At 35.7% G+C, this 72,089-nt stretch overlaps 1 protein-coding gene and 1 long non-coding RNA gene across 3 annotated transcripts; both read right to left on the minus strand.

Annotated features, from left to right (window-relative positions):
• Positions 1-10,004: 10,004 nt before the first annotated feature.
• On the minus strand, positions 10,005-29,990 carry LOC129879985 (uncharacterized). Of its 2 annotated transcripts, XM_055953804.1 has the most exons (7): positions 28,418-29,990; positions 20,587-21,004; positions 19,168-19,312; positions 17,826-17,941; positions 17,662-17,740; positions 12,840-13,073; positions 10,005-10,607 (listed from the first exon to the last, which is right to left on the minus strand). In XM_055953804.1, exons 1-7 carry the CDS (start codon positions 29,526-29,528, stop codon positions 10,278-10,280), a joined length of 2,433 nt encoding a protein of 810 aa, XP_055809779.1. In that variant the 5' UTR covers positions 29,529-29,990; the 3' UTR covers positions 10,005-10,277. The 2 variants fall into 2 exon arrangements, with proteins under 2 accessions (XP_055809779.1, XP_055809863.1); XM_055953888.1 differs by lacking the exon at positions 12,840-13,073.
• Positions 29,991-38,785: 8,795 nt separating this feature from the next.
• Positions 38,786-42,497, minus strand: LOC129880101 (uncharacterized). Its single transcript, XR_008765333.1, has 2 exons — positions 42,000-42,497; positions 38,786-39,057 (listed from the first exon to the last, which is right to left on the minus strand). It is a non-coding gene; the product is annotated as an uncharacterized LOC129880101 (long non-coding RNA).
• Positions 42,498-72,089: the final 29,592 nt, after the last annotated feature.

Raw genomic sequence — 72,089 nt, forward strand, 5'->3', positions numbered from 1 at the left:
ACAATTATAATGACTTCTCGTAAAAATGGAAAGAAAGGACAAAAAATATATAATAGCAGAAGAAAGAAGAAGATGGAGGAAATGTGTTAGGAGAAGGGGAGATTATATATAGAAAATGGAGAAGAAGAGAAAATAAAATAACAAAACAAGAATGAAATTACTTAGAAGAAAAAAAATTCAAGGACTAAAATAAGAAGAAGATGAAGAACTAAAACTGAGAATGAACTTGCTAGAGATTCTCGTGTTTTTGCTGGAGTTTGGGAAGAAGAAGATGAAGATAGGGGGTGTGGGCCATGGGATTAGAGATTTGGAGAAAAAAAGAATTAAAAGTGAAGTCTTCCTTTTTTAATCCACATGTCGCATACAGATTGGTCTATTTTTTCATGTAGAGGCGTTTGTCAATACGCGCTTAATTGGATCTGAAAATATAAAAGAAAATATCAAAATGACATAGCATGGCCCTACATAAGGTGCTTAAAATGAACAAAATTTGATTAAACTGTCTAAGTGAAATTTGGTGTCAACTTTAGGGGGTTGTTGATGGGTTAGACCTTTTATATAAGCATGTATAATTTTGTATAACAATGTAAAAAATGTAAGTGTATACACTTCTTATAACTATAATACACTATTATACAAATTTTACAGTAAATGCATAATATTATATATCGTGTGTATAAATACTGTTGCGAAAAAAAATAACTATATAGATATAAACAAAAAATATGGCTATGTAGGTGCTGGGGGTGTACATGGACCGGATTGGTTCGGATTTTTTACAAACCATACCAAACTATTTGTGTCGGGTTATTAAATCTATAAACAAAACCAAACCAATAAAAATCGAGTTTTTCGATATCAATTTTTCTTGGGTTTCTTGAGTTTTTCATAGTATCTAATGAAAAGCACAGAGCAGTGCTTCTTAAAAAGAGTTCTATTACAAAATATCAACATATAAGATGGAGGCAAAACATTGTTTGAAGTTTTAACTTTATAATATAACTAAAATGTCAAATAGCTATAATGGAACCAGATGTTCTGCCAATTGACTTGATCACACATAAACAAAAACTAATATAGTTTCTTTCATAAAATTAAACAACTACAGCTTTAGACAAAATGGGATGTCAGATGTCACAAAAACAAAAATCCACCTTAGAGTTTGAGTATACTCTAAATCATCTAGACTATTACAATTGAAGTTGTTTCAACTCTCAATTAACTCAAGCAACATAATGCTGGAAGCAATCTACATATCTGGTTCTATTTCCTTATCTGCAAAATAAAAAGTTAAGTCAGATGTAGCTCTAGAGGAGGTATAAAGGTTTCCAAAGGAGCTTATAACGATCTTGGTTTATTTACTCATTTCTTATTATTATACTTGAATGATCAACCTCTCTTACAGAAACTAAAGCAACGTAAATATGCAAAAAATTAATTTAGCTTTTACTAACTGAAATAATATAGGAGAATAAATGTCAGCCAATTCATAACAATCAAAGAAAATGAGTTGTACAAAATAATTTTTTTGTAGAAGAAGCCTATAACTTTTGTAAAAGAATAGTGTAATCAATTAACATATCAATTCTCATACAGATAGTGCATCGCGAACGAAACTGGTTAATTAATGCTCAAAGGTGAGTCTCGATACTCTGCAAGAAAAAAAATTAATATATTGAATAAATAATATAAAAATATAACTAGATTCTAAAAAACTGAATATATATTCAAGTGGAAATGATATGAGATTAGAGGACTGGTGTTGTACTTGTAGGCTACAAGTACACTTGATTTATTGAATATAAAGATGTAGTTTTCCAAGAATGAATAGAACATCTAAAGGACCTATGCTTTAATACAAGTCCCCTGTTAGTGGATAATAGATTGAACAGAGAATATGGTTTTAAATAATGGACCAAAATGCTCCAAAGGAAAGATGCCAAACAACTAAAATGCAGAAAAGTATGTTCCTAGCTATATTGAAATATAAAGGGCAGCAGCCAAAAGCAGTGTCTACAGTTTATATAACTAGGAGAAGTTTCAGTAGCACTTTAATAACAAAGACAAGAAAAAAAATCTGTCAAACACACTAAGGCCAGGCAAGTCAAGAAAAAAGATTCAAAGATTATAACAAAAATTAACCATAACTATTCTACTTTGATAAACGAAGAGTCGAAGATGACAGAATTATCTATTCTGCCTGATATTCTTAAACTGACAAATAAAGAAAAAAAAAGGCTTTGAAGAAATGATTAAATATTTACAAAACCTGCTGCTTGACCATCCTAATGCATTTCTGGTCCCTTTTCTAAGTGTAATTATCTTTTATTAACAGGATCGAAAAAAGGAGAAAACAAAAAATAAAATTGCAACTTTCAGGATCATGTAACAGTAGAAAGAAATAAAAAAAAACATTGAGGGAGATCATGAAAAGGAGTAGTATCATACAAGCTCTAAATAAACATCCAAAGTAAAACTACAGATAATAACTAGGCGCTAATAAAATATGATACTAGTTCCTTGTCCCGTCTTCTAAGAAAATTAAATACTCATAAATTATTTTAAAGATTTTTAGATATTGAATGCTATATATTAAATTGTTCTTAGCCTTCACTATCAGTATTGTAACAACCCCTAAAACGTTGTATGTCGGTACTTCAATTCTCGATGAAAATAATAATATCTTTGTATTTTGGGCATAACCTTTCATAGGATTATCCAAATTAGGTGAACCAAATTTCCAAGTAACCACAACATCATTACCTACAACTTTTGTTAAGACCATATATTAAGTTTCGGAGGTTAAGTAGGTCAAATAAATTAATTATTGTAAGACAGTGTGCTGTGATGAAATGGAGTGTTTGTAGAAGAAAATTCATATCTCACTGTAGGATGCTCCAAATTGTTTGACTCTTAAACGACATGAAACTAGACTTCTATATCTACAATTCTTATGAAGACACCAAATTTTAATAAGGAATTTATCTTATTCAAACGCAGCTTCGAAAAAGAGTATTCTGTCAAAGATAACTCATTTCACCTACCATGGAAAGATTTAGATACATTTGACATCACTCATGACATCAATAGTCCTCCATTTGATATCACCAATGACATCAATATATTCCATTAAATTTTCAATTTTTTTTTATAATTATTTAATTTATTATTAGGTCCCTCTTTCCCACCTATAAATACCCACCTTATTTCCTCATTTTATTTATCAAGCTTTCTTAAGCAACTCTTCTCTCTATTTACTCATTCTCAAATATAGTTTTAGTTTTAGTAGTATAAAAATGCTACTCCGGTGATTCTTATAATCCGGGTAGTATACAAAATGCTCCGGCGAGAAGAAAAGGCTAGGGGTCCAACAGTGTTTCAATTCGGAGTAAAGCTTCGGATTTAAAGTATGTAAGGCTTCCATAGTATCGGATTGAGTTCGTTCATGCGCCCAATATTTAAATTCATTATAATTGAGTTATAGTTGAGTTTTATCCAAATCTTGAGTTCTAAATGAATTAATTCTTCTTCTATTAAGTTTGATATATTTATGCATTAATATTATTATTATTGTTATCTCTCATATTATTGGAATTATTGGTCATGGCTACTTTTCCATGAATCCTAATTGATTTGATGTTTATGAATATTTTTACACATGTTTTGAGTAAAGATGTTGGCTTTTTAATATTTTCATTGATAAAAAGAGTAATATAAATTAATACTATATATGTATTTTATTGAGTTTTGAAAGAGCAAAAGAGTTGAGTTTAAATGAATTTGAGTAAATGATATTTTGAGCAAGTTGTTTTGATGAGATGTAAATGATGTTTTTGAAGTATAATAATTGATAAAGAGGTAATGAGATGAGTTTGATGATTTAAATTAAAGTCCAATGAGACTAGATGATAAGATTAATATGAGCACATATTTTGGGAGTAGTATTGAGCACCTAGTTGGGTAAGAGTTTAATTGACTCAAATCTCATAACTACGTAGCCAGCGTATGATGGAGGCTATGCCTCTTAAGTCCCAAAAAGAGGACTTTGATGAGTGGATCCAAGATGGTGATGTCCTTTATCCTGGCAAGGTATTGGATGGATGTGGCAACGACATCGCTTCGTTGTATCATTGCTAGCTCATAAGTGATGGTTGTCGGTTAGAGAAACTCCCAACTGAGTAAGCATTTTTTATTATTATTTTAAATTTGCATTACATATAAATGTTGAGATGATATTGAGTTCTGAGCTGAGTTTTCTTGAGAGGAGTTTCTTGATATCTGTCCTTACCTTTCTGCCATTTTACATACTCGTACATTTCACGTACTGACGTCATTCGACCTGCATCATTTTATGATGCAGATACAGGTGTTAGAGATTCTCAACAGGCGCATCGTTGAAGATCATTATTTTTCAGCTATTTGGTGAGTCCTTCTTATATTCGGAGGAACTCTTTATCCTTTAATTATTGTTGAGTATTATGTTTCTTTTAAGGTAGCCATGGACATGTCATTGGCACCATCTAAGTGTATTAGAGGCTTCATAGACAAAGTTTGATGATGTAATCGGAGTAGTTCTCCTTAGAAACTACTTCTTCTAAGAATTATCTATTTTTCCTTTTAATGTTGATGATGACAAGCCCACATTAGTATTCTTAAGTCTTCCGCTGATGAACAAATGAGTAATGAGACCAAGTGGTTCTTTCGGAAGCTAGAGATGGTTTCTGAGTGCCAGCCACACCTAGGGTACCCTCTCAGGGCGTGACAAGTATTTTATACTAAGCAATACCAAGTTATAGAATAAACAATAAACCAATTAACAATACCTTCATCAATTTGCTCGATGTTATGGACTTTTTTCCAAACTGTCGTGAAAATTGTATTCTTTAGAAGGTGAACGTAGCTATTGTTGAGTATAAATTAGAGCTTCTACTATTTTTGGCAATAAAGAACTGCGGTAAGAATCAAGAATTCGACCATCTGTGCTAAATGCCGACTCAAATGCAATAGTAGAAACATGAATAGAAAGAACAGCTCTCGTAATTTTTTGAAACAACTGGATATTTACTAGACGAAACTTTCCACCAAAACAAGATATCAAAATCTTTATTCTTCACCATATCATCCATCAAGTATATCTGAAGATCAGATTTCTTGGAAATATTTCCCTCGTCCGCCAAATGTTTCTCTCACTCAGATTCCAACAAATCATCGGTTTCACTCATGCTAGTATCACCTCCAATATTGTCATTAAAAGAAGCATCAATGACAGAGTTACTGTAAGAATCATACAAATACGTTAAAACACTTGCCATATCTTTCGACTTTAATCTTTCCAACAAAGGACCATATGCTTTGGAAAGAGTGAAGTTTACATACTTCATCTTATATCTGGGGTCTAACACAATAGCAACAAGCAATAACATATTCATATTCTCAAAATTTCCCCAATACTTTTCAAATTTACTTTTCATCTTGTCTGACATATCAACCAAAATAAGATCTTCACATGTAGAATACTTTTTAATAAAACTTCGAAGAGTAAAAAATTCACGGAAGAAACAGTTGGAAGTAATATACAAAGTCCCTGAAAATTTTAAAGTGGTCTGGTAGAAAAGATCAAGAAACTTGACAAAAGCTCTCACATTCTTTCAGTCATTTGCTGATGGATTTCCTCTTAATGCACTTATTTCTCGACAATACTTTTGGTATTTATGGTCATCCAGATACATTCTTGTAAAGGTTTTTTCAAATTTTATAGTTGTATCTAACATTCTATATGTCGAGTTCCATCTAGTTTCAACATCAAAACTCACAAGACCATGAGTGTCTATCTTAGTTTTTTCAACAAATGACTTAAAAGAAGCAAACCTTGAAGGAGAAGATCTAACATATTTTACCACATTCCTTACACGAGAAATGGGTTCAATTTGTTCATCTAACCCTTTTTTTACAATCAAGTTCAATATGTGAGCACTACACCTAACATGTAAAAACTCATTTTCAAGTATTACCCCATTCCAATCATCCATTAGACCTTCAAATACTTAATGACAGCATCATTGGCAGTCGCATTATCTAAGGTTACTGTAAACAAGTTATTAATGCCCCAACCCAATAAGAAATCCTCAATTCCCTTAGCAATAGTCTCGCCTTTGTGATTTGGTGTTGGAAAAAAGTTCAGAATTTTCTTTTGTAAATTTCACCGGTCATCAATCCAATATGCGGTGACAACCATATAACTCAAATTTTGGAGTGATGTCCATGTGTCACTAGTAAGACAAATATTTGATCCTTGATAAGATATTTAAGCTTATCTTTCTCTTCTTGATAAATCCTCAAACAATGCCTTATAACAGTAACACGAGAAGGTAGTTCAAAATTTGGTAAGGCTTAGTCATCAATTTCCTAAAGCCTTCTCCCTCTACAACTCTAAATGGTTGCTCATCAATAATTATAAATTCAGCAATGGCCCTCCTAATTTCATTCGCATTATACACTACCCTTTCATTAGAACCCGAAAGACCTTCTGTCCACCCTTCTTTAATATGTTTTAACGTTGTTTGTCTCTTATCAACGATTCTAAAGGGAGGTTTGTTACATTTAACAGTTAGATGTGATCATAATGTAGTAGTCCTATTCTTACTTTCGACAACAAACGTTTTTGGACAGTAATTGCATTTTGCCCTAATTTTACCTCCTTTAGCTTTAAATTTGGAGAAGTGATCCCAAATCTTGGAAGTCTCTCTACCACAATTCCCAGATTTAGAAGGTTCTTTAGGATTATTTTTTTTTTGCTTTTTAGGAGGAGTGCGTCGATGAGGAATGTTCTTACATTGTTGTTGTTGAGATTTCGTTGGCACAATCGGAAGGTTGTTGTCAATCACTAGCGATTTAGTTTCAGAAGTTGTAGCTTCCATCAAGAAAGACAATTTCTGTATATAATAAAAAAGATTGTAATTTGTAATAAATCAACAAATTGATAGCAATATAAATAAATTTGTAAAACCTTAAAGCTAATTAGGAAAAAACAAAAGGCTTACAGTGTAAAGTTGAGTCTTGTAGCCGTAGGGTTGCTGATTTGAAAGGAAAGCAAAAAAGGGAATACTGTGTTGAGAGAGGAAAGAGAAAAGGAAAGGAAGTGAGGTTTGTGAAGGAGGAGCATAGACTTGAATCAGTATGCAGATGGAGAGTTTGTGTGGTGTAATGGCTTTTTATGAAATGAGAAAAAGAGAACAATGGCTGTGAAATGAGAAAGGGAACTGATTTTTGGAGAAGATGTAGCCGAATAGGGTTTTCTAATTACATAACATGTTTTGGGCTTCCGGTGTTCATTTCCTTTTGGGCTTTTTTTGTATATTATTTAGATGGGCTTCTCAAGTCCAAATCTAAATGTAAGAAAGAAAACAAAAATTATGAAAAATTTTAAGAAAATATTTATAAATTACATTTTAATAAATATTTTTATGTATAGCATAATTTAAAAGTAGTATATCTATAATCGGGTTGGTTTGGGTTCGGTTTGATTTTTTTTAGTTAAAACCAAACCAACCCTATAATGGTCGGTTTTTTTCTAAACACCAAACCAAATCAAACCAAACTACTAGTCGGTTTTTATTTTCCGATTTGGTTCGATTTGGTGCGGTTTATCGGTTCGCCATATACAGCCCTAGTAGGTGCAATGTGTTGAGTTAGGCAATACATTTTTTTATACAAAAAGAAAAAAAGTCAAAAATGTCTTTTTTTGAAAAAATATATTATTTTATTTATTTTTTAACACATTCTTTTTCTAATAATATTTTTATTATTAGTAAATACTTATCTCGCTTCAATTCAAAAAAGAATAAGAAATATAACTATTTTCTATTGTAGTAAAGAAAATTAGTATTAATGAAATGAAATTAATGATGGGTTATTATGATCTTAAATTTGTGTTTAAAAAGAAATTTGTGACAAGAATCATTAGGAATAAATTTGTGTCTAAAAAGAAAGATAAATAATATATTTATTAGAAAAAGATATTTTTGACTCATTAAATAACAATAAAAATATTTTTCTACCACAATAGGGGCATGGCCAGACTTTGTTGTTTATTGATTAATTAATAAAACAGCTCCACAACTAGGGCTGAACACGAAAAATTGAAAAACCAAACCAAACCGATAACCAAACCAAACCGGGAAAAAAAACCGACATTTATTTGGTTTGATTTGGTTTGGTTTTTAAATTTAAAAACCGACTATATTTGGTTTGGTTTTGATTTCAAGTCTAAAAAAAACCGAAAAAACCGAACCAAACCAAACCGACTTTATATATACATATTTTAAAAATTAAATTTGTATATATATGTGTGTGTATTTTAATTTTTTTATGAAAAAAATATAATTTATATTGAGTTTTTATATTTTTGATCTTGGGCCATTCTTTTGAATTATACTAAATAAAGTAAAAATAAATAAAATGTGGACTTCATACGCAGAAAAGCTACTCACAATTACAAATAGTAAAACTTTAGGTGAGTCATTCTCTATTATTAAACATGTATGCGTCAATCTTGGCTAGTAGTTACTGGCTACAATGAAATTTATAATAAGAAAATACTTTTGAAATTTATTTTCTGTTTATTCAAATAGTGACTATAAGGTATTTTAAAAACCGACAAAAACCGAAAAAACCGATAAAAACCGACAAAAACCGAATAGTAAAAACCGATATAGTTTGGTTTGGTTTAATTTGACAATTTGAAAAACCGACTCAATTGGTTTGGTTATTTTTTAAATAAAATCCGATCCAAACCGAACCGTGAGCACCCCTATCCACAACCATCAAAAATCTACTTTAAAGAAAAGAAGCTTGAAAACTCAAAAATGAATTTTGTGAGTTATTGAAATTTTTGACAAATTGATGATAGAGGATATATTTTAAGTGTGGTTAATTTGAAACTATATAATAAAGATTTAAGCTATTTGGTGATGTTTTTTTACCCATTTCAAATTAATCTTTGTGGGGTTGAAGTTCGCAGGAGACATCCCTATTTTTATATAAGCATGTATAATTTTGTATAACAATGTAAAAAATGTAAATGTATACACCTCTTATAACTATAATACACTATTATGCAAAGTTTGCAGTAAATGCATAATAATATATATCGTGTGTATAAATATTGTTGCGAAAAAAAATAACTATATAGATATAAACTAAAAACATGGCAATGTAGGTGCAATGTGTTGAGTTAGGCAATACAATTTTTATTTTAAAAAAGGGAAAAAAATTATTATTATTATTTCATTTATTTTTTAACACATTCTTTTCCTAATAGTATTTTTATTATTAGTAAATGCTTATCTCGCTTCAATTCAAAAAAGAATAAGAAATATAACTATTTTCTAATTGTAGTAAAGAAAATTAGTATTAACGAAATGAAATTAATGATGGAGTTATTATGATCTTAAATTTGTGTTTAAAAAGAAATTTGTGACAAGAATCATTAGGAATAAATTTGTGTCTAAAAAGAAAAATAATATTTTTATCAGAAAAAGACGTTTTTAACTCATTAAATAACAATAGAAACATTTTTCTACCAAACTATTAGCAATAGGAGCATCTTTAGATCAAACTATTGATAGAGGACATTTTTAGTTTATCAAAAAAAGACGTTTTTAACTCATTAAATAACAATAGAAACATTTTTCTACCAAACTATTAGCAATAGGAGCATCTTTAGATCAAACTATTGATAGAGGACATTTTTAGTTTATTTTGCACAGTTCAAAAATATTTTTGACCCTTTTAAAAAAAACTCCCAAAACTGAAGCAGCATGGAGAAAATATCCCTTTTATGCAAATCTCCGCAAACCTTACGCCATGACCCGTCGATCACACAACACCACTCGAAAAGAGATATTTACAAGACATACTCTTGATAGTATATTCACCAGCTAATCAGCTAATCGAGAACTTTTGGCTATTCTGCTAACAGCTATCTAACAGGAATTTCAAAAAAGTTCAGAGTATTGGCCTCTCTTCTTTTTGTACTCTTGATACCTAATTAGAAACTGGGCAAATGTTGTTACAAAGCAAAAGAGGAAAATGCTGTTTATGGCAATTTACAATTGTTCAGAGACCAAATCTAAAAGGTTTTTGCCTCTAATAAGAAAAAACAGGGATTTCGACAAATTTAAATGTGTTGCTGCGACTTGGAAAAGGTTCAAAATTTCCCAGCAGCTTTGACATGTACGATCAGTAAACAAAATCTCAGTCGAGGTACATTTGTTCTGCTAGCCACTTTTCTGAGCAACCTGCTCGGAGTCCTCCCTGTCCATGGCTTTCCTCGCTAGCTCATAGCCAGCAAAATTCATCGCACCCAGAGGAGCAATCCAGAAAAATCTAGGAATGGCCCCTTTAAACAATCCGAGGGGTCCTTCATGACGGAGAATTGATAATGCAACCATCGATGACGTCACAGCCATTCCTTGTGGAGCAGTCATCATTCTGGTCTTTATAACATCAAATGGAGTTGTTGAAACAGCTGTCAACCCACCAGATAAAGCTCCCACTGCAACTGTTTCCCAAGGCTCCAAGTCTCGCCCCAGAAGCTGTTGCACGGCCTAGAATAAACACAACTGATTTTTATCAACAAGAAATGAATGTAACACAGCTTTGTGTCGAACAAATAATTTAGAGGTTGATTATGACCTTGAGTAATATCAAACGGCCTTTCTTGAAAAGTAAATATCAGAAGCTTTATCGACAGCGACATAATAATAATTTGTTTAGCTGAAATTGGCAATATACACATTTTAAACTCGAGGGACGAGTTTATAACATTCAACAAATTTATTTATCATCGCGAATTAACAACCCCATACAACAGATTTTATAAAGAAGCAGTTGATCCAGCGAACTCCATCTCAGAAAATTGCACGAGTTTATATAGCAGATACAGCATCCTCATGATGGATTTCCTATGTCAAAAAGCTAAATAAATCCAGAGGATTCTGAAATACTTTATATTCCCTCTCTCTCCATCCCATTTTATAGGGTTTTTTAATTGGACATGAAATTAGAATGTTAATTTGAGACATGTATTAGGTAATCAAACAAAATATAAATGAGATGTATTGGACACATGTTTGTGGACATTTCTCAACCGGGGCTCCTTATATAAGAATCTTAATCCACTACAGTAAGGCAAATAATTACTCTCTAACTATAATAAGTTAAGTAATTATAATCCTAAAAGAAGAAAATAGCATATAATATATTTTATAATATTCAGCTTGCAAATGCAACGACTCTAGAAATATTGTGAATCTACATATATTTACCATATAACTACATTTGATTTTCTTGATTATCAACATGTTTTTCTGAAAATATGTAATATTGATAGTAAAAGAACAATAACAACAACATACCCAGTGAAATCCCACGAGTGGGGTCTAGGGTGGGTAGATTTACGCAGAACTTAACATTACCTCATGGAATATTGATAGTGAAAGAAAATATTTTAAAAATAGCCGAAAAGTTAATTTGATAGATAAACATCACATCAAAATTTAAAATTTGAATTTTAATAAGTGAAAGTTTGGAAATCGATAAAGAAAACATCAAATTAAAGTTTAAAATGTGAATGATTGAAAGCTACAGATTTGCACAAAATAATATCATAAGTGGGAATGGTATCAAATATTTTGGAACGTCCCCAAGTGGAAAGTATCATACTGTAGTGCTAAAAAGAAAAATAATACAGAAAGTTGGAATAGCATAAGCAATTAACATTGCTCCAGGTAGTGCACACCTAAACAGATGAAGCTAACCCAACAAAAGCCACTTCTAGCACCCCATAATGGGACAAGATAAGATTCAATGTCAATTTGAAATTACTCCTTGCAAGTTTTTTTTTCTTTTTTTAGTTAGAAGTACTACAACTCTTTTGTTCAGTCTTGCTTTTTCATTTTTTGCTGTTTCTAAACAGATAACAGGTCATAAAACTACAGAATTAGTCAACGATTAGATGCTCCACTGTGTTATCGCTACTAGGCAACCTCTTTTTAGTTGGTATTTGCTAGAGTCCCACATTGGTTGAGAGAATGAATTATTGTCTCCTTATATGATATTGGGCAATCCTCACCTGATGATGAAGTTTAATTAGGCCCGATATCTATTTTCTTAACTTGGTAATAGATCTTTGACTCATTCTTATTCCTGGTTTACACAATGTTGGGCCTCCCTTGATATATTGTCCACACTCTAGACATCTATCCTTGGCGTGCAGGAGGGTGGTGTTAGAGTACCACATCATTTGAGGAAATGGGTTGTTTGTTGTCTACTTATAAGGTCTGGGGCAATCCTAGCTCATGAGCTAACCTTTGGGGTTATGTTAGACTTAATATTCATTTTCTTAATAGTGTTCACGAGTTAATGTCAGCTCTTGTAAAGAACTAATTGCTGCCTGGATTGGTACTAAGATCCAAAAAAATAAATGGTGAGGTCTTGTACTTAATCTGAAATTCTGAATAGAGGAGAGTTGCAGATGATTCACAGATTATAAGGCTGATTTACACAGAGTGTAGATGCTTATGCCTGCTTGAGTCATGCTGCAGAATAGGAAGGCATGCAAGGAGGGAATATTTTGGAATTTATGAATTGTATAGACATGGCGTAGGTCTTGCTCTGTTCCTTGAATATCCTGTTTTCCTGATTTTCAATCATACCTTTGTTATTAATATATCAGCTTTTACAGTTAGCAAAATAAACTGATACTGGGAAAGGATGAAGGAAGGAAAAAACCCATACAGATTAAAGATACTGCAAGCTTAAAATAAGTGCAAAATCACCTTTTTGGACTCGGCATATAGGCCCATGCCAACAACATAAAATGGAATCTCACGACAGAGAGTGGCACCAGTTCCACGGAAAAAACCCTTCAGACCATCTTGCTGCCAAGTACCAATGATTGCTGCCCCAACATTGTCAAAAAGACCAGCTTGCAATCTTTGTTTGAGCACCTCACAGGGTATTCTCACAGCAGTACCTAAGAAAGTGCTGCAGAATGATGCCACAGATTGAACCTAGGCAATATTCCAATAACAATAAATGGATAAGTAACTTCCTTTGGGAATCCAAATAAATGAAGAAGCTCGGTCAGCAAATGATCCTGTGTAACATGATAGTGCTCAACTAATTGATCCCTCTTCCCTTATTACTTTGATATGTTCAAGCCTTCTTATGTAGATACTACTACGGGGTACATGAAACAGCATAGTACGTGGCATCCAAGAACATCAATTTGACTAGAGCATCAAAATGAGGAAGGTGGGGCAGAGAGAACAAGCACTCGGAAAAACATGAAAGAGAAACTATCGTATCATTTTCGTTTTTGTCTTTCCTTCATATCATTGCAGCTCACCTAGCTTCAAGGAAAAGCTCTTTAGTCCCACTGAAAGATGAGCAGATCCCATGGAAACTTGGATAACTCAAAAGCATAACAGCATAAGAAGTGTCCTTCAAAATTCAACCTAATACGAGTAGTCTTTTTAATTGTCCTTCAAAATCAACCTAATACTTCTTTTCTAATACGCTCGGGAATTCTATTTAAACAATCTAATTGACTCCTAGACCAATTAATACTCTTTCTTCCCCATATACCAAAGATATTGGTTTCAGGCATACGCATTGGTTTGATAAAAAACCCTTTGGGAGAAAGATCATCCACCAGAAAGCAAAACTTTCATACTATGGGCATATCTAAGACATCGACGTTGAAGAGTTGATATATCAAATTTGTCTAAGACAGAACTGTGAGAAATATAGGAGAAAAATATTACTGAATTGTGTATCTACATTATTACGCAGATACCCTATTTATAGACACTACAATACAATCCTTTACCAAGTAGAATATTATTTACTGTTTCTATTTTTATTCCTAATCCTAGTCTAAGTAGGATTGTATATACCTATTCCTATTCTAACACCCCCCTTAAAGCTAGTGCATACAAGTCATGTGTACCTACCTAGTTTGTTACAACTTACAAATGTAATTATTATGAGGACCGGTGAGGGCCTTGGTGAAGATATTTGCAACTTTACCTAATTGACAGTTAGTCTCAATGTGTTTAGTCTTCTCATGAAATACAGGATTTAATGCATAATGTCGATAGAACACAGAGTGATAAATTCCTAAATTGCAGTGTAGCATTGAACTTCCCAAACCAAGCTTGGAGAAGACTATTTCAGATCATAGAGTGACTTACACAATTGACATACAAGACTACCAGACTCCCCTGAGCAACAAAATCAAGTGGTTTCTCCACGTAGACTTCTTCACAGTGCAGCGGTCATCAGAAAGTGCTCAAAATCTGGTATAAAATATATGGATCATCTTGGAATCAATAGATGAGCTGACATTAAACAAGAAAGACACGAAAAACGGTCTGAAACATGCTCATGCGTCGGAGTATTAGATTTGATGGCTAAAAGTGGCCACAATCTGAGAAATAAAATTATATGGGTAGGATCGGAATGATGGCACGACCCTATTGAGAAAGAGAATTATATGGGTAGGGTCGGATTGACGGCACGACCCTACTAAAATCAGATTTGAGGAGTCACCGAAAAGACGCATGGAACTACGCAAATCAAATCTGAGGAGTCACCGAAAAGACACACAGTGCTATGCAACTCAGATACGACAAAGTAGTTCGGAAAAATCCACGGTACAACACAAATTAAATATGAGAAGTAGTCCGGAGAGATGCACAGTATTATGCAAATCAGATATGAGAAGTCACCGGAAAGATGGCACCGTGCTACACAAATTAGATATGAGAAAGTAGTCACCTGAAAGATGCATGGTGCTATGCAAATTAGATATGAAAAAGTAGGCATTGGAAAGATGCACGATGCTACACAAATTGGATATGCGAAAGTAGTCGGAAAGATGGAATGGTGCTACACAAACACTGGCGGATATAGGGTTGACGAAAAACAACCTAGAAAGTCACCGGAAATTGACGCACAATGACCTGTCTGACTGAGCTTTCTTATGGGGTTCATGCATATATAATTGACACTACTTTTATTAACATAACCATTCTCCAGACGGACGACATATATGGGTAATAGCCGCCCGCCAGCAGCAGAAGCTGTTTAATTCTTGGTAGATCGTAGAGGCTCTGATAGCATGTGAGAAATACAAAAGAAAAATATTATTGAATTGTGTATCTACATTATTACACAAAGACCCTATTTATAGACACTACAATACAATCATTTACCAAGTAGGATACTATTTACTGTTTCTATTCCTATTCCTAATCCTAATCTAAGTAGGATTGTATATCCCTATTCCTATTTCAACAAGAACTTTTGAAATGTTGTCAGCACAAAACCTGATATGTCATCCATTCTGCAAAATTTAAGGTCCATTCTTTCTTATGACCAAGGCAAAAGATTAACCTAATTAAACCGATTGCCAACTTTCTCAAGACCTACCAAATTTAACTTCACAGCTCTTTTACTATATTACTTTTGTAAAACCAGTAAATGGTTGCAAACTACAACTACCCTCAGCTCTCAATAAGCATTGCAGAGAATAGGCATGGAAGGCATATGGAGTTTAGCGATGTTTAGATGCTCTTTGTCATAAAAGCCGCTAGAGGTACACCAATGAAAACAAGACCATGTGAAAGATGTTGATTAATGTGAAGTACTCGATTGGTTACCTAAAGACATGACATTTATCTATGGGACGATTCTATAGAAAGACATTTTTCTATGGGATGATTCTTAGACAAACCATGGAAGTCAACCACCTTGTACTTCATTGCGACTTTGCCTTGGAGTTGTGGGCTTTGAGATATGCAACTTTCAAGTTTTGAAATTCATCGGGTGCTCGTAGAATAGAGATGGATATGATTCCAAAGTAACTTGCTTTGTTGTTGTAGGAAGAAGCTAAGGAAGACCTTGCCTTATTGTATTTTTATTTATTTTAGAGAGAGAAATTGGAGAACGAAGAACCTTTCATAGAGTAGCCTGATGTCAAGAGTCAAAAGTTTTCTTTCATTTCTTTTAGTATTTTTGGCGCAAAGAGGGTACTCTAAAATAAACAAAAATTATAATGTTTGCAAATGTGATTGACAGAATGGATACCATTAGGAGAATTTTTTGTGGCAAATTTTTGTCTTTAGGTGGAAGAGTTACACTCATCAACAGTGTGTTGGATGCCATGCCTACATACATGATGTCAATTTTCCCAATGCCTGGAAATGTGATTGACAGAATGGATGCCATTAGGAGAAATTTTTTATGGCAAGGGAACTGTGATCCTATGATCACAAATTTCATCTTGTAAAGTGGGATCTAGTTCTTCAAAGAAAAAAAGAAGGGGGTCTAGGGATAAGGAATCTAAAGCTGCAGAATTAGAGCCTTCTGATGAAATGGCTATGGAGATTTGGATCACAGGAACAAGCACTGTGGAAGGAGACAATCAAGGCTGGGTTTGGAATGGAGAACAAATGGACTACCTACATGCCCACACAACCTTATGGGACTGGAGTATGGAGGTCTATCAGAAGTCAGTGGATCAACTTTGCTAACAGATATAAAATAAAGGTAGGAAATGGGGGAAAAACACTATTTTGGGAAGATGGGTGGGTTGGACAGGAGATTTTGAAGAACAAGTAGCCTGACCTGTTCAATCTGAGCCTTCAAAAGGTATCCACAATCAGAGAAATGAGAGACAATCAGGGGTGGGATCTTAGGTTTAGGAGACACTTGAACGACTGGGAGATTAACAAAGTGGCTGAACTACTCAATACTCTAGAGAAATACAAAGATTTAAACTCCAATGAGGACACTCTATTTTGGCTACCAGACAAGCAAGGCAGATTTTCAGTTGGTTCAACTTAAAAGAGATCACAGAGATTAGTCTCACAGTGTGGTGGCTGGCCCTGGAAGATGATCTGGAAAGTCAAGGTACCCTTCAAGGTAGCATGCTTCACTTGGCTACTAGTCAAACAGCCCACACTCACCCAGGACAACCTTATGAAAAGAGGTTTTCAAATTTGCTCTAGGTTCTCTTTTTGTGAATGTGAGATTGAGACAATAAACCATCTCTTTCTACATTGTAGAAAGACTATGAAGTTACGGCAGATTTTCATTAATTTAAGAGGCATAAGCTGGACTATGCCAAGGAGCATCAAAGAGGCTCTAGCTTGCTGGAACAGAGATGGAAATCAGTCAGGACACAGGGAGAGATGGAAGATTGTCCCAGCATGCATTTGGCGGACTATATGGATGGAAAGGAACCAGAGGTGCTTCAAAAACAAGAGATGCTCTCTGCAGAAACTGAAGATGAACTGTCTAGTCCTTTTCTTTTTTTGGTGTAAACACGAATATCCTCAAGAAGAAGAGGATATTCCTACTATTCTAGATTATTTATGAAGCACTAGTAGGGTCACCTCTCCCTCTGTAATTTGCTGTAAGTATAACTGGAATACTTTTGGAGTATTCCATTGTTCATAATACAAGTTACCTTTTTCAAACATCTTGGTGTGGTACTATTGAATTGCTTTAAATTTATCTGACAAAAACTGAACAGTATTATATAGAAGAGAGGGAAAACCCCTAGGAAGGATTCCACTTCTAAGCTGTTACCTGTAATTCTGGAAGTGTAGGAGCAATATTAATCAGCACAACCTTGCTTGCTTCAAAAATTCCAGTCCGCAATCCATGGCTACAATAATCAATCAAATTGACAATCCAGATACAGAAAAAGAAATTTTTACCAAGATAGATGAACGAAACAGAAAACAACTAACCTTGAAAACTGCCCTAGAATAGCAGGAACTGAACCTCTGTACAATCCCCTTGCACCAAGTTCAGGAAGCTTTGATATGATTTGTGGAAAGGTAAGTGTTGATGCTTGTACTTGTGTCTGAGGAACCAGCCAAAAATTTTAGAATGCCATTTTCACTCTAAGTGATTGTTAATTAAATTTCCAAATCAACTTCATTGTACCCAACAAAACCACAAGAATAATGCCACGATAAATGACCGACTTATCAGCTTGATTCAGAGTTACTTATGCTTCATTGAATACCATAATATAAATCACAAATAACACAATAAGATACTTTCCAGACAGAATATGTACACAAAACAGGAAATAGATCAGATGAAAAGTATACCTTGCACGAACTTAATTACCTGTTGAGAAACTGGTAAGAAGAAATTATACATAATCGTAGGAAAGACTCCATCAAGAATAGGAAATTATATACTCTTACAACACGTTCCCTCATACTTCTTAAGAATGTACAATAATTTTAAATAATAGTATAACTAAAACACAACCCAGTAATCAAACAACAACAACAACATACCCAGTGAAACCCAGTAATCAAACATCTAAAGTATTAACAAAGGAAAGATGTCGGATGTTTTGTTATAAAATCCTTTGAAGAGACCTTCCAGTTCACTTTCTGTATTTCTCCTTTAGACTTCATGACCAAGAAGGGTAAATTGTCTATGCAAAAAAAACAAAAGAAAAGTTGTAATCCTAAAGGGTGTAGATACAGGCCAGCAATCAGAAATGTATAATACAACTACCAAACCTCTATAAGGTGTGCTTGTGGTAAAGGAAGACAAAACTAAAGCATAGAAGTCTGCTTACTATAACATAAAACAACAAATACAGTTGACTACTACCTCGTTTCCAATAAACTACACCTAATTTGACCACTTACTAAGCTAAACGTATATCACATTGTATCATTGACTATGTGCTAAATAACGGTCGGAAATGTGATGAAGTGGAATCATTAGTTCATAAGATGCTATATCAAGTTTGAAATATCATGAAGTGGCACCAATTTTACATTAGATTGAAGATTGTGGAGGAAGATTTTACATTTGCCGGAAAGAGTGATATTTGTGGCCAAACCAAAAAGGAAGTAAATTTTCTTTGGCACAAAGTAGCTTCTTCTAAATTGTTTACCCAAGATTATCTAGTCATATTTTACCTTTCTAGGTAACCTTTTTTACTGGAAATCCAAACAATAACCCCATTTATCCCTTACACAAGAAGGCAATAAGTAACTAACTGATCTAGAATATTATAGAAATTCCAACAAGTAAATGCTTCTGGAAAACAAAAATAACCTTAATTGTATCCACAGGGTGCATAAGAGCTGTAGACAATGCACAGGAAAGTCCTCCTGCTAATGCTGATTTTAGGACACTTCCAGCAGGTATTTCTACAGGTGGAGGAACAGCAACCACTGTAGCAGCCTCAAACCAGATATTTCTGTATGTTATACACCACCAAGACACCAACATGCGCAAAAAGGTTTAGAAACAGATTTATGTCTTGAAGTAAGGCTACATATTATTAATTAAAGAGAAAGTAACAGTCAGGCTTTGCAATACTAACAATTGGATGTATCATCAACAAAATAATGGTTAGAGCCACAAAATCTGTTATTATCTATCACTTTCTGTACTTTGATTACTCTATCTTATCTCTGTCGCCCTCGTTATTTGCTTTCTCATATATGCATTATCTAACCTCTTTTTATGTTTTTATGCTTTTATTGAGCCGAGGGTCTTTCGGAAATAGCCGTCCTACCTTGGTAGGAGTAAGGTCTGCGTACACTTTACCCTCCCCAGACCCCACGTTGTGGGATTTCACTGGGTTGTTGTTGTTGTTGTTGTTGTAAACACAAAAAATGGCAACTGAACTTTTCACATGCATCTACATCCAAAAATGAAAAATGGATATCGAGAATATAGCAATTTTTGATCTGAAATTTACTGACATCTTCCGACGTTTTCTAATCGACTATCAAAACATTCCACTTACGAAATCTATTCCATCATACTATTTGCTCTCTAACATCTCTTTTCTTTTCGGTAATTTTGTGCTTCAACATTCTTTAATTACAAAATGTGTCACAAATATCAAGGTCCCTTTCATCTGTAGACAGCTGTTGATTGCTATACTAACGGCAAAAGGGACCCACATGAATCAATTTGCTTTCTTTCTTTGGAGTTAATAAATAAGGGAGGAGGTGTAGATCGTCTTTACATGAACTGCAATTGTTATTAAACTCGATGCTTCATTTATTTGCTATGTGCAGATACCGCCTTAAAAACTTTGTTTTTGTTGTTGTTGAAACTGGTAATGTTGCTAATGTAGATACTTCCATATGCAATACCGCCATTCAACAAATTTTGAAGCAAAAGAGGAGGTAGGAACATAAATGAGCATTGTATGTGATCCCTTAAAGCAGTTAGCGACTACATGCTGAATATTGTCTTAAAAAGAATCCCACAGAAAAACCTATAATCAACTCATTTCTCCAGGTTAACTCAAACGAAAAATCTAGTTTCCCCAACCAAAACTTGGGAAGTGTTATGTAATGGAAACCAAAAGCTGGAGTTCCACCAATGCAAACCTAAACAAGAAGCTCATCACTGCAACTTTCTTTTATATTCTGATATCTTACTGTTTTATGTACTAACAAATTCTAAAATGCCATGATATTATCATATCAGTTAAAAAGGGGAAAGATATTCTACCGAGGATCTTCTTGAAGCCGATCAGATGGCAGCAGCAGCATAAAGTTCCGGAAATGTCCGTAGGAAATAGATTCCTCGGCATCCGCACTAAGAAATCGCATCATGGCAATAGCATTGTCTTCATTTGCTGGAAGTCCTGCATTGTTTAGTGAGGCAAGTATCTCACTCTTCTGCAATGTGCCTGACTTGCTCAAACAAAGACTGGTATAAGCCCGCAGGATGGTAGGCTCCTTCTGTTCCATCAACGACAGAAATTGTTTCCATCCAAAAGATTTTGAGAACAAGTGACTTCTAGCACGACACATGAGTTCATGAGCATATCTCTTTGGCAATTTTCTCTTTCTCATAGCAATTTCAAGATCTTCCAATGTGACTTGACCATCACCATCTCTATCCAATTCCTCAAAGAATCTCTTCCCTGCAAGGTTGCAACACAAGACTAAGGGCATGTTTGACAATATGGAAATTTAGTTGTTGAAATTTACTTATTGTGGAATTCTTGTACATCACTGGCAACCTCATCCCGACTAATAATAATAATAATAATAATAATAATAATAATAATAATAAAGGGCAGCCCGGTGCACTAAAGCTTCCGCTATGCCCAGGGTCCAGGGAAGGGCCCGACCACAAGGGTCTATTGTACGTAGGCTTACCTTACATTTCTGCCAGAGGCTATTATAATAATGAAGACAGATACATAGAAGTCCCCTAAACTTGTCCAAGTAATTCATTTAGACAGCTTATCTTAGAGCTTGACCTGTTCAACACCTAAAGCTGGAAAATATGTGCCTATTAAACACATACTGCTGACATGGTGCAGTGTGTGTTTGACAATCAATTTGGAAGCATGCAATTTCCCTAAGTTACATAACAAGGTCTATGTTCGTTGGAAACTATGAAACTTCACTTCAAAAATGATTTCAGGCCATTATCGTTTTCTTTTCCTTCAAAAAACTATGTTCGAAATCTGGTCAGTGGTCATCATCTCCTCTCCTTTTATTTTTTAGATCTGGCCATTGCATCCCAGAGATTACAGATTCAAGCCTTTAAAAGGCTCTTGCAAAAATGCAAGGTAAGGCTGTGTACAATAGATCCTCGTGGTCGGAACCTTTACCGGACCCCTGCGCATAGCGGGAGCTTTAGTTTACTGGGCTGCTCTTTTTATCTGGCCATTGCATCCATCCTCCTTTTTTAAAGTAGTCACATCTTTTTTAAAGATGGTCGTCAATGGAAGCCTCTTCGTGAGATATCAGAATTATCCAATCTATCTTGGAGACTAACTTTTTCAAATTGGCTATTATGACTCCAAGCTCGACTTGCCGTATCTCCCAAGGCAAAGTTACATTCAATAAAACAGCTTCTGAAAATTAGACCATAAAGTCTTACTTTTCTATATTAATGTCATCAGGTTATTTGTATGGTCCCACAACTATTGATAAAGTTACTTCTGTTATCAGAGCAAGAAAGTGAAGAAATCACAAGGTATTTTAGAGCTTAAAATTATTTGCAGTCTTGTTCTCATTAGGAGGAAATCTCTCTCACTGGCCAAAACCAACGAAGTTCTACTCCCCATGGTCAAACCTCCATGTACCTCCATGTTCGGTTAGAAGAACTGTTGGTAATTCTATGGAGAAAAGCTTCAGCATGACCACAAAGAGGAGCATGGCTACTGCTGCCTAATGTGCTGAACATGTAGGGTTAATTGTGACAGTGGCTACTGCAATTGGATATGGCTGGTAAGCTCCAGAAGTAGTAAGGAGAAACAAAGAAAAGCCAATGTCTTTATTGTCCCAATGTGTCTTTTTTTTAATTTACCGATGTCTTAATTTCATTTGTTTCATTTGCCACGTCCCAGCGAATGACGGTCACACACTTTAGGTTGTTTAGAGGTGTCAAATATGTATTCAATAGGCACACTTTTGATAACATAAGATGTTAAATAGGTAGGACATCTAGTTTAAGTGTATATGAAAAATTCAGACAAGTTCAAATATTTGTCTATGTATTTGGCCCAATAACAATAACAATAATAATACATGTCACAGCGAGTGACATTCACACACTTCCGGTTGTTAAGTACTGCAACAAGTCAAAGTGTATTCTCCATATTCTCAAAAACTCCATATTGTCCACCATATAGTTGCAGGTACAATTCTCCAGTTGTTCCTGTTCTTAGCCTGTATTCCTGCTTCTTCCCAACTGTGTAATGCTTCAACGATTTTCCCAGGCATGGACCAAGATATGTTTTTGAGACTTAAGGAATAATTCCACAATTGACTTGTGACCTTGCAATGTATAAATAGATGGACTATTGTTTATGCAGTTTCCCCACAGAAAAAACATCTAGAACATAATAGGATCCCCCTCTTTCTTTTTTTTTTGATTTGCACAGGGTGTCCGAGTCTCTTAGAGCCCCGACTAATCCCGGGGGTGCACAGGCCCTCGGCAAGGATTTTCCCGCAAGTGCACCACGGTTAATTTAGGTTTTACCTAGTCCGATGGCCCTCAGAAATTGTTTGCACCCAGTGGCACAACTTCCTTAGTTAATAACCAAACAAAGCAAGCTGTGGGATTTTGGCTTTTCAAATGTGTTCCCAACGCCATTGGAGTATCTGCTGGTTTGGTTGGTTTATCTTCCTATAGGCAGCATTTACTTTAGAAGTCCCATTACTATTTCCCTGCCACTGTAGGATGTCTTGTCCTGCCTTCAAACCACTAAATTGGTCAATGGTGCTAAAGAATTTTGTTACTCTTGGTATTCCTCAATCATTGAGGTGTCTTTTGAACACAAGATTCCACCTTTGAGGTGTCCATAATTCTGCTGATGCAAAAGTAAGTTGTAAATATCTGGGAATAGTGTCTCCATGTTGCCTGCTTTATGCAATCATCCTTCTAGAATACAGTTTTTACTCCATCTGCCACTTTGATTACGGTGTTAGCTTTGAATTCATTCCACAAAATTCTAATAGATTTCCATAAGCTAACACCCTAAGGAGTAGTGACCTCCTATATCATCCAGTGATCTTTCTCCTCATATTTAGCTTTGATGATTGTATAGATTCGGACTTTCATTTGAATATTTCCATAGCCATTTCATTCTTAAAGCTTTACTCTGATTCTTCAGATTTTTGATCCCCAATACCCGAAATCCCATCTCATTGATCACTGCCTTCCATGTGACTAGATGGTAAGCCTTCTTGTCATTGTTCCCTTGCCATTGAAATTTCCTCCTGATGTTATCCAACCTATTGATGATTCCTGTTGGGACAGGAAATAATGAAATCATATATGTTGGAAGTGCACAAAGTTTATCAAAGTAAACTTCTACTCACATTTCTCAATCACCCAGTTCCAGATTTCCATAGACTTTGACTTGGCCCCCAAAGGCAATCCAAGGTAGATAGTTGGTCGAGCACCCACTTCACCCCCTACGATTTTCTTTAAGATTTTCATGTTTGGCACTTCATTAACTGAGTATAAGAAGCTTTTCCTCCCGTTAACATGTAACCTGCCAAGATCAGTCTCAGTATTTTGAGATGCTCCACTTCAGCATCACAGAATATAAGTATGTCATTTGCATAGTGAAAGTGAGTTACTTTCAAGCTATCCCTTCCCGCTCTAGCAACCTCAAAACCTCTTAACTAGCCTTCCCTATTTATTGTCTTAATCATGTTGCTCAGTCCCTCCATGACTAGGAGGAACAAAAAGGGTGATAGAAGATCACCTTGTCTTAGGCCACTCTGTGAGTTAAAGTAACCTGCTAGTGAACCATTAATAAGCACAGAGAAGTTCAATATTGAAATGCAACATTTATTCCACTAATTCCATTTGTGACCAAATCCCACCTTCTCTAGCAGATTCATAAGAAAGCCCCAGTTGACATGGTCATATGCTTTCTCAATGTCTAATTTGCATACGATTACTGGTTTCTTCAAGTTCAAGTTGGAGTCTACTGCTTCATTTGCTCATTATGAGAGCAGCATCATATTCTGTCTTCCTTTGATGAATGCCAATTGTCGTGAGTCCACAAGCTTAGCCATCACTCTTTTCAGTCTTTTAGTAAGCACTTTGGAGAATAGCTTGTAGATACTGCAGATACTGCCTATCAGGCTAATGGGTCTGAAGTCCCTTAATTCTTTTGCACCTTTCTGCTTTGGTATAAGAGCTATAAAGGTAGCTCTTGCTCATAGAAATTCTGAAGGTCTTCATGATATGTTTTTTTTCCACTTCCCAACATTTGATGTAGAACCCTATTTTAAAACCATCTAGACCAGGTGCTTTATCAGTTGCACACTGCTTCAGACATCTCAACACCTCCTCTTCAAATCCCCTTTTTAAATCTTCCATTTCATCCACTGTCAACTTTGGGCAATTTGTGAAGTTGCTGGCAGGTCTCCACTAGACATCCTCTGCATATAAGTTTTGGTAAAACTCCACTATTTTCCTTCAATATTTTTCATCTCTGATTAGGTTTCCTTTGTTGTTATATATTTTGTGTGCATTAGCCATCTTGTGGAAGAATTCGGTATCTTATCCCTTTCTTTCGACCACAGGGATATAGATCTTTGTCTCTATGATATCTCTTCATTCTTGATTAGCTGCTCAAAGTTCATGATTAAGGATGCCTTTTCCATTATTCTTCTCTGTTAAGCCTCTGGCTATAGCAATGTTGTCTAGAGCAGCCAACTTCTCTAGCAGACTCTTCCTTTGTTGACCCACGTTTCCATGCTTACGTCTACTCCATTCCTTCAATTTATCTTTCAAGGCTTTTAATTTGGAAGCTAGGACATACTCAGGTCTCCCCTCATAATCAAAGGAACTCCACCACACCTTCACTCTATCAATGAAACCTTTAGCGCCTAGCCACTGATTCTCAAACTTGAAATAACTCTTGTTCTTCTTCCGAGAACCTCCTAGAATTGCAATTGGAGAATGGTCTGACATTATTCTTTGGAGTGCAATTTGTTTCAAATTGCTGAAAGAGTCATCCCATTCTTGAGACACCAAGATCCTACAAATTCTTGAGGCTATCTCACCATTAGCCCCTTTTAACCAGGTGAAAATTAGCATTTTCAAGATGGAGGTCAATTAAATTCATATCTTCAACCAGATCACAGATCTCATGCCCTTTGTTCTACTAACACAATTCCTTTTCTCCGAGACATATCTGGACACATTGAAGTCTCTACAGTCTGCCCAGGCACCATCTATTAATCCTCTGATAGAGCCAACCTCCTCCCATACTAGTCTCCTTTCCACATAGCGGTTAGGAGCATACACCTGTCATATGGCAGGTGAAATCCTGCAGTTGTGCTTCAAATTTACAAGTAAGAATGTATGCACCTATCTCTAGTATTTACCCTTTCAGATTCTACTATCCCATAGCATCATTATCCCTCCTCTTGTTCCACTTGCCTCCAAACATGCCATTTTAATCCATCTACCCCCATAGTTGCATTATCAATCCTGTGATATCCCCCTCTAATTTAGTTTCTTGTAGACAGATAATATCAGCTTTTCAGTCCCCCATAATGTTCTTGACTACCCTACGTTTGTCCCTGCTATTTAAACCCCTTACATTCCATGAAACTAGTTTGAATTGCATCATAATGGTCAGGATGTTCCTATATTGCTCGGACTCTTCAAAAATTTCAATAGGTGGGTTAGATTCTCCAAAATTGCGTATTTTTGGAGAATCCGACATGGGTGCGACAACGAAAAGGAAGAGTTCGCGCAACTTATATCTCTTCATCCCCCACTCTTGAATTTCACATCAAAGGCTACAATTTTTTTTAATTATTTAGAGCCTTTAAATCTATTCTTCTTATAGACCATTTCCGAATCCTCATTCCTTGCTTGTCTGGGACTATCCACCTAAAGTAGTAGTTCCACAGCTTCTTCTCATGACCTCGAAAATCAGCCTGCAATAATTTCCCCAGTTTCAGCATGTTCTGCTTCACCCACGCAGATGCCGCCTCCTCTTTTTCCGTAATTATTTGTTGTTGTGTGCACAAAGGCTCTGTTGTGCTTGCAACCTCTGGTTCTCGATGGCCCTTTGAAATCCATTTACTATCGCACACAACCTTTGAATATGTATAGCTGGATTCTACTAGTCTTGAGATACAGGCTAGTACCTGTCTTTTGGAGCATTTAATGAAATTCACTATGTTAAAAGCTATGTCGTCCTATCCAGCATTCAAGACTGGTTCTGGGATAATTCATATTGATCTTCCCCAACATTTAAGAACAGCAAACTTCCACCTCCTTATGCTCTTCTTTTGATCAGTTGGCGCTTCTCTTAGCAAGAAACATATCCAGTCCATCACCTTGTTGCTTACAGTTGATCTTCTCATCATCCTTCAACTTCTCTCCACCCATTCGTACCAAACCCATCTAGTAATGTCAAACGATTTGAATCCAACATTGAAATATATTCTGTTTCTCCGGTATCTGTCGAGAGAGGGACCAGAAAAGGAAGGAAAGTAGAATATCACAGAAGGAGATAGCGGTGAAAGAAGAAGAGAGATGGTAGTTCTCAGGGGACCTACCGAAAAGAGGGTTCTCTCTCTCCTAGGAAGTAGAGGAGAGAGTTTTTGGGAAATGTGCCTGACAACATTTTCGTATACTTAAAACTAGCATTAATTGGTTTGTCCCACATCTCACATTTTCACTAAATGTATTGTCACCATGCCCCTTAGACAATAACATTTATGAACTATGCGCCAGTAGATATCAGGTTTCTATTTTAGCCAGTCAGAGCAGATGATCTGAAGTCCAAAAGACTTGGAAAAATCGTTGCTTAGAGAAGTCAGGCATTACCAACTATTTTTACAAACTTCTCATTATGTAATATTAAGGCTTTAAGTAGGCAACGGGCAATAAGTTTAAGCTGAGGTTTGTGGAACAAGCATTGTATGTGCATACATTAATGTTCCTCCCATCTCATGTTACAAGAGAATAGTTCCCTTGTTTTCAACCATTTCACTTGTCAATCTTGATGCGAGAAATTAGTGCAGCTGACAGGGTTAGTGTTTATTGAAGATGTGCATTTGCTTGATATATGGCATGGGGGAAAATGGGAAAGAAAACCTCAGAGGAGGCCGTTTATAGTTTAGGCACATATAGGCTTTGTATGGAAGAGCTCATTAAAGCATGAAAGGTAAGGAAAATCTTATATCAATCAATCATTTGTTAGTCCTAAAATAGTTAGGGCCGGCTATATGAATCCTATATATCCATTTCACTTAGTACTCATTATAGCCAATTTAGCTTTTCTGCTTGCTGCAATCTGATACAACCCCCCTCATTTATCCGGGTTCAGAATCGGCTTAGTCTTGCGGAGTGCACACAGGTAGAGTAATTCTATGCTCAAGGAGAGTCAGAGACAGGTAGTAAAGGAGTATAGATTGCTAAAATATTCATCATTTTCAATCAAAGAAAACTAGACAACTTCTCTTTGATAAATGTGTAGAACATGGGCAGACTAACTAGCCAAATACTAGTTTGCGCTGGATTGCCAAGCACAGTACAAGCAGTTAACATTGTCTGAAAGAATAACTATCTGACACAGATTAGTGTATAGTACTAAAGACCATCTCTTTCTGTTGAGAACTCCTGACAAATTCAGCAATCTCAAAGTCGCAAACTTACTTGAAGTAATAATCAGTCTACTGTAACACAAAATGGCACACAGATATGAGGGAATCTCACTATTTGTTTGATTCTTGACCAAGAGAAACAACTATGTAAAGCTTAAAAAGTCATTTTGACAAATTCACTTGAATGGGACAAACTTTAGATCAACTTACGAAGTAGGAGAGAGGTATACCTTCAGCTTCTGTGTATCTGAAAAAGTCCTGGACTGAGATCAGCTTTTTCTTGTCAGGATGGTCTTTACTAGGACGTCCTAACTGAGGCAAGAGCTCAATTAGTTCTGTTATTGAAACTGTGGACAATGTTGATCTCAAACGCTCGACATTGGATAATGGAATACTAAGCAAGCCATTAGCTAAACTTCTTGGGGAATTTCCAGAGCTCTCTTCTTGACCACCAATATCATTAACACCGTCATCTCTCTCCTCTCTCGCAGAAGAATCTACATCAACAATACTTGAAGGAACACCTCCTACTCTTGCAAAATTCCGATTCCCCAGAAATCCATTGACATCAGCTCTTTTACCCTTTAAAATACTGACTAGCACCTTAAAATGATCAAACGGACTGGTAGGCGGGGGAATTTGATTGAACTCGGCACTCTGGCATTCCTGTTGTTGGACTCCTAAGTCAATTTTTTGAAGATTCAGAACTACTTGATCAAAAAGAAAACCAAGAAAGCACTCAAAAGATAAATTCTTTTCCTCTTTGTGCTTCACTCCATCACAGTTATCCATAACAACCTGAACAGTTGACTTCTTTTCCTTCACATCATTCACCCTCAGATTCTCTTTCAGGTCATCACGAACACTATCCTGATTCACCTTCTGAAACCTCTTTTTGACAGTCTTAAACTGGCTCGGAACAGCCTGAACAAAACCGTTCATTAACAATGTCCAAGCAACATCAAATTGCAGACAGTTGACACAGCTCCCATCCCCTTTCCCACCACCATACTTCTCCTTCAACCCTTTCCTGGCCACATTGCCCCCTTTATCAATCTGCCCATTATTCCCAGACATCCCAACAAACATCTTAATTGGTAGCTTTATCAACAAGTCCTTCTTTTTCTCATCACTAGCCACACCTTGCTTACTTGCACTAATTTTCTTGACATCTAATCCAGAACCACTGCTACTACAACTCTCGGGTTTCCCAGGCCAACAATGCTCAAAATCCTTTGCCACTTTCTTAATACCTGACTCTATGGGCGAAAATGCATTCTTAACCAATTGTACTGAATTCAGAAATGACTCAAAAGGGTCTCCAGTCCCAGGTGCCACCATCACTCAACACCTTGTTACAGTAACACAAAAATCAATCGAACCCAGTAACGAATAGCCCCTATTATTCACAAAAAGAACCACAAGATTCAAAAAAAAGAAACAGATCCACATAAACCCTAACTGTACGGGAACATAGCAAACCAATTGCGCAGTACAATTCAAGCATAATATATCAATTCAAACCCATCAGCGGATAAGGGGAATGGTGCCAAAAGTAAGCTGTACAGTGTTATTTACACACAAATTGTAGGATAAAGGAAGATTCTTGAAAATGGAGATAAAAGATTGTGCATGTGAATTGGGTTTTCTTTTCGTATTGTTTTGCCTGAAAATGTTATCCACCAAGATTTAAGAAGCCACTAAAATTTCAAGATCAAATTCCAAAGATGTGATCTGTGAACGGTTTTTTCAAGAGAATAACCAGATAAAAAGATCATATTTCTTTCTTTATTTTATTCATAAATCATTGGACATAAGATAATCTTACAAATTAAGAATTAAAAAAAATCCACTGGTGAGCTATGATTCTTTTAAATGACAGGAATAGCCCTACTATAAGGAGGTTTTCAGTTTATAAAAAAAATATTTTATTATGCAAGTATATATGGATGTTCACTTACAGCAGTCAGTGGATGTGGATGTCCACTTGGGCAAATTGCCCACCTTTTCTTGGTAATTTGCTCACCATTTCTGTCTATATATTGTCAACTTTGGCAACAAAATGTACACACACAGACGCACAAAAATATAGATACACGGCAATTCCTCTGCTTTGCTTCTTCTTCTGTTCTCCTATTTACTCTCTCTTTCATTATTAAATTATTAATTTAGTCTTATTTTACAACACGTTATCAGCACGAGACTCCGGCTAATTTTTCAAGGTAACAAAAGTGGTAAGAGTTTTATTTAATTTTATTTTTATAAAATGGCAAATATTTCCAAAATTGAATTTACTGCTCTTGATATATCTGGAAAAGGCTACTCATCATGGGCACTTGATGCCGAAATTCATTTTGAATCAATGGGTCTGGCAGACACCATTAAAGATGACAATATGGCATCCAATCAAGACCGTGCTAAAGCCATGATATTTCTCCGTCACCATCTTGACGAGGGGCTAAAATTACAATATCTCACATTAAAAGACTCCCTTAAATTGTGGAAAAATTTAAAAGAAAGATATGACCACCTGAAGTTGGTCATGCTTCCACAAGCTCGTCATGATTGGCTAAATTTGAGATTAATAGATTTCAAAAATATAACTGAATATAATTCTGCTCTATTTAGAATTATAGCTCAGTTAAATTTATGCGGAGAAGAGATCACTGAGCAACTAGAAAAAATATACTCCACATTTCCACCCGCGAATATGCTCCTGCAGCAGCAATATCGCGAAAAAGAATTTAAAAAATATTCTGAATTACTTTCTCACCTTCTTATTGCTGAAAGACATAATGAACTATTAATGAAAAATTATGATAGTCGGCCAGTTGGTTCTTTGCCACTCCCTGAAGTGAATCAGACAAATTTTAACCAACGAGAAAGAGGCCATGGCCCCAGTCGTGGTCGTGGTCAAAGAAGAAATTTTAATCATGATACTCGGCTGGCACCGAGAAATAACCAGCAATATAAAAGGCAGGGTAAAAAGCCAGAAGCTTTACCGAAAAATAATTCAGAAACAATATGTCATAGATGTGGAGGTGTGGGGCACTGGTCGCGAATTTGTCGGTCATCAAAGCGCCTTGTTCAACTATATCAGGCATCTCTGAAAAGGGCAGAAAATAATCCAGAGACAAATTTTATCTCTGAAGATAATATTGAGCCCATGCATTTGGATGTAGCTGATTTCTTTAATTTTCCTGATGAAAATATGAATATTGACAAGACTAATAGTATGTAAATATTTTTATTTTTATCTGTATTAAATATGATGTTTGTATTTTCCTAGTCAATGTAAATAAATAAAATTTGTGTAATATACCATGTGTTAATACTTATTTTATTTCTTATTGAAGAAAATATGGAAATGCCTCAAATCTTGTTTGGATCATTGATAAATCACGAGGATATTTGTGTAATTGATAGTGAAACAACCCATGCTATATTTAAAGACGAGAAATATTTTTCCAATTTACTTAGAAGAAAAGCTAATGTTACTACAATTTCTGATAATTCAAAAATGATAGAAGGCTTCGGAAGAGCTACTATAATTCTGCCTAAGGGGACAAAAATTGTTATAGAAGATCCACTATTTTCTTCTAAATCCCCAAGAAACTTGTTAAGTTTTAAAGATATCCGCAGAAATGAATATCATGTTGAGACATTAAATGAAATGAATATTGAATATCTTGGTATAACCAAGAGTGTCTCAGGCCAAAAATATATTTTGGAAAAATTACCAACTCTATCATCTGGCCTATATTATGCAAAAATTAGTGCAATTGAAGCAAATATGATCGTAAACCATAAGTTTACTGATCCAAATATATTTGTGCTATGGCATGATCGAATAGGTCATCCTGGATCAATAATGATGAGACGAATTCTTGAAAATTCAACTGGACATCCGTTAAAGAACCAGAAAATTCTTACAAATGATGAATTTTCATGTGCTGCTTGTTATCAAGGCAAATTAATTGCCAGACCATCGACCCTAAAGGTCGGCATCGAATCTCCTAGATTTTTAGAGCGTATACATGGGGATATATGTGGCCCTATTCATCCACCTAGTGGGTTGTTTAGATATTTTATGGTCCTAATAGACGCATCATCTAGATGGTCTCATGTGTGCCTGTTATCATCTCGCAACCTGGCGTTTGCGAAGTTGTTAGCACAAATAATAAGATTGAGAGCGCAATTCCCAGATTATCCAATTAAGGTCATTCGCCTTGATAATGCTGGAGAATTTACATCCCAAGCATTTAATAATTATTGCTTATCAATTGGGATAAAAATTGAACATCCTGTTGCTCATGTTCATACTCAAAATGGTCCTGCAGAGTCATTTATAAAGCGCCTACAATTGATAGCAAGACCTTTACTAATGAAAACAAAATTGTCAATTACTGTTTGGGGTCATGCTATCTTACGTGCAGCAGCACTTGTACGTCTCAGACCGACACATTATAATAAATACTCTCCATCGCAATTAGTATTTGGTCATGAACCAAATATAGCCCATTTAAGAATTTTTGGTTGTGTGGTATACGTGCTTGTAGCACCACCACAACGTATAAAAATGGGCCCTCAACGAAGGTTAGGCATATATGTTGGGTTTGACTCACCCTCCATAATTCGATATCTTGAACTGTTGACTGGAGACTTATTCACTGCTCGATTTGCAGATTGTCGGTTTGATGAAACAATTTTCCCGCCATTAGGGGGAGAGAAAAAGGAACCCAAAAAAGAAAAATAAATTGCGTGGAAAATTTCATCACTATCACATTTTGATCCACATACCCGCACATGTGAACAGGATGTCCAGAAGATCATCCACTTGCAGAAAATAACAAATCAAATGTCAGATGCATTTACTGATTTGAAACGGATAACTAAGTCACATATCCCTGCAGTGAATGTACCTATCCGGATTGATGTCCCAAAAGGACCATCTACAAGTATCATAGCTTCTGAATCCCAAACACGCCAGAAGCGTGGTAGACCATTGGGTTCAAAGGATAAAAATCCTAGAAAGAGAAGCGTGAGAAATAATAAAGATGATACTACAATAGAACCTCCTGATGAAGGTCAAGATTTGAGTAATCCTGATATTTCTGAAGAAATCAGTGAACCCGAGACTCAAGTAAATGAAGAACTTTCAATAAATTCTTTTGGTGATGAGATAAATTTAGATCGATCTAAAATCACAGTTGATAATATTTTTGCATATAATGTTGCACTTAACCTCATGCAAGATAGTGAAAGTCTTGAGCCTAAATCCGTCGAAGAATGTCGACGAAGATGTGATTGGCCAGAATGACAAAAGGCAATTCAATCAGAATTAGACTCACTTGCTAAACGTGAGGTTTTTGGACCTGTAGTCCAAACCCCCGAAGGTGTAAAACCAGTTGGTTACAAATGGGTTTTTGTGCGAAAACGAAATGAGAAAAATGAAATTGTAAGATACAAGGCACGCCTTATTGCACAAGGATTCTCCCAAAGACCCGGAGTCAACTATGAAGAAACATATTCACTTGTTAAGGATGGAATAACATTTAGATATCTCATTAGTCTAGCTGTACATAAAAATCCTAATATACATCTAATGGATGTAGTTACAGCTTACCTTTATGGTTCACTTGATAATGAAATTTACATGAAAATCCCAGAAGGATTAAAATTTTCTGAAGCATGTAAAAAGTCTTGGGAAGTATACTCAATAAAATTGCAAAGATCATTATATGGTCTGAAACAATCAGGGCACATGTGGTATAATCGCTTAAGTGAGTACTTAATAAATGAAGGCTATATTAATGATGTTATTTGTCCATGTGTTTTTATTAAGAAAATGGAATCAGAGTTTGTTATACTCGCCATTTATGTTGATGACATAAATCTCATTGGAATCCCTGAAGAGGTACAAAAGGCAATTGAATATCTAAAGAAAGAATTTGAAATAAAAGACCTTGGAAAGACAAAACTTTGTCTAGGTCTGCAAATTGAACATTTAGCAGACGGAGTTTTTGTTCATCAATCTGCCTATACGGAGAAAATCTTAAAAGGATTTTACATGGACAAAGCACATCCATTAAGTACTCCAATGGTTGTTCGATCACTTGAAGTGGAAAAAGAGCAATTTCGACCTCTAGAAGAGGATGAAGAAATTCTTGGTCCTGAAGTACCATATCTCAGTGCTATTGGCGCACTTATGTATCTTGCTAACGCAACTAGACCTGATATAATATTTTCTATTAATTTGCTAGCAAGGTATAGTTCATCCCCAACACGAAGGCATTGGAACGGTATCAAACATATTTTGCGATACCTGAAGGGTACTATTGATATGGGTTTGTTTTATACTAACAAAGGTTGCGCAGACCTTATTGGTTATGCAGATGCAGGTTATTTATCAGACCCACATAAAGCTCGATCTCAGACAAGTTATCTGTTTACACACGGAGTGACTGCTATATCATGACGATCTACAAAACAGTCCATTGTTGCTACTTCTTCAAATCATGCTGAAATAATAGCAATTCATGAAGCAAGTAGAGAATGTGTGTGATTGAGATCGATGATACAGTTCATCAAAGAAAGATGTGGTCTGAAAAATAATGTTAAAATACCCATAATTATATTCGAATACAATGCCGCGTGCATAGCTCAATTGAAAGGTGACTTCATAAAAGGAGACAGAACGAAACATATTTCACCAAAATTATTCTTCACACATGATCTTCAGAAGAATAGTGATATTGATGTACAACAAGTTCGTTCAAGTGATAATCTTGCAGATTTATTCACAAAGGCATTACCAACATCAATTTTTGAGAAATTAAGATATAAAGTTGGAATGAGTCGTCTCCAAAATATCAAATGAAGCTTTTATCAGGGGGAGTAAAATACGCGATGCACTCTTTTTTCCTTAACCAAGGTTTTGTCCCACTGGGTTTTCCTGGTAAAGTTTTTAATGAGGCAGCAATCAAGGCGTATTACCAGATATGTAGACACAATATTTATGGATGTTTACAATAGCTATGTATATTATTTCTTGTAAAGTTTTTTTTTACGTGGACATCCAAAGGGGAGTATTATGCAAGTATATATGGATGTCCACTTACAGCAGTGGATGTGGATGTCCACTTGGGCAAATTGCCCACCTTTTCTTGGCAATTTGCTCACCATTTCTGCCTATATATTGCCAACTTTGGCAACAAAATATACACACACAGACGCACAAAAATATAGATACACGGCAATTTCTCTGCTTTGCTTCCTCTTCTGTTCTCCTATTAATCTCTCTTTCATTATTAAATTGTTAATTTAGTCTTATTTTACAACATATTTATATTTGTACGAATTTTTATTATTTTTTGTTTTTCCACACGATTTTCGGAACCCATGGAGCTCCGACTAAATTTGAATCGTGCACTGCCTCCCATTAGGGGTGGGCGCTCCAAACAGAATCTTTTCCATTCCCAGAGCTCGAACCCGAGACCTCTGATTAAGGGTAAAACAGTTCCACCACTGTACCACAATTCATATTGGTGTACGAATCATTTAATTAAAAATAAAAGAATAATTTTAAATGAAATTGATTCTAATAATAATAAGATGACATTTTTTGGGGACAAACTAAAATAAGACAGGGAATAGATAAAAAATAAAATTATCATTTGGATAGCGGCAATGGAATGGCCGGTCTTTATTGGATTATAAATTGAATAAAAGAAAAATAACCTTTTTAAATTTCTTATATGTAAAAATAAAAAATCTCTAACAATTTAAAACTTAGAAAATATATAAATGACCTAAAAGCAATTGTCTCTTACTCCCTTTGTTCCTTTTTATTTGTCAAAAACTTTCTAATTTGATTTTTCTTTCTACTTGTCAAATTTAATAAATAAAAAAAGTACAATTTTTTTTTACCTATTATACCCTCAATTTATTTGAAAAAGTCAATATCATTAGAATATGTAGAATTTCTTGAAATCTTAACTGATCAATCCATCTATAGATTTAGAGTACCAAAATGTTTTAGAATTTGGATTAAGGCTTTAATGATTAATAAAGGTAAAATAGTAAAGTTATTATATTAATCATTGATTTCTTAATAGGTGTGTCAAGTCAAAATTTGACAAATAAAAAGTAACGGATGAAGTATTTTTCTTATTTCCTCTTATAAAGTGATTTTTGAAAATATATTTTATCTTTGTTTAATTTATATTTATGAAGGTGGGAATTTGGATAATGACTGGGGTTGAGAGCTGAGTGTGGATAATATTGACTGATGCAGCGTCTAGTGGGAAAATGGGACAACTTTTTGGCATTATGTGTCTGTTTGTGTACTTGTTTAGATGCATTTTAGGCTTTAGCTAAAGGTGGTTCATGGCATTTAATTCCCATGCAATCCTTATATAATCCACATTTACTTCCTCCGATCCATTTTACTTATCATTCTTTTTCACTCACCTTAAGAAAATATTTCTTCCTCCATTTCAAAATAAATTTTGCTTTTTGCTTGAGCATACATCTTAGAAAAAGAACTAATTTCTAAAAAATAAGATGTATTTTTAATAACTTACCCTTACTTTAAAATTATGTTATTCTAAAGTAGTTTCGTGGTTAAGTAAAACTTTATAAGGACAAAATTAGAAAAACATAATTAACGTCAAATATGACTTACAACATCGGATTCAAGTCAGGACGCTTAACTACAAAAATCATTCATCTCGTAATGAAACTGGTGGAGTTGTATATGGAGAGGAAGAAAGGCTTACACTTGTTATTCGTCGACCTCTAATAGACTTCTTGCGCCTTATTTTTCTCAAAACAAAATTGCAACAACGTGACAATTCTTTTTAGGATTAAAAAAAAAAGACGCCACCTAACGAATTAAAGGCGTGTTAGGGCACCATTCTAAGCTAAATAGTAAATAAATTAATTTAAAAGAGAAAACATAATCAAAGATCGGGTAAGGATTCAAATTACCTCGAAAGGAAGGTGTTAGACACCTTTCGAGGTCCACAAATGTGGGTCCCAACCGTATCTTATAAAAATTACATGGGGTTTTTAAATGCAGCAAATAATGGTCTCTATTTATTTAATTAATTAAAGAAGGACTAAGTGATGAAAGATATAAGATAAAAAAATAATTTGATACAAACTAAGTGAATTTTTTTTTTATTAAACATCAACTAACATGAAACATGAAAAAAGAAATAGACAAACGAGAAAGACAAAATTTACAAGATCAAATATAAAAGAAGAGTTGTTTTTAATTAATTAGGCTACCCCAAATAATTGCAAACAAAAGTATTAAGGATTTAAAGAATTAAAGGATCAATCAAACTAAATTAACTTTATCGTATTTCGATCAGCGCCCGGCCTATTAATGGAAGATATATACAGAATTTGTCATTTACTGTTCGGATCACCTTACATCATTTTCGAAAGGCCTATTTACCCCTGTCCCTTCTAGATTCATTTATTATTAACCTAAGAGTAATCTAGAAGAAAATAAAACTAACGTCCTAAAAAGTGTCTAACATCCCAACTTAATGTCCAAGAGGCATTAGACTTACTATTAGGATATATTCTAGACTTAAAGAAAAATCCTAAGGTTCCTAATTAGACACTTCGTCAAACAAAAAAAGTAGGACGAACAATTAGTACATAAAGTATCAAATATGCATCTAAATTAATTATTAACATGCTTGAAAACATATATAAATTGTGAAGGTCCTGGCAAATTATTTGTGTGCATACAGTTAGATAAAAGAGGCATAATGCAAAACTCGAATATCATTAAGCAAAGTTCAGTTAATAGACATATGAAGAAAATTTTAATTTCTAGATTAATTGTAATAAAAGAAAAACATTCTTGACATTTATAGTTATTAACTAAAAGTATTTATAAAATCCTATGAACATGATTTCTATTTAATAACATGCTGAAATTTTATGACAAATACTATAGGCATAATCCCTAAATAAAATAACATGCTGATAAGTTATTTAAATCTTATAAGCATGATCTTTATATAATATAACATGATGAAAACTTATTAAAATAACATGTTAAAATATTTATTAAGTCCTATAGATATGATTTTTATAACATCGCGAAAATATTTATCAAATTCCATAAACATGATTTCTATGTATTAATATGCTAAAAATATTAAACTAAATCCTATGAACATGACATATAAATGGTTAACATGTTGAAATTATTATACTGCACCCTATAGACATGATTTCTAAATAAAGAACACGCTGAAATATTTATTAAACCTTGTAGGCATGATTTTTATATGAAATGACATGTTGAAATTTTCTCTGAATTGACAGAAATATATACATTGTCAAACAAATACTAAGGCATAATATCATAGTGGAAAATTATCAGTTTCAACCATGGCATGATATCTAACATTTTGAAATAGCATTACCAATCAATTTCTGAATAAGCAATGATTTCTCAGTTTTAGTAGTATTAAATATGTTTGGGAACAAGGTCAACAAATATGATATCAGATTCGATAGTCCTAGAATTATCACGGGTTATTTTTAAACACATGCTAATAGTAAATTAATTAGTCTAACATATTGAGACAATATTTAACAAAACAATTATTCTAGCACATGTCTAACAAATAGATACGATGCTAATAAAATAAATAGCATATACATCCCCTCTCTCCCATAGACATTTCCAGATTATTTCATTAATTATATCTATTTAGATACAGAATTATACAAACTAATAAAAAAGTAAGTAAATAAAGTAACACAAATAAATAAAAAATTTAAAAGCAAAAGAGTAGCATCGCACTTTCCCGCCCAAGCGAATTCTCCGTCTTTAAACCTGAAGTTCAATCTCTGCTAAGACATTCAAAATAAAACACAGACGCTATACGAAATATGTATTGGTCACATTATCAACAGCTAAGAAAACATCACTGGTTGAAGGTTTAAAAAATAAAATAAATAAAGGTAGAATCATGTTTCACACAAAGCTTATTCGAAGGCAGGTTCGAAAGAAATCAAACAAGTTCTGAAAAATAACAAATATTACATACACACAAAAAAAGAGGAAGAGGATGAGAACTGACCGAAATGCCTCCATTATAAAAATTATATGAGTTATATCAAAACGTAAATCAAAACATACTATATGCAAAAGTTGAAACTATTTTAATAAGAATACTAGCTGATTGAGTAGACAATAATAAGAGAGATTAGAAAAGTGCTCGGAGAAACAGATTTGACATCAAAGATCAATAACAAAGCACAATCAGTCTCAAACTCTGACATGTCAAGATAATGAGAACCTCGTAGGGTTCCGACTAGTTTTCGTGTCAAAGAGGGCAACAAGAGCAAAAGTAGGCCAGCAACAGAGAGACGAAGTATAAAAAAAGCTATGAATATTACAATATTTTCAATGTTCCAGTGGTACCAAAAATTATCTCCAAGTGTGTATAAAAAGTTCTTCTTATCTAGTGAATAGAGGGCAGAATAATAAGAAGTCTTCTTATATAGTGAATAGGGTTGCATATATATGGCAGGGGTGAAACCTAGGGTGAGACAGGAAATTCTAGACTACCTAGGCTATCAAGAGGGTGAGTTACCATTCAAATACTTGGGGGTTCCTTTGTCATCCAAGAAATTGACTATTGCACAATGCTTACCTATAGTACAAAAGATAATTGCAAGAATGAGGTGCTGGTCAGCTAAGTTGTTGTCCTATGCCGGAAGGAATCAACTGATTAAGTTAGCTATTTTTGACATCCAAACTTACTGGCTCAGATATTTCTACTGCCTAAAACATTATTGAAGATGATAAAGAGTACTTGTAGAAAGTATTTATGGACTGACAATATTCTGAAATCCAAGAAAGCTTTAATTTCTTGGGCTAAGATGTGTACTCCTCAAGCTGATGGAGGCCAAAACATAATAACTATTGGACTCTAGAATTATGCAGCCATCCTAAAATTATTGTGGGCAACAACAAAAGAAAAGAAAAGCCTGTGGATAAAATGGTTACATGTATACTATATGAAAAGGCAGTCTATGGAATTATGTCCTATTCCTATGAATGCCAATTGGGTGTTGAAAAGATTGTTGAGGCTAGAAGAATCATCCTTAATGTGTAGCAGCTCCAAGCTGACTTAAAGGATAGACTAGTACTGATGGTCCATAATGGTAGGTTTTCTATCAAGAAGATGTACATCAGTCTACTTCCTACATACCAGAAGGTAACTTGGAAAGGTATTTTTTTGCATCCCATCATCCATTCCAGGTTTAAATTTATATGTTGGCTAGCTGCTTGGCAGAGATTGGCAACAGCTGACAGATTGTTGAAGATTGAAGTTCATGTCCCCTTAGAATGTAGTTTCTGCAAAACTGATTTAGAGTATGTGGATCACTTATTTTTTGGTTGCATTGTCACAAAGTCTATTTGGGAAAGGTTACTTCATTGGTTAGGCTATTCCAGAAGTATTGGTGGCTAGCAAAGTGAGCTACAATAAGCAAACACTCAGGCTAGAGGTTCATCTGGAAAGGGTGCTTTAGTTGGATATGCTTTTGCCACTTTGGTGGCTCTACTAGGGAGGGAAAGAAATAAAATTAGGTTCGAACAAGGCCAGCTTCATGAGGATGTGTTATGCAGGAAAATTGCCTATCATATTCATGTTAGAGTCCAAGCTCATCCGAGATGGAGTTCTGCACTTGCTTTGCTAACTGGAAGCCCTTAAAGTAGTCATATCTCTGAAGTGTGCTTTTCCTTTGTTATTTTTTTGTTGACTAGATATTGTTTTGCTTTTTGAGAAGAAATACAATAGGCTTTGATGTAATCCTGTGCACAGTGGCTTCGTTAAGCAGCTACTGTATAGGACTTGTTATGCTTTTGGTTGAGAAATAGGTGGTCTGCACCTATTTACATTTATAACTAGTCACTTTGGTTTGAAATGAAATAATCCGTTCACCAAAAAATAAGGGGGTAGAATCAATTATGAGTGAATCATGGAAAGTCTTTTCTTCAATCACAAATCAATCAATTGGGCTTTGCCATAACAGAGCAAGTAACAATTTGTCCGAACTAAATATGGTAACAAGAATCACACTAAAATTTACCTTAAATAATAAAGTACTAATCTTTTTTTAAAAAAAATCAAGTTAAGAGAGAAGGCTGTCAATTATCAATTAGTTAATCATGCAAATACCCAAATTAATGAATATGATCAGAATATCATCAAAATAAGTGTATAATTCGAGAAAGGAGATTGAGACAATTACTCAAAGACATAATAAATAGCTTAATAGGACCTACTACAATTCTCAAAGTTCAAGCAATATTAAGCTAAGAGCCCGTTTGGATTGACTTTAAGTTTCCTTTTCAGCTTTTGGACGTGTTTGTCTAATGTTAACTTTAAGCCAGAAAGTTTTAAAGTGAGTCAAAAAAAAATGAAAGTGATTAAAGTAATTACTTTTATATCCCTTGTATTTTAACTAAATTCCCAAACTACCCTCCTTTTTATTCTTTTGACACTAAAATTCACATAATTTTTTTCTCATTTAAGCACTTTTATCCAAACACTCAACTGCTTTCATACAAAAAATTAACTTTTTTAAGCCCATCCAAACGGGCTCTTACACGTTGTTCCAATTCAAAATGAAAGGAAGAATCAATTAAGAAGTGAACTATGCGAAAACCAATGAATAATCAATTTTGTGCATCTCATATCTAACACTGATAATGAATGTGAGTAGAAATGATATGCCTATCAGTCAAGCTTAAAGAAATCTTACCATAGAAGAATTTGTAAAGATCCGTCTTTAACTAAAATAGGACCTCGAAGCTTCATATATTTGACCTCGGGGTTCCATCAATTTTGACTTGAACTTGATGGCCGCTGTCATAACCATCGCTTCGGACCGGAGTTCACTGATCGGAGCGGCAGTTCACTATTGCTGCTGACCTTAAGGGGAGGAGAGAATGAAAAGAGAGAAATGATAAAGAATTTCGTTGGATGCACGGCGGTTTGCCGGACAGTGTTGTGGTGGTATCGCCGATGGAAGGAGAGACAAAGGACGAGGACTAGTTAGGAGGATAAGAAAGGGGAATAAGACAGGAGAACAGAGAGGTGAGGTGCGGCAGTGAACAGATTCACTGGTGGTTTCTACTAGTCGAGGTGGAATGGTTGTTCGCCAGTTATCTCCATCATTATAGAGATGGAGCGGCGGTCATGGAGGAAAAGGAGAGGAGAGGGGCGGCGACTCCTTGTTCTCTCAAAGGGGAAAAGAGAAATGAGGTTTGGGTTTGGGGGTTGGGGGTTGGGATTAAAAAAGAAAGAAATAAGGGATTTGATCTGGACCTTCAATCAAAATGAGACGAACGGTTAGGATTAAGAGTTGGGAATTTGGGATTAAAATTAATTAGATTTTGCTCAATTAGGCTAGAAATGAAATAGATTGGGTGCAATTCTACTGAGATTGACATAATTTGAATAGAAAAGGTTATGATTTAAATAATTTGGAGGAGGATTAAATAGATTTTTATTTATTTAATAAATATACTACACATATTAAATAAGTAAATAAATAATGATTTTTCATATAAAAGAAAAATCACTTTACTATATACTATATACAATGTATACATCTTCTATACTAAATAAATACTTAAAATTTGAAAGTATGAAAATCATTATTCAAAATTAAGGATTCATAAAATAACTAAGTAATATTGTTTATATAATAATAATAATAATAATAATAATAATATAGTAAATTATGAACACCAAAGTATATAATTAATTGGATAAAACTTAAACATATAATAAAAGAAATAAGTTTTAAAAAAACTTATTCAATCAAATAACAATCCAAAATGGGTTACAAATCGATCAAAATTGGGTATCAACAAGACTTATGATAATGTTCCAAGGGAGGTTCTATAGAAATGCTTGGAGGCTAAGGTGTACTTGTGGCATATATGAAGGTGATCAAGGACGTGTATGATGGAGCTTAGACCAGGTAAGGGCAATGGGAGGAGACTCATAACACTTTAAAGTTTTTTCATGGATTTGCATCAGGTATCAACCTTTAGTCTATTTTTATTTGCCTTGGTGTTGGATAAATTGATGTAGCAAACAAGGTGAGGTTCGATGGTATATGTTATTTGTGAATGATATAGTTCTAATTGACGAGACTCATAGTGGAGTTAAGGTTAAGCTGGAGGTTTAGAGACAAACCTTGGAGTCTAAACGGTTCAAGTTGAGTAGGACTAAGATATAATACTTGGAGTGCAAGTGTAACACATGAGGTTGGCATAGAAGTGACGTTTGATACATAAGTCATCCATCAGAGAGAAAGTGTCAAGTATTTTGGGTTTGTTATATAAGAAAATATGGAGATTGGTGAGGATATCACTCGCTATATCCGGAGTCTTGTGTAATAAGAGGATGCCACCAAAATTTAAAGGCAAGTTCTACAGAATGGTTTTTAAACCAACTATGTTTTTATTGGGTTGAGTATGGCTAGTCAAGAACTTTCATATTCAAAATATAAAAGTTGTGGAAATAAGGACGTTACAATAGATGTGTCAACATACTAGGAGATATGGGATTAGAAATAAGGATATGTGGAATAAAGTGGGAATGGCTTTGTGATGTAAAATAAGATGCGAAAAGAGAGATTGAGACAGTTTATGCATGTGAAGAGGAGATGCACCGATGCTACAATAAGGAGGTTGACTATAGATGGCTTATAGATGGATTCATAGGCAGTTACTATCTCTCCCTATTATGTTATGATCATGTTTTATGAGTTTCCATTGGGATATTGACTAAGCACCGAGGAATTTTAGGTGGGATTCGGTCTGGTAATGTAGTTAGTTACCCAAGGGAATCCTAGTTGCAACCTAAAGTCCCAAACTACTTGCCCACGTAGGTTGCTTTCATGGCTTGGCTAGTGAATCCACATATAGCACAGTTGAGTTGAGTTGAGTACCATGACGGAGTATGTCTTGGCAAGGTAGCTTCCCCCTTCTCGATGAGGGTTCCATCGAATTACATGTTATAGCTTGCATGGTCTAAGATATTGGTTAAAGGTCTTGTCCCACAGAAGTTGAAGTTAAGCTATGAGTTTAGATTGAAGTTTTATGATATGCATTGACCAAGAGTTTTCATATGTTTCAAATGTTTTTAAGCCTTACTCATGTTCATTATGATTGGTCATGCATCTTATGGCATATTGTTCACGTTTCTTTACTTGTTCATGCATATATCACATACTTAGTACCTTCTATGTACTAACACATTTTTTACCTACATTATCTCATAATATAGGGACAGACGACACTCACAACCATCCCCTTCGTGGCTAGAGTTTTGCTTTAGATTTTAAGAAGTTGGTGAGTCCACATTCTATCGAGGACATGAATTTCATTCTCATTAATTACTCGACTTCTCTTTACTTGTTTCAGGTAATCTAGGAGCTTGTCCTAAGCCCCCATCAAAAACTAGAATCGAGGCATGTTTAGACGCGATTTGATGTAGTCTAGTTGGATATCTATTAAGGTTCCCTTAGACCCATTCCCTTGAGTTTTACTTCTGCTTATCTTTATCATGTTTCTTTACCTTATGTATGCGATGTATGCTAAGATGGATTAGTTGGGGTCCCTCACATCCAAATCGCCCTATCGCGGCTTGACCCTAGTTCGAGTCATGACAAAAAGTATTGAAGAGAGGTGATTAGACAGTAGATAACACGGTTTTAGCTTATCAAGGACATGACTTTAGATAAGAGGCTACGAAGGACAAAAATTCGGGTAGGAGGTTAGTAGGTAGTTGTACATTTTCTTGCTATCCGCTCATTACTAGTAGTAGTATTGACCCTATGGTTTTTTGTCCTTTATTTATTCTATTATCTAATATTTTTTATACTTTGATTATTATATTATTTGGTTGTAGTGACTATTCAGTATTGCTTTGTAATGCTTTCACTTTCTTTTATTCTCTTTCTAGACTGCTTTGGACTATTTTCTTAAGCTGAGGGTTTATCAAAAATATTTTCTCTATCTTCGAGGTAGGAGTAAGGTCCGCATACACTCTACCCTCCCTCAAATACACGTTATGTACTATATTGGGCATGTTTTTATTGTTGTTGATTATAGACGAGGCTCATTGTTTAGATAATATATCCACCTAGTAGTAACAAAGATGTATCATGACTTGAAACAATATTATCAGTGGTTGCAGATGAAGAAGAATATAGTTGAGCATATGTCTTGGTGTTTGAATTGCCAATAGGTGAAGTATGAGCACCAAAGACTGGTTGGTATGACTCAGAGAAAGCCTATACTTGAGTTGAAGTAGGAATAAATTGATATAGACTTCGTGGTAGGATTGCCACAGACCTTGTGAAAGTTTGATGTTATTTGGATAGTTGTGAACAAATTGACCAAATCAACACATGTCATACCAATTCATACTACTTACAACTCATAAAAGTTAGCCAAACTCTACATTTGGGAGACAATTCATCTACATAAGTTACTTATTTCTATCATTTCAGACTTGTCACTCAATTCACATGTAATTTCTAGATATCTATAAAGAAGGAGTCAGGGTACACATGTGTAATGACTCATTCCGTCATTATAAAAATATCTATGATCAAGGCGTAAGAATTTTCATCTTTTTATTTCTTTTCCAATATAAATTTGAGTCGAGATAGCAATTAGTTTATATATTGTAACACCTCAAATCTTCTAGCTAAGATTTGAACCATCCTAGATATGTAGATAGACCCAACCCCGATGAAATTTAATTGTTTATAGGTGTTAAGATCAATTATTTAGTATGGGAGTTCATTAGGTATGAACTATGGTCATACACGATTCCTAGCACAAAGTTGAGTTTGAAATGCTCTTATCAATTAAGTTTCGATGTGAGTTTTTTGTTAAGGTCAGCTTCAAACTATCGCTTCTCCCAAAATATAAATAGCTATGTGGCCCATGACCCATTAAATGAAAGGTCTTCAAGTTTTTTTCCAATGTTATACATCAGTTTGTAGTAGAAAGTTATGATCATTTTACTAAAGTGTGTCTGTATTGAAAAAGTTGCTTCACTATAGCAAAGATAGTGTCTCCATAATGAACTTCACTATACAGAACAACTTTTCTATAGTGAAGGTCGGGTAGTATTTAAGTCTATATTTGATGGGTCTTATTTCATAAGCCTTGTTCCAAATCTAGAGAGGAATATTTTTATCAAGGCTAGGGGTGAAAATTCTTCGTTGCGGTAAGTTTTTCGATCAACTTCTTTGTCTATTAATTTGCTAACACCTTAGAATTATTAAAACTATTGTTAATGGTGGAATTATGGGTTAGAACCCTAGGTTCGTAAAATTTTGGAAAAAACCTATGGGTATGTACTATAACACCTACAATTGTTTCTAGTTTGTAAACTAATGATTAAAAACATGAAATTGTTGTTCTAAAATATGAATAGTGGTGGTTGGAAACCTTGAGTTTAATAAATATGGGGCCTTTAGCATAAAAAATGCTTTAAGAGGGGTAATTGAGGTAGAAACTCTATTAATTGAGATAATGCAAACATTTTAGAATTAATTAATAATTGAATGATCCTTGGATAATGACATAGGCTTTGAATAAAGGTAGAAGTAGTGAGTTTGACTTCCCAAAGCAAAACATTTTGAGGCGTGAAGAGGAAAAACAGTCATGGGGTAGCTTGCTTGTTCCAAGATCTTCGATCGAGGTAGGCTATAATTTACTTTATGTATAGACTTGATTAGTGACACATAGATACATCATAGATTTGATGAAGACAACATGATTAGGCCCATTGGCATGCTGTTCTGGTGGACAAACTTAGTATAATGTAATCTAGATAATGTGGATGTGTGTGTCTCGCATGTGCTTACCATTATATGAATCAACCTTATAACGATTAGTGTGAATAAACTGCTTGGATTGTATGTGGTTAATTTTAAAAGGTAATCTAAAAGTCACTATAGGACGTTCTCACCGCTAATTTGATAGTGTGTGACCATTTGGAGGCCTTTTAGAAAGGAAAAGCTCTGAAATAGAAGTTCGAGTGTGGTTTAGCCTTGAGTTAGGTACTGTTTAGTATTGATTGTTAGGAATGTTTTAGGTTGATATTCTAGGTTGTATTATCCTTAGTTTTATTTTTTAGCCATCTTCGAGTTATTATCTTAGCTTTTAGTTGTGAAGCCTTAGCTTAGGTTGATTCGTAGTCTTGGTTTACGTTATAGAATCTTTAGAATGCTTTTAGTTGGTTTAAAACTTTTATTTGTTTTCTTTGCATTGGTTTGGTATGATTACGTGCATTTTTAGTTATTTTCAAGCTTTTATCAAGCCCTAAATGCTCTTTGAATTAAGAGACTTGAACTTGGAAATCCTTTTAACTCTTGCTTAAGGAAGAAGATTAACTTGAGAGGAGAATTCCAGAGAGATGATTTGTACTTCGGGTGAATGAGAGATTTAGGAGGATTTGGAGTAGTTAATAGAATAGGATCTATCCCCCAAAACCATCAAATTACATAATTAAAATAATAGGGAAAAGACTAAAACACCCTTAGTAAAAACTGAATGGGTCACCTTGATGGACCATCTTCACAGACCGTTAAACTCTCTATGGTGGAGTGGTTCGTGATCTAGAGGGTTGAGCTGGGCTTTAATTGTTTTTTCCACATGCTCTTTCATGGCTTGTGAAAGGCTCCATGGGTCGTGGAGAGCCTTGTAAAGGATAGACCATGCGTGATTCTGAGGGTTGGGTTTCCACGGACCAGTTGTGGACTCCACTTGGTTTTCCTCTATTTCCTAGTCACTTCCATGGGACACCTTCACGGGTTGTGGTTCCTTTCACGGTCTGTATTACCTTTTACCCAAATTTTCTTAGCTACTTTACGACCCCTTTCCACGGGTCATGGTGCCTTGTACAGCCCATGAAGGGCCTCGTGAATGTCCATCTGGTGCCAATTTTTTGATATCTTCCATTTTCACTCCATTTTCTGATATTCCAACTTCTGGGGTCTTACGATATCCCCCCCTTGGGAACATTCATCCTTAAATGGGACTCAGTCTAGCATGAATAGAGTAAAAAAAGAGACATAGCAGCCCAACTGAATACAATGCTACATCAAAATGCATAGAAACATGAAATATTCAATCCCAAGCTAAAACATGACTTTAAAACTCATTTCATGAACATGCATGCTTATGAAAACATGAGAATGATTGAATTACATGAATTAGAAGGAGTAAATTATGAAGGAACTCAATACCTCAACTAGGAACGGAAGGAAAGAGATGAGGATATCGTAACATCATATCAGCTTCAGCCTCCCATGTAGCACCTTCAACCTCTTGACACCGTAATGAAAGCTACTTCCTTATTACTCAACCTTTGAATTTGCCAGTCTAGAATATCAACCGGAAACTCCTCATTGGATAAACTCTCATTCACACCAATGCTGTCCAAAGGCACAATAGAGCTAGGATCACCCACACACTTTTTCAATAATGACACATGAAAGACCAGATGCACCGATGCCAACTCCGAGGGTAAATCCAACTTATATGCCACCTTACCAATCGGCCTTAAAACCTTATATAGGCCTACATATCAGGGACTATGCTTCTTGTTTTTGCAAAAATGCATTTTACTCTTCATGGGTGAGATTTTCAAGTAAACCCAATCATTGACCTCTAACTCAAGTTCCTTTTTCCTTCCATTCGAATAAGACTTTTATCGACTCTGGACAGTCTTCAATCTTTCTTTAATGATTCTAACCTTATCCATGTCCTCATGTATCAACTTGGAACCAATCAAGGCAACTTCACCAATTTCAAACCAACCAATTGGAGACCTACATCTCTACCATATAAGGCCTCAAATAGAGTTATCTAAATGCTAGAATGGTAGCTATTATTGTAAGAAAACTCGATCAATGGCAAATGATCATCCTAGTTACCCTTGAAGTCAATGATGCACTCCCTCTATCACTCTCCGAGAGGGTATCCTAGGCATGACCGGTACTCAAAAACTATCTCTAGCCTTCGAGAGAACCACTTGGTCTCATCACTCATTCATTCATTAGCGAAAGACTTAAGTGAAAATAAGAATACTTATGTGGGTTTTCCATCATCAACATTAAAAGAAAGAAATAATCCTTAGAAGAAGTAGTTCCAAAGGAGAATACTCCAAATACATCATCAAACTCTGTCTATGAAGCCTCTAACACTATCTAACGGTGCCAATGACATGTCCATGGCTACCATAAAAGAAACATAATACTCAATAATAATAAAAGGATAAAGAGTTCCTCCGAATACAAAAAGGACTCACCAAATAGTTGATAAATAATGATATTCAATAATGCGTCTGTTGAGGATCTCTAACACCTATATCTGCATCATAAAATAATGCAGGTCGAATGACGTTAGTACATAAAATGTACGAGTATGTAAAATGGCAGGAAATTAAGGACAGATATCAAGAAACTCCTCTCAGAAAGACAACTTAGAACTCAACATCATCTCAACATCAATATGTAATGCAAGTTTAAAATAATAATAATAAGAAATGTTTACTCAGTTGGAAGTTTCTCTAACCGACAACCATCACTTATGAGCTAGTGATGATACAACGAAGCAATGTCATTGCCACATCCATCCAATACCTTGCTAGGGTAAAGGACATCACCATCTTGGATCCAATCATAAAAGTCCTCTTTTTGGGACTTAAGAGGCATAGCCTCCATCCTACGCTGGCTACGTAGTTCTGGGGTTTGAGTTAATTAAACTCTTACCCAACTCGGTGCTCAATATTACTTCCAAAACATGTGCTCATATTAACATCATCATCTAGTCTCATTAGACTTTAATTTAAAATATCAAACTCATATCAATGCATCATCATCATCATTACCTCTTCATCAAATCATTATACTTCAAAACAACTTACTCAAAATATCATTTAACCCAAAGAATTAAAGTCATTTAAACTCAATTCTTTTGCTCTTTCAAAACTTAATAAAATACATAAATAGTATTAATTCAAATCACTCTTTTTGTCAATGAATATTAAAAGACAACATCTTTACTCAAAAAATGCATAAAAAAATATTCATGAACATCAAATCAATTAGGGTTCATGGGAAAGTAGCCACGAATAATAATTCTAATAATATGAGTGATAAAAATTATAATAATCTCAATGCATAAATATATCTAACTCAATAGAAGAAGAATTAACTCATTTAGAATTTAAAAATTAGGGTAAAACTAACTATAACTCAATTACGATGAATTTAATTATTGGGCGCATGGATGAACTCAATCCAATGCTATGAATAGCTTTACATACCTAGAATTGGAAGCCTTACTCCAAATTGAAGAACTCAATGACCATTCTTGAACCCCTATCCTTTTCTCCTCGTCGGAGCATTTGGTGTATTACCCGGAGTATAAGAATCACCAGAATAGTATTTCTACACTACTAAAAACTAAAACTATATTTGGAAATAATTAAAGAAGTGTATAGAGAGAAGAGTTGCTTAAGAAATCTTGATGAATAAAATGAGAAAATAAAGTGGGTATTTATAGGTGTGGAGGAGGGACCTAACAATAAATAAAAATAATTATAAAGAATGATCTTGAAAATTCAATGGAGGATTGTGATCTCATGGATGATATCAAATGGAGGACTATTGATATCATGGGTGATGTCAAATGGATATAGATCTTTCAATGGTTGGTGAGATGAACCTTTTTTTAACGGAATACCCTTTTACGGAGCTGCGTTTGAATAAGATAACTTCCTAATTAGGATTTGGTGTCTTCATATGAATTGTAGATCTAGAAGTATAATTTCATGTCGTTCAATAATCATATAATTTGGAGGATCTTACCATGAGATATGATTTTTCTTCTACAAATACTTCATTTCATCACAACACCATATCTTGTAAAAATTAATTTATTTGACCTAAGTATCCTCCGAATCTTAAGATATGGTCTTCATGAAAGTTATAGGTAATGCCGTTAGGGTTATTCAGAAATTTGAATTACATAATTTGGACTACTTTATGAAAAGTTATGCCTAAAATACAGAAACAATATCATTTTCATCGAGAATTGAAATTTCACATACAATGTTTTAGGGGGTGTTACACCCTCAACATGTCCTCTAGGGTCTAAATGGTATGCTTAGATTGACCATCCATCTAAGGGTGAAAAGATGTGCTAAGCTTAACTTGAGTACCAAGCCCTTTTTGGAAACACCTCCAAAATTGAGATGTGAATTGAGTACCTCGATCCGAAATTTATAGCTAACGGAACACCACGAAGCTTAACCAACTCACGAATGTAATGTCTAGCATAGTGCTCGACTGAATAAGAAGTTTTAATGGGTAGAAAATGCGCTAACTTAGTCATTTGGTCAACAATAACTAAAATCTAATCATGTTGCCTACGAGTACGAGACAAACTGGTAATAAAGTCCATATTCAAGTCTTCCCACTTCCATGAAGGAATATCAATGTCTTTAGCTAAACCTCTTGGTTTTTGATGCTAAACCTTGTATGTTGAAAATTAGGACACTTGGCCACAAACTCCACAATATCCTTTTTTATACCATTCCAATAATACACTTCTCTCAAATCTCGATACATACTTGTAGATCCCGAATGAATAGAATATCGTGAACTATGATCCTTGGATAATGTCATCTCTCTCAATCCATCAACATCAGGAACATACAAATGACCTTGATACCTAAGTATATCATCTCTCTCTTGGGAGAAAGCCTCAATGGCTTTTTCGGAAACCACTTTCTTCAACTCAACAAAAGTAGGATCATTATCTTATTTTGACTTAGCATTTGCCACAAGATATGATTCGAAACCATTTTGCACAATAACACCACGATACTCTGAATCAACCAAGCAAACACCCAAATAAGCTAGTGTATGAATATCATGATCTAACTCCTTCTTTTCATCCTCAACATGGGAATTACTATTCATGTAAAATATAATAAGAGCATCAGCAACCAATTCACTTTACCAGGATGGTACAGCACAATCATATCGTAATCCTTCAACAACTCAAACCATTTTCTTTGTCAAAGATTCAAGTCTTTTTGGTTGAACACGTATTAAAATTTTTTATGGTTGGTGAATACATCAACATGGACACCATAGAGGTAATGTCTCCAAATCTTCAAAGCAAACACAACCGCCGCCAACTCCAAATCATGGGTCAGATAGTTCCTTTCATGCACCTTAAGTTGCCTAGAAACATAAGCTATCACCTTACTATTTTGCATCAAAACACAACCAAGACCAACCTTTGAACCATTATAATATACCACAAAACCATCGGGTCCTTTTGGTAAAGTGAAAATTGGAGCGGAGGTGAGTCAATCTTTCAACTTTTGGAAGCTTTTCTCACATGCCTCGGTCTATTAGAATTTTGCCTTGAGTCAAAGTAGTAAAGGGCGATGCAATGGAAGAGAATCCTTCTTCAAACTGTCTATAATAGCTGGCTAAGCCCAAGATACTTCAAATATAAGAAGGAGACAAAGGTCTAGGTCAATTCTTAATTGCTTCGATTTTCTTAGGATCCACCATAATACCTTCACCAAAGAAAATACGGCCAAGGAAGAAAAGTGGCCTTAACTAAAACTCACACTTGCTAAACTTAGCATGTAACTAACGATCCTTGAGGACTTGCCACACAATCCTCAAATGATCAGCATGCTCCTCTTCACTTTGAGAATATACCAAAATATCATCGATGAACACAATGACGAACATATCCAAATATCGCTTGAATACCTTGTTCACCAAATCCATAAAAGCTGCAGGAGCATTCATTAGTTTAAAAGACATGACCAAGAATAGAAAGTGATACGAGTTTTAAAAGCCATCTTTGGAATGTCACATTCTTTTACTCGAAGTTGATGATAACCCGAACGAAGATGAATCTTTGAAAAGTAGCTTGTACTTAAAGTTAATCAAATAAGTCATAGATCCTTGGAAAGAGATACTTATTCTCAATGGTAACGTTATTCAATTGCCGGTAGTCAATACACATATAGAGAGAACCATCCTTCTTTCTAATAAAGAGAACCGAAGCACCCCATAGAGAGATACTTGGTCTAATGAAACCTTTATCCCACAATTCTTTCAACTGATCCTTTAACTCCTTAAGCTCTATCGGTGCCATACGATTATGATGAATAGAGATAGGATTGGTATTGGGGAGATATCAATACCAAAGTCTATATCTCTTTCAAAAGGGATGCGTGGGAGATCATTGAAAAACACTTGCGAAAACTCATTAAACCACTGAAACTGACTCAAGACTAGGAGCTTCAGAATTTGTATCCCTAACCCATACAAGATGATAAATACAACCTTTAGAAATCATTTTCTGAGCTTTAAATCACGAGATGAATTGATATTAAATAAGAAATTACTACCTTTCCATTCTAGAATTGGCTCATTAGGAAACTGAAACTTAACTACACGGGTTCTACAGCAAATAGAAGCATAATATACATGAAGCCAATCCATACCAAGAATAACATCAAAATCGGTCATATAAAGCTTTACAAGATCAACTGGGGTGATATTATGAAAAACTGAGAGTAGACAATTTCTATAGACTCCTTTAGCCAAAATTGAATCACCAACAATAGTATAGACCAAAAAAGGTTCCAACAAGATCTAGGGACTAACAACAAATTTCATAGCAAGATAAGGAGTAACAAATAATAGCGTAAAATCCGGATCTAATAATGCATAAACATCAAACTCATAGACTTTTAACATATTGGTCACAACATTGGGAGATTTCTCCAAATCCCGCCTAGTATGAAGAGCATAGAATCTGTTTTGGCACTGGCCACTAGCAGAACCTGTAGTAGCACCCTGCTGAATCGAATAACATACGGCCTGAGTCTGACTTGGGGTAGAGCCCCACCTCTACAATTCTTTGCATGGTGACCCAGCTTACCATACCTATAACATGCACCCAATCCCGCCAAGCATTCTCCTCTATGGTTTCTCACATACTTCTTGCTTACAGGAATGGCTTGACCATTTGGAGCTCCTTCTTGAACCTTAGGGTTAGACATTCTTTCTATCAAACTTTGGAGCCAGAGTGTTTGAAGAATTCTGACTGGATAAACTTTGGCTAAAATTGAGAATGACCACCATTTTTGAACTTAGAGTGTGAAAAGTCACCACCATTAGGCCAAACCCTCTTGGACTCCCTTCTAGACCTATATTTCATTTTCTCCTCCTAGATTTTCTTAATATGAGTCATGAGCCTTGAAATGTCCATCTCTTTGATTAGTATGGAAGTTCTACATTCCTTGACCACCAAGTCCAACACACTCGAAACAAACTTGCTCATACGAGCTCTTGGATCAACAACCATGAATGGAGCATATTTTGATAAATTAATGAATTTCAAAGTGTATTCTCTTACATTCACACTTCCTTGCCTCAAATTGATGAATTTTTGCACTTTGGCCTCCCTCAACTCTAATGGAAAGAAACAATCAAGGGAAGCACTCTTGAACTCTTCCCAATCAGTGGAACTATCATCTCTACTCCAAACTTGAGCCACTTCTTTGAGGTGAAACTCTACCAAGTCCACTTTTTCCACCAGACCAATACCCATGATATTCACAATTTTACCAATACCCTCAATGAACACTTGTGGATCCTCGTCCACCCTAGAACTATAGAATTCGGGAGGGTTCATTCAAGTAAAGTCACTAACCCATTTAGCCATTGTACTCACATTTGGGTTCACGGGAGCTACTATTTCTCTATTAACTTGAGCGACTACAGCTTGGTCAAGACTTAGAACAAGGTCTGAAACTCTATGTAAGAGACTTTTTATTCAAAGGGTCATTTGTAGTTTGTTGGTCCTCCTTAATATTCCTTCTCACAAGAATTCTTCGTTGAGGCATATTTCTATAATCACAAAGAGAAAGCATTAGAGGAAAAAACACTAGGGTTCAACTCTATCGCATGACATACGAATAATGAAAGAAGTGAAGTTTCCTAAATGCCTCATAACCTCTTATTCATAGATGTGCCATGCTTCACACCCATGAACAAGAATCTACTCGATGCCACATGTTAGACTCCTTAGGACACCTTAAACCTTGTGCTCTAATACAAAGTTTGTCAAAACCCAAGTTAAATCCTAGGCATGACCCGATGATTAAAATATCAAAAGACCCCAATCAAGCCTTTTAGCATATTAAGCATACATAAGGTAAATAAGAATAATAAGATCAAATGATAAATGCGGAAATAATGTCTCAACACGAATATCTTTATAATAGAAAATCAACTCTGAAAGAACATGATGATATAGACTCCATAGCAATCTAACATGCCTCTACTAGTCTAGATGAGGCATAAGACATTCCAAGCTCACCAACATGAAAGTAAAAATCACAAGAATATAGAGAGGACATAAATATTGCATCCTTAAAACATAAGGACTCACCATCAATAGAGATAGTACTCAATCTCTAGCCACGAGTGTGATGTTCATGATGCTCGTTGGGCCCTACATTATGATAAAATGTAGGTAAAAAGTATGCATTAGTACATGAAAAATACTAAGTATGTGAGAAATATGCATGAACAATAATAATCGGACATAGTCAATATGAACATCAGATGCATGACCACTATCTTGAAAACATGAGTAAAACTTAAAAACATTTGAGACATATCATATGGTCAATGCATCATAAAACATCAAGAGAAATTATAACATAGCATGTATATGTGTGGGATAGGACCTTTAACCAATATTTAAGACCATGCGAGCTATAACATGGAATTCGATGTTACTCCCACACCAAAAAGAGAGAGACTGCTTGCCAAGGTATACTCCGTGAGAATATCATAAACTTGAGTTATTTGTGTATTCACTAGCTAGACCAATTAACGCAAAACTACGGGGTCATGTAGTTTGGGACTAGAGGTTCCTACTAGAATTCCCTTGGGTCACTTTTTGACCTTTCAGACCGAACGCAACCTTAAAGTCCTCTCGGTGCTTAGTCAATATCCTAACGGAAGTCATAAATCATAGTCATTAACATCATTGGAAAAGGCAATAAGAGATACTAATCCATATCATGAAATAGTTATAAGAGTAGCTCATTAACATGATGATTCATATAAGAATGAGAAAACCTTTCATCTTTATGACTCCGTGAGTCAATCAGACAACCTTTCAACTCTTTAACATGAATGTGTGAGAAATCCTTTCACAACCATAGTTAATTTCTTGAAACATCATTGATTATTTTTTATGATTCATTCATAAGTCCTTGATAACCATTCATAAACCATTCATAAATTATTCATAAAATCCTTTATCAATTCATGATCATAATTCTTTAAATTCATTCTTAAAAATAACATAAGGCATGAGTCCATGAAAATTAATTGAAAATATGCAATTAAAACTTGAATCATGCATAATTAGATTAATGATAATGAATAAACCGTAGTTGAATTGACCCAATGCAATTTCATTAGAATAGGGCTAGAGGATAATTTTTAGAAGAAGAATTTGAGAAAAATCTTTGAAACTCTATGGATGAAAGGATCCATGGATGAATTCCCACATACCTTGGTCAATTAAATCCCTAAATGCTCTTTGAATTAGGAGACTTCAACTTGGAAATCCTTTGAACTCTTGCTTAAGGAAGAAGATGAACTTGAGAGGAGAATTCTAGAGAGATGATTTGTACTTCAGGTGAATGAGGGATTTAGGAGGGTTTGGAGTAGTTAATAGAATAAGATCTATCCCCAATAACCATCAAAATACATAATTAAAATAATAGGGAAAAGACTAAAACACCCTTAGTAAAATTGAATGGGTCACCTAGATGGACTATCTTCACGGATAGTTAAACCCTCATGGTCCGTGAAGTGGTTGTGAACTGGAGGGTTGAACTGGGCTTGAAGAGTTTATTTCACGAGATCCTTCATGGATTATAAAGGTCTCCATGGGTCGTGGAGAGCCCGTGAAGGATAGTCTATACATATTTCTGAAGGTTGGGTTTCTAGCGACCATTCCACGATCGGTGGGAAGGTATACGGGTCGTGGACTGCACTTGGTTTTCCTCTGTTTCCTGGTCACTTCACAGGCCATGGTTCATTTCACGGTCCTTTGAAAGGTCCATGCAACCCCTTCCTTCACCCAAATTTTCTAGGCGACTTCCACGAACCCTTTTTACGGGCCATGGTGCCTTGTACAACCTTGTGATAGGCCTTGTGAAGGCCCATCTGGTGCTAATTTTCTGAGATCTTCTATTTTCACTCCGTTTTCTGACTTTCCAACTTTTGGAGTATTACAACATGCAAGTCCACATAAAGTTAAATCTATTACATGCAATGTTCAATTATGCACCCAAAGATTCAATTGATGAATATCCATTACCAATTAGAGTTCATGCTCAACAAAAATATTAGAATGTCCTCACATCAAGAATGATTTCATGCTCTATAAAAGCTAATCAAGGACTACAATTAAGGAATCGAAATCAACTATCAACTGTCAAAGAGAAAAACATGCACAATTCTATCCATAGGATTGCCCGTATTTTTCAACCAACAAATCACTTGGCTTATGTAAGATCGCGAAGGTCTTTCACAACTTGTAATTGGGCTGAGGGTAAGGGTAAGATTATTTTGGTTTAGTGATTCTACCTTCTTAAAACATGGATCAAGTTCACTTTTTTTCCTTTTCTATCTTCCTTCTTATACTCACAAATCATCTTTGTTCTTTTCACAACACACAATGTTTTTTATTTAGCTCATTAGACACCCTTTTTATTTCACACAACAAAGCACAACAGATATATTTCACATCTCTTTTATTTCTCTCTTCTTATATGGAGGGGTTCCATCTTTTTTCCAAGGATGAATTTTATGGTCTTCTCACTCGATTTCTTTCCTCATTTCTTACCACACCCCTAACTTAGGCTTTTGTCCTAACTTGACTATTCAAACGAACTAATGCTTCATGAAGGTTATAGGTGGGAAGGAAATGGCAATTTCAACAACCAATTTAAACATTTGTGTTCATGTTGTATCCAAAAAAGGGTTAGGCTCAAAGTTTGCCATGCTAGATTCTCACACTCAAAAGATGGTCACACAAAGGTATAACAAATAGGCTCACTCTCCAAAATTTATGCCTAGGATCATTTATCAAATTCATCAATATCAATCAATTTGACCAATAGGGCAAGTTCTAGGTATTCATATGCATGTCTTTCAAGTAAACTTCACCACACATGGACCTCAAACACAATAATTGGTCACAAATTTGCAAATTACGCTCGAGTGCAACGATTATTACAAGACTCACAATTGTTATTCGACTAGTCACAATGAGATGCTAAGAGTTCACACAATACCTATGCAACTCACCTTACCTTGTTGACTCACACAAGCATACTATTCATCAAAAGAACCATTCAAGTCATCGATACTGATCATAACCGACACTCAAATGTATAAGAGAACATGCAAGTAAGCCTTTCAACATTAAACAACATCCAACTTTTAATCACTTAAAAAGAGAGGCCAATGCATCACAATGAAACCAACTTTATACTACTAAACAAAATGAAGAAGTTATAATTACAATCCAAGTAGAAAAACTGAAAACATTTCAAAATAACGACAACTGAAAATGACTACAACCAAATGGTCTAGGTAACAAGGTAACCTCACCCCACCAAAAAGAAAAAAGTAGTGTCCTCAATGCTACTAAAATAAACTAATAATATAAAATAAAAGAGAGAAAAGGTAAGGATCCCCCTAGTAGGCTAGGCCTGAGGAGATCTTTGGATTGACAGAGCGTCCTCAACTGGGCATTAGTTCCCGGTGTCTCTCTTGGAGTACCGAAAGATGAGAGTGGCCCCCACTTGGGCCAATAGTAGATGTATCTCGGAGGGAATGTTCCATAGAAATCTGTAACTAAACTTCTTCCAAGTCAATGAGCCCCTCGTATGTATCCTCAACATGATTTTCTGGCTCGCCGAAGTCCTCCTCATCCGTATCTACAGGCTCAGAATCCTCATTTGTATTAATAATTGTATCAACTCCGATCACAGTAGCCAGAGGAACCTCAGAACTATCCCGGACAATGGGATCCGTGTGCTCGGTCTCTTAGATCGGAGAAAACTAAGAAATAGGGAACTCAGGGGAATTAACACCACTCTATAGCATCGAAATATCAGTGACTTTAGCTCATCCACATCCCTCTACAAACTAATACTATCATCCTTTAAGGATGCCAAATCTATCGAACTGCCCTCAGCTCTTCCCGCTCCTCAATTCGTGCGGGAGAGTGTCCAATTGTAATCTATAGTAGTTAAAAATGCACGCTTTCTAGTTATTTCCTCCTAAATAGGGGCAAGGTAGCCTCAATGATTGCGAAAATCATAAATGTCATAGAAGCCTCAAGCCTCGAGGCCCTTACATCTGCCGAATGAGCAAGCTTGCCCATCCAATATAGTATGGCCTGTGTCATAGTGGACAAGATATGGAAGGAGGCGGAGGTACAGTAGAAGTAGATGGGTGGTAGATGTACCTGCAGTTATAGTAAATGGAGTAGTAGGTGCACTGCCAGCCTCCAGAGACTCTATATCAACCACTGGAGTTGTATCAAACAGTGCTAGTCTCCTCCCCGCCTCAACGTCTCTCAAATAATCCATTTCAATTCGAGAGATATCACTAGAAGCAGCAGGGGCCACTTTCATATTAGTCACCTCAACAAATAGGACCCCATCTTTCTGACATAATTCAGTGATTAGTATGAGACACGACAAAGAAATTTGCTACTGCCGAGCCTATAACAGAATCTCTGGGACAATGGTAGAACCTAAGTTAACACGCTTCTGAGAAATGATACACCCTAACAAGGTAGCCTTAGGGTGATGAAGGACCAATTCATTCTCGAACGACATCAAGGTGTTGCTGATAAAACCAAACTAATATCAAGTGACAATATTAATATCCTTCTTCTCAATATCCACTGCCTTCCTAATTTACAGAGGTGTAATATCAGAATTAAGTGGGGCCAGCCACCCCTTCAAACTATCAAGAGACGAGAGTAGCTTGTCCTAAAAAGATTCCCAATGTATCATGTCACAATCCAAAGCCTCATTTATATCATGAACATCGCATCCGATTGTCTTCCCATGAACTTCAACCACAGAGATAGGTTCCAGAGATACTCCTTTTTTCTTCTTCGAAATCTGTCGTGCATATGCCTCATAGAACTCTCATACTCAAGTTGGTAAACAAGGATTTCGGCCCCAAGTAAACTGCTTAAACCTATGAAACTGAATTGTGCACCAAATCTTTGGGTATTTATCAATGACCCCATCAGTGGACAATCTTTTTTCTTTAAGGATCATCCATATACCAGCTGCCTTTAATGTATTCATCGAACGGGGTGCAATAACAGGAACAACCCAAGGTACCGCAACAGCGATTGGATCATGTGTATCTTTAGAATGAATTTTTGTATATATTCTTGTTGGAGGTTATGTCTCAGCTAAAGGTGCATGGTTTGGAATAAAGTCTCCTTCATATCTGTTTAAAACTTTTTCATACTCTGACAACTCTACCTTAATAGAGTCAGAGCTATCACTGGGTTGCTGCTCCTCAATGACTTTCTACTTTTCTTTTCCTTTGTCACTCAACAAATTGGAATCTTTGGCAAGCCATACCTATAAACACAACATACAAGAGAATAGATTTTGGGTGAATGATTAGTAAAAGAAAAATGTAAAAACTCAACACTGCAGCAGTGGGGAAAAATAATGCTGAAGCTCTCTAAAAGGGAAAAGCGAGTCTCCAAATAGGTTTGACGAGCTTGGTCGAGCTTGCCAATTTTTTTAGAGTCAAATATGGCATGGTTTGGTGGAATTAAGTGAGATGAGAAGTAGATGAGCGAGTCACCAAAGTCATTCGGTGAGCTACAAGAAGCTTGCTAAAATTTTCTACGACAAATGGCAACAGTTAATGAAAAAGGGTGAGTGAGAAAAAAGCTTCCCGATCAAGAAACAATCATACCCTGTATCAAAATTGAACAATTGATTCCCACAAAGACAATGACAATCAATTTTAACAGAATTTAGCATTAGTTTCAGCTACCCATATCACAAAATAATATTCGACTGCTCAGATTTCCCCACAATTTCAACAAGATACAACAAAACAAAGATTGCACCCTTAAGAATGATGTCACTGATCTATCATAGGGCCAAACAAGTCTTTATGTGGGTGCTAGGATACTTAGACTTTACCCACACAACTATTAAACAAAACTTAATCAAAGAATGTGAAGAAATTGCATCAAACAACCTCAAAACTCACAATACCAAAACCCGATGACAATTTGGGACCCATCAAAGGCAATCATGAGGAATTCAATGACAATTATTTTGTTGTTTCACTTAAAATTCCATCCAATACAAGTAGAAACTCATTACCATAGATAATAGAGTGAAATTGAAAAGGGGCACAATTATAAATATTAAAACCAACCTTTAATGTAGAATAGTAGGATGTAAGGAAAACAAATTAGTTCAATAATTAATTTCCACCCATACAGCATCACAGTGATGAGTAGAAGAACTAGGGAGACTAATAAGAAGCTATGAAATAATATTAAGAGATCTAGGAGGAAGAAAAGGTGAAAATATTTGAAATCTTTGCATATAAGCGGTCTAAAGACCCTTGACTTTTCACTGGCGGGCCCTTTTTGGAAGGACAGTAACGTCAATGACCGAGTTGGCGAGTCGCCAAAAGCGATCCTTTCTCACCAACTGTGACGGACAGGTCTGGACAAGGGGGAGATACAACAGGCTCGCCAAGACAAGAAGGCGAGTCGCCAAGCTGGTCACCAGTTCGCCAATAATTTCCTACAACTTCTGATCAGATTGAGCGCACAAAAGTGTGCTAAGACTAGCTTGATAAAAATAATTAGTGACTCGCCGAGCAAGGTTGTAGCTCGCAAAAAATTCCCATAGCTTCTGAGTGTTTTGACTCCCAAAAGGGCGACTTAAGATGGGCTCGCTTAACTGGTTCAACGTGTCACCGACTAGTCCATCAATTCACCAACGATGCCTTTTCAGTGGAACTTTATTTCGACCTACACAATCTACACACATTATTGAAAAACTACTAAAAACTTGGGCTGCCTCTCAAGAATTGCCTTAGTTCACATCATGGCATGACGTGGAAATGCATTCAAGCATCACCTAAATACACCACTTCAATCATTCCAACATATGGGCCATCCCCAAAATATAATTTCAACCTTTGCTCGTTGACCTTAAACTTTGAGCCATCACTTTTTTCAACCTTAATAGCTTCACTTTCAAACACACGAACCACCTTAAAAGGGACTAACCATTTTGATTTGAGCTTTCCTGGAGAGTGTTTCAAATGAGAATTATAGAGAAACACAAGATCACCTACTCTAAATTCCCATTGTAGAATTTTGGCGTCATGCAATTTCTTCATTCTTTCCTCATGGATGGATGAACTCTTATAAGATTGTAGCCTAATGTCAGAACCTAAGCTAGGCCGTAGGCATAAAATGGTCTTTAGAATCTCGAAGGACTCAAACCAAGCCTCTTAGCATACATCACATACATAAGGTAAGTAAAGACATCAATCAAATCATAGTGCGGAAGATAAGTCTGAAATAGAATCTCGAATAAGGAAAAATCTCAAGTGATATGTCCGAATAATCAGAGCTACATACTCATGATAGTCTAAATCATGCCTCTACAAGTCTATATGGGGGCATAAGACAAGACCTAGCTCACCCAAATAAAAGGAAGAAAATGTCATGATGGAAAAATGAAAACTCATGTTGGTTATGCTCTCGAGACATCAGGACTCACCAATCAAGTAATGATAGTAATAGACAATTCTAGCCATAAGTGAGAAGATGAGCGTGATGATCATCGAGCCATATATTATGATACAATATAGTAAAAAAATATGCGTTAGTACATGGAATGTACTATGTATGTGAGAAATATGCATAACATAGACATGATAGCATCATGAGCATAAAACATGTGGTGCAAGACCAAATAATATTTAAAAGTATGAGATTTAAAATCATAAGTCATAACATGGGGTGAATGCATCATTTGAAATCATCATAAGAGCTCATAAGAAAACATAGTTCATTTGTGGGATATAACCATTAACCGATATTTAAGATCATGTGAGCTGTAACATGGAGTCTGGTGTTACTCCCACAATGAAAAGAGAGAGGCTACTTTCCAAGGTATACTCTATAAGAATATCATAAACATTGAGCTATTTTTGGATCCACTAGCTAGGCCAATTAAGGAATATTTATGGGGCACGTAGTTTGGGACTAGAGGTTGCTACTAGGGATCCTTTGGGTTGCTTCTTGAGCTTCCGAACCGAGCTCCACCTCAAAGTCCTCTAGGTCCTAAGTTAATATCCCAAAAAAATTCATAAGCCATAGTCATTAATAACATTAGTAAAGGCAATAATCAATATCAATCCAATCATGAAATAGTCGTAAGAGTAGCTCATAAACATAGTGATTCGTACAAGTATAAGTAAACCTTTAGTCTTTATGAATCCGTGAGTAGGTGAGAAAATCTTTCACCTTTTACATGAGTGTGTGAGAAATCCTTTCACATCACTTTACTTGAACATCCTTGAGAACACAAAATCATTTGTGAGTCCTTGATAATCATTCATAAAAATCCACGATCAAATTCCATAATTCCATACTTGAAAATAGCATGATACATGGATCTATGAAAACTCAATTGAAAACATTTAATTAAACTTGAATCATGCATAATTAACTCACAGACATTGAAATAAATAATAATATAATTGACCAATGCAATTTGAACAAAACCCTAAAATCATTAAATTAAAAAAGAGAGAAACCTTTAGGAGTGCATGAATGAAAAGGGTCCATGGATGAATTCCCAATATATCTTGATTAATCAAAGCACTAGATGCACTTGAAATCAAGAGACTTGAACTTTACCTTGGAAACCCTTAGCTTATAAGAGAAGAAATTCCTTGGGAGAGAGTTATAGCAAGAGAATTATTACATAGAGTGTATGGAGAAGGAATGAGGGGATTTCAAGGGTTAGGGTTGTTATAGGTTAAGAAATAGGTCCAAAATAACATAATCTAGGGATTAAAAAAGTTGGAAAGGAAGGAATTACCCTATTTAAAAAGTCTGTCAAGGACCCTTTTGGTGAGATCAGCCGTGCTCGCTGATTCGACTCTACCTAATTCCTCGCCAAATATTCTTAGCTCTGAGGGAAAATTCTCTGAAGGATTTGGAGATTTCAACCTAGCTCGCTGAACCCACTTGGGGATCACTGATTTGGATTTTCCCTCGCCCAAACTCCACTTTTCTACTAACTTTTCTAAACCTCTCGGCAAGGTTCCCCATGTCGCCAAATAGCTTTGCAAGTCACCAAAGCTTACTCCTTTTCGCCATCCCTTCCTTCTTTTAGAGCAATAATTTTTGGATCATTTGGCAAGGTCACCTTGCTCCCCTAGCCAACTTTGCGTATTAGCAAAACTTCTCTTTTCTTGCCAAATTTCCTTGCCTTTACGTATATTTTTTAGAAACTTTGGGAGAACTCATTTGTCATTTGCTAGTCACCAAGGCTCTTTGGGGAGTCACCAAGTCTATTTGGCGAGCCTCAGATTTCAATTTTTCTAAGTTTTCTATTTTAACTTAAAATTTCCAACTTTTCAACTTTTGGGGCTTCACAATATCTCCCTTTGGGAATATTCGCCCTCGAATGGGACTTAACTAGCATTAAAGGAGTAGTAAAAGAGATACAACAATCCAACATGAAAGCAATAACATAGTAAAATGCATAAAAACTGGAATATTCAATCCCAAGCTAAAATGTGATTCATAATTTTTTTTCATAAACATACATGCATATGAAAGACAGTGAAAAGCTCAAACTTAGGAATTTCTTGAAAGTGAGTCATGAACAAACTTAATACCTCAACTTGGAATGGAAGGAAACAAATGAGGATATCGTGACATCATATCAGCTTCAGCCTGCCATGTAGCACCTTCAACCTCCTGGTTCCTCCATAACACTTTAACAGAAGCTATTTTTTTGTTCCTTAACATTCTAACTTGCCGGTCTAGAATCTCCACTGGTTCCTCATAGGATAAAATCTTATTTAATTCAACACTCTCTAAAGAAACAATGAACTAGCATCACCAATATATTTCTTTAATAAATACACATGAAACATCAAATGGACCGAAGCCAACTCTGAAGCCAACTCATAAGCCACCTTGCCACACCACCTCAAAATTTAATATAGGCCTACATACCGGGGACTAAGTTTTTCCTTCTTTCCAAAATGCTCACACCCTTCATGGGTGAGATTTTCCAGAAACCCAATAATTAACTTCAAATGCAAATTCTTTCCTCCTCACATCCGAATAGGACTTTTATCGAATTTGACTGGTCTTTAATCTTTCTCTAATGAGTCTAACCTTCTCCATCACCTCATGCACCAACTTGGGTCCTATTAAGGTAACTTGACCAACTTGAAATCAACCAATAGGAGACCTACACCTACCATATAAATCCTCGAATGAAGCCATCTGAAAGCTAGAATGGTAACTATTGTTGTAAGAAAACTCGATCAATGGCAAATAATCATCCCAATTACCCTTAAAGTCAATTACACAAGAGCTCAACATATCTCCCAAGTTTGAATTGTACGTTCGGCTTGGCCATCAGTTTGAGGGTTAAAAGCCATACTAAGCTTAACTTGAGCATCAAGACCTTTTTGGAAAGATCTCCAAAATTAAGATGCAAATTGAGTACCTCGATCTGAAATGATAGACAGTGGAACCCCATGAAGCTTAGCCAACTCACAAATGTAAAGCCTAGCATAATCCTTGAGGAATAGGAAGTCTTAACGGGAATGAAATACATCAACTTAGTCATTCAGTCAACAACAACCAAAATTGAATCATGTTGCCTATGAGTACGAGGTAAACTGGTAATAAAGTCCATATTCAAGTCTTCCCACTTACATGCAGGAATCTCAATGTCTTGAGCTAAACCTCTTAGTTTTTGATGCTCAAACTTCGCATGTTGAAAATTAGGACACTTGGCCACAAACTCGCAATATTCTTTTTTATACTATTCCAGCAATACACTTTCCTTAAATCTCGATACATATTTGTGGATCCCGAATGAATAGAATATCGCTAACTATGATCCTTGGATAATATCATCTCTCTCAAGCCATAAACATTAGGAACATACAAATAACCTTGATACCTAAGCATATCATCTCTCCCTTGGGAGAAAGCCTCAATGGCTTTTTTGGAAACCACTTTCTTAAACTCAACAAAAGTAGGATCATTATCTTGTTTTGCCTTAACATGTGCCACAAGAGATGATTCAAAACCATTTTGTACAATAACACCACCATCCTCCGAATCAACTAAGTGAATACCCAAATGAGCTAGTGTATGAACATCATGAGATAACTCCTTCTTTTCTTCTTCAATATGGGCAACACTATTCATGGACAATCTACTAAGAGTATCGGCCACTACATTTGCATTACCCAAAATGTATGACACACTCATATCATAATTCTTTAACAACTCAAGCCATATTCTTTGTCAAAGATTCAATCCTTTTGGTTAAACACATATTACAAACTTTTATGGTCGGTGAATATATCAACTTGGACACTGTAAAAATAGTGCCTCCAAATCTTCAAAGCAACACAACTATTGCAAACTCCAAGTCATTAGTCGGACAATTCTTTTTATGCACCTTAAGTTGCCTAGAAGTGTAGGCTATCCTTTTACCATTTTTGCATCAAAACAAAACCAAAGCCAACTTTTGAAGTATCACAATATACAACAAAATGATCGGACCCTTCCGGTAATATCAACATCGGAGCGGAGGTAAGTTTATTCTTCAACTCTTGGAAGCTTTTCTCACATGCCTTGGACCATTGGAATTTCACTTTCTTCTGAGTCAAAGTGGTCAAGGGTGATGCAATGAAAGATAATTCTTCCACAAACCATCTATAATAAATAGCTAAGACGAAGAAACTTTGAATAGCAGAAGGAGACAAAGGTCTAGGCCAATTCTTTACAACTTTTATTTTCTTAGGATCAACCATAATCCCTTCAAGTATATAATATGGCCAAGAAAAGCAACTGACCTCAACCAAAACTCAAACTCACTAAACTTAGCAAATAATCGATGATCCTTGAGAATTTGCAATACAATCCTCAAATAATTGGCATGCTCATTCTCACTCTGAGAATAGATCAATATATCATCAATGAACAAAATGACAAACATATTTAAATATTTTTTAAACAACAATTTTATCAAATTCATAAAAACTGTAGGAGCAAAGTGACCATACCGATTCCTAAAAGCCGTCTTCAAATTGTCACATTCCAAAATACATAACCAAGAATACAAAGTGACTTTACCGATTCCTAAACATCGTCTTCAAATTATCACATTCCCTTACTCGAAGTTTATGATAACCCTACCGAAGATTGATCTTTGAGAAGTAGCCTGATCCTTGAAGTTGATCGAACAAGTCATCAGTCATTGGGATGAGATACTTATTCTTAATCATCACCTTGTTTAATTGTCGATAGTCGATACACATTCGAAGAGAACCATCCTTGTTCCTTACAAAGAGAACCAGGGCACACAATGGAGAGATACTTGGTCTAATAAAATCCTTATCCAACAAGTACTTCAACTGATCCTTTAATTCCTTAAGTTCTGCTGGAGCTATTCCATAAAAAGAAATAAAGATAGGTTGGGTATCGGGAGGAAGATCAATACCGAAATATATTTCCCTTTAGAGAGGGACACTTGGGAGGTTATTGGGAAACACTTCCAGAATCTCATTAACAACCAAAGCTGACTCTAGCGTAGGAGACTCGACACTTATATCCCTAACCCATACATGATGATGATAAATGAAACCTTTAAAAATCATTTTTTGAGCTTTAAGGCATGAGATAAATTGACCTTTATACACGGAATTACTACCCTTCCATTCTAGGACTAGCTTATTAGAAAACTGACACTTAACCCACACAAGTTATACAACATATAGAAGCATAACATGCATGAAGCCAATCCATACTAAGAATAACATCGCAATCAGTCATATCAAGATCTACAAGATCACATGAAGTAACTCTATGAAAAACTGAAACCAAATAATTTCTATAGACCCTCTTAGCCAACGCTGATTCACCAATAGGGGTATAAACTGAAAAAGGTTCTAGCAAGATTTCGGGGCTAATATAAAATTTCATAGCAAGATAAGGACTAATAAAAGAAAGTTTTTCTCCCAGATCAAGCAAGGCATAAACATCAAAGTGAAAGACCCCTAACATGATCGCTCTCTCTCTAACATCTCACTAGAAAAAAAAGCTCTCAAAGAAGACTAGTTTTAAGCTTATGGCTACCAGGGAACCGGATCCACCTCCGGACCTCCAAAAATTTTGTTCAAAAGACAGAATCATAGGTATCGATGAGACGAATCCAACACAACAGGAATCGTCCCAATCGGACATTCGAAGCTTCGGGAATGTTGAAAAAACAGCAGCGATCACTGTTCAACATTCTGCCACTGATCAAGGAACCAATTCTAAGTCAACTTCTGTAATTTGTATTGAAAAACCATCAATTGGGGATGTTAGAACAGCATCCCAGCCATATCATATAAAAAATCCAAGGGATTTCACCGTGGAAATTAAGAGAAATCCAGGCGCGACAGTGGGACGAAACTCCAGCGAAACGCCGGCCACTCGAACTACAAATTCGACGGCCTCCGATGTTATTCGAGGTGGCGCACCACCGGGGGTTGGTAGTGCACCCCCAGGCGCACCTCATACTAAAAGCCCAGCTCCAATGGGTGACGGCGTCGCCGGCGACACACTGTTGAACTCCGACGTCGGCGTTCCGGCGACATTCGAGAGTCAAGACCAATGCCATCTTGTAGAGGAGAACAATACGAATACAACCATCCAAAAATCGCCGCCATACACAAAGCCAAACTCGTCGAATATCAATTTGAAGAATTCCGGCGGTGAAGTGATTTCCGATAGTGGCGGCGTCGCCGCGTCTGGTGGCGAAAATACAAATTGTTCTGGGGGTTTGGTAGACGATCTTACAAGGAACACAATGAACCAAAAAGCCCCACCAGCAACAACACCTATCTCCTCCAATTTGGAAATTAGGGTTCCAATCCAAACTGCCGGAGGCAGCGCAGCGGCAAAGCTCCAATTCCAAAATTGGCAATGTCAACCTATTCATCTTGAAGAGAGGAGTCCAGAAACACAAAAAGCCCCTTCAGGTATGGTACCTATCAATTCGAATTTATCAATTAGGGTTGCCAATTTGAGTACTAACACTGGCAGCGGCGACACCGGAACTCCGACGATCGGAAAAAATGTTTCTAGTTTGAATAATAATACGCACCAATACAGTATCCATCAAAAAAATTTAAATTCAAAAAATGACTATCCTAACACACCAAATGCCAATACTAGAATTGAACCTAACGTAAAAATCACCGAAAACACTCATCCGGTGAACGCCCAAAGAAATTCTCAAGGTATTACTAACCCCCATATCAGTACGAACGTTTTAAACCAAACGCCACAATTTTTAGACACCTCTAACTCAAAGTCCAAATTTCCATCTTGTGATAATAGAGTCGAAAACAGTCTTCTAGTGCCCAAAAATGTTTCCCCAGATAATCCTAGCACCTTAACTAATCCTAAAAGTACCAAATACCCTCCCAGTTCAGACTTCCCTCCAATATCTTCTAATTTCCAAAAATACGACCCAAAAAACTCTAGAAATCCGGTAGTGACCCTAACCCCTAGTGCGCTACCTCCAAAGACCAAGCCCCCTATCAACCAACCGGTCACCACAAATCACCCTCCGCCCCCTATAGCAAAACAATCCATGGCCACACGGCTGAGAGCTACACAAACTGAGAATACTACCAAAATTGACCTTACAACCCCAAAAAGAGTAATGAAACAAGGCTGTCCTGCTATTATGTTTAAGAGAGAGGACTAGATGATTAAAATGGCAGAATCATGTAAGTACACCCTCATAGGCAAGTTCTATAGCCCAATGCCCAAGATGGAGGTCATTCGAAAGAAATTCATTGCCCAAACAGAACTCCGAGGCAAGGTCAAGATTACGCATTTTAACTCTAGACATATATATATTGACCTGGATAACGAACACGATAGAGCTACTGTCTTAGATAGCAAGCGCATGTACATTGAAGGTGTCTTTATGAGATTTCAAGTTTGGACTCCTACCTTTGATCCAAACTATGAAACCCCTATTCTCCCTGTATGGGTCATACTCCCGGAGCTCCCATGGCATTGTTTCCACAAAGAATTTGTTACGATTTTGCTGGAGGACGTGGGACAAGTATTGCACTTAGACATGGCCTTCATGCAAAAGACGAGGGGTAGCGTAGCAAAAGTAAAAGTCCAAATGGACATCACCAAGCCTAGAATCCAAAGTCTGTGGATTGGCTTTGACGAAAATGATGACCCAAATAGGGAAGGTAGATGGCAGGATATCGAATATGAAGATATACCACTTTATTATACTTATTGTAAACACCAGGGTCATACTCCTCTAGCCTGCCCAGTCAGCAGAAGAGATGCAGAACGCAATAAGGCCAAAAACAAGGAAGAAGAGCCAAAGAAAGATGAGTCGACAAAACACACAGGTATGATCTCTTCTCCAACTGTTTTAACTAATGTTGTAAGTGTCAGACAACAGGTACCAATACAAGAAACAACCACCAAAACTCAAGGAGGAAGAAACAAAATACAGGAACACTCAAATAATCAGAACAGGAATCAAGTCCCAAACAACCAATGGCAAACCCAAAAGAGAAGAAAATTCAAAGGGAAGACCCAAACCGTACAAAACACCCAAAAGATACAAGGTAACACTCAACAGGTATATAAACCCACTCAACTCAGAACTACAGGTATTGATGGTAATACTGTCACTACGACCAGCGCAATTCAAACCGTACAAAGCGAGCATCGATCAGGTATTGACTCAATGCTCCCAATCCCCCATGGCTCCCCCTGTAGTCTTAATGTATTGAATGTTTTAACTGTTGCTGCTGAAGTAGTTAATGGAGGTGAGGATGGTGGGTTTCAGGAGAAGCCAACTAACTTGCAGGAAGGGGTACCCAGAGGGGGGGTTATGTCTCATGTTTTGCATGAGAACGGTATGGTTGACCCTAGGAGTGACTCTAGAGCTCCTGCTACCACTTCATATATTTTTTCAGCTGCTAAAATAAACGAAAAGAATGTGCAAAATAGGGAAACAGAGTTGCATGAACTGGGACCTGCAGTTTCTCCCATTTTCAATCTAGAAATGGGCAACATTACAACTCCTACTCAGCCTACAAATCTGCAAATCTTGGAAGAAGTTGCACCTGTTAACTCAAAGGAATCCTTGGAGGAAAGAGCAGATATTAGCTTGAAGGACAATGCAATGCATGTTGACAGAAGGGATGTTGATATGCAGCAGCAACAGGGGAACTGTCAGGTCCCAACTCAAATGCACATGCTGCATTTTCAGGGAGAAGACTCAACCCCTGCAATTCATAACATAAATTTACCTACATTTAATCAGCCTAATGACCACACAAATA

Source organism: Solanum dulcamara, chromosome 1 (genome assembly GCF_947179165.1).
Source record: "Solanum dulcamara chromosome 1, daSolDulc1.2, whole genome shotgun sequence".
NCBI lineage: Eukaryota > Viridiplantae > Streptophyta > Magnoliopsida > Solanales > Solanaceae > Solanum > Solanum dulcamara.

Coding starts and splice junctions, on each gene's coding strand:
- LOC129879985 (XM_055953804.1), bottom strand. CDS start 29,528: ATGGTGGCACCTGGGACTGGAGACCCTTTTGAGTCATTTCTGAATTCA. Junction 17,942..19,167: donor ACCCTGTGGATACAATTAAG/GTTATTTTTGTT, acceptor CTGGTTCCTCAG/ACACAAGTACAAGCATCAAC. Junction 13,074..17,661: donor CTACACTTCCAGAATTACAG/GTAACAGCTTAG, acceptor AATATTGCCTAG/GTTCAATCTGTGGCATCATT.